Here is a 59,892-nt window from a genome sequence, read left to right as displayed (position 1 = left end):
AGGAGGTCAGACTAGATGATCATAATGGTCCCTTCTGACCTTAGTATCTATGAATCCAATGGGAAGCAAATCTAAGAGGAAAAACAATAGAAGACAGTTGGCAGTTTGAGAGAGACATTATTAAGGGCACAAGAGCAAACTATCCCACTGCATAGGAAAGATAGGACATATGGCAAGAGACCTCCCTGGCTTAACCAGGAGATCTTCAATGACCTACAACTCAAAAAAGAATCCTACAAAAAGTAGAAACTAGGTCAAATTACAAAGGATGAATATAAACAAATAACATAAGTATGTAGGAACAAAATTAGGCCAAGGCACAAAACGAGATCAAACTAGCTAGAGACATAAAGGGTAACAAGAAAATATTCTAAAAATATATTTGAAGCAAGAGGAAGACTAAGGACAGAGTAGGCCCGTTACTCAATGAGGGGAGGAAAAAAATAGAAAATGTGGAAATGGTAGAGGTGCTTAATGACATCTTTGTTTGTTCTTTCATCAAGAAGTTTGGTGGTGTTTGGACATTGTGACAAAGCTCTGTCCTTGCCTCCGTGCATCCTGCATTTCCTGGCAGATTTCACTAGCCTCAGAGGCTCAGTGTGACCCTCCACATAACCCTTCTCTCACTAGGGACAAGGGTCACAATCTACTGAGCCATTTTCATCATAAGCCAGCAAGGGAGGTGAGGAGAAGTTATCCTTCCTTGCACAGTCTCTGTTGTCTCCCAGTCTCAGTGATTAATCAGGGGCAAAGGCAGGGGGAAGCCCATGCCCACCCTCTACTCCAGGCTCCAGCCCAGGGACCCTAATAGTATCAGCTATGGTAGCTGACCTTTTAGAAACATGACCTGTACAATTCCCTGGGCTACTTCCCCCACAGCAGCCCTCACTTCCTCAAGCTCCACTTCACCCTTACCTCAGGGCCTCCTTCCTTGTGCGTGATACTGTGTGTACTACTCAGTCTCTCCAACAGCACAACTTCCTCCCACAGCTCCTGACATGCACACCCACCTGACTAACTGGGAAGCTTTTAACTAGTTTCAGCCAGCCCCTGATTGGCTTCAGGTGTCCCAATCAACCTAGCATTCTCCCTACCTTCTGGAAAGTTCTTAATTGGCCCCAGGTGTCTTAATTGACCTGGAGCAGCTGCCATTTCACTTATCCTGGTACCAGGGATTTGTTTAGCTTGGAGCTAATATATCTATCTCCCACAACTTTTCTATGTCTAACATGGTGAATACCAGTGAAAATGAGGTAGGCTCAAAGGTTAAAATAGGGAAAGAACAAGTTAAAAATTAGTTAGACAAGTTAGATGTCTTCAAATCACCAGGGCCTGATGAAATGCATCCTAGAATACTCAAGGTGCTGACTGAGGAGATATCTGAGCCATTAACGATTATGTTTGAAAAGTCATGGAAGATGGGAGAGATTCCAGAAGACTGGAAAAGGGAAAATATAGTGCCAATCTATAAAAGGGGAAACAAGGACAACCTGGGGAATTACAGACCAGTCAGTTTAACTTCTGTACCTGGAAAGATAATGGAGCAAATAATTAAGCAATCAGTTTGCAAACTTCTAGAAGATAATAAGGTGATAAGTAACAGTCAGCATGGATTTGTCAAGAACAAATCCTGTCAAACCAACCTGACAGCTTTCATTGACAAAGTTACAAGCCTTGTGGATAGGGGTGTGTGAAGCTGTATGGAATCTGGGTGACACTTGAGGATATTATAAATATCAATATTGTACAATTGTAATGTTATGCCAGATAGGCCATGTAAGGTATCTGCAAAAATGTTATAATTTGCCAGATGTGATAATCTCATTTATGTGTTTGTATCACTTTTGTATTATGAGTTATAGCTATGTATGCATGTCTGTATTTCAAACTGGTGCTATGCTCCTGGGTGACACCCCAAGGCAGTTTGGCATCAGCACTGCCTAGCCTGCTTGATGGCCCATTAAGGACCATCAGCTATACAACTGACCAATTAAGACCACCTTCTGACTCAGCAAGGCAGGCAGGGGCATGCCTATGACAAAACTCTAAGGCTTTCAATCCAAGCACAGGCCGCATGGCCAAAGAAGATGTAGCTGCCTTCTTATAGTCCATTTTGTCTTCAATCCTGCTTCTTACCTCTGGAGGAACTTTGCTACAATTTGAAGCTCTGAACAAAGGACTGAATGACCCATCCAAGCTGTGGATGTATTCCAGAGGGATTAGACAAATACCTATCAGGAATGGTCTAATAATACTTAGTCCTGTCACGAGTGCGGGGGACTGTACTAGATGATCTCTTGAGGTCCCTTCCAGTCCCATGATTCTCTGATTCTATCAGAATTTCAGTTGGGGAAGTTAAAAGAACCCTTGTTTTAATTAAGTGTACTTATAAATTGCTATTCTGGAAAAAATAAGCAATTTATTTAATTTAGAAATGTATTGCTTTAAACATCCTGCCATCAACTACATAGTACTAACTTCATGCAGATGTCTGAGATCATTCCGACAGAAACAGCACCCAAAGAAGTCCATTTGGGTTTTTTTATTAGAGCCCTGGGGAGAGAGGAGAACAGAAGCATGTATGAAGTGACGTGTCTGCTGGTTCTGCAGTATGTGCACGCTTGTAATATAAATAGGAGAGAGTGCTCATTCCGCAAAATCGGGACGGATTCTTTTTATTTAAATTTTTTTGCCTCTGTCTTGGAAATATTTTTTTTCTAAGTGGGGAGAAGTAAATAGCTTAATCAGGGGCTTTGAGTGCTTTGCTTTTTATAGGGTCTTTTGTGCAAGGAAAAGATGCCGCTTAATGGCACTGATGGTGATGTGACTGCTTTTGAAGGCTGAATTTTCTTACTGTTTTTTATAATGCTTATAATAAAAGAGGCTCATTTTTTCCCCCAAATACTTTTTTTCCTCCTCCTTCAGGTAGACCTTAGATATTGTCTTCTGGGAGTCCTTTTTATGTTGAAATTAAATTGTGGATATTATCTATTATTTTTCTATTAGTGTCATTTTAATACAACCTAATGCACAAACCTTCTATCTAGGTACTTACCTGGTGCCCATCACGGTAGTATCGGAGAATTTCCAGTATTTACAAATAGAAATAACACTTTTGCTCCCTACTTTTGATCCCAGCCTGTAAGATAAATACATGGTTTGTGTGGGGCAGGAGGAGAGAGAAGAAATTATTGAGGGAAAGCTAAATTGAATGGAAGTAGATGCAAAGTTCATTTCTTCAGGTTCCATACCATCTCCTTCACTGAGGTACCAGCATGCCTTCTTCAAGTGCATTAAGCAATGTGACTAGCGGTAACACACGTGGATCTGAATGCAGTGAGGCCTATGGTCATTCTTATTTCTTGCATGAGTGAATTCTATAGTTCAGGTCCAGCTCCTATGAAAGTTCTGTCTCCTGCACTTGCAAGCCTCCCCGTGTTGTTCAATGGTTCTGTTGCTCCAGTGGGATGCAACTGTTGCAGGAGGACATTTGCAGAGGGACTGGTGGTCTCTTGAACACAGAGGGCCAGTTCTATGGAAAGTTATTTTAGGGCACTGAATTTTAACTCAAGGGGGAGCCAGTGCAGAGAGCAGAGCACTGAGGTGATGTGTTCACAAGGACCTGTGGTGCTAAACAGAGAGGCTGTTGCATTTTGTAGCAGTTGGCGCTTTATTGGGATTTGTTGCTTCATTTCTAAGTCCAAGTTGTAATAACCAAGCCTGGGGGTCATAAATGCATGGATCACCATGACATCTGTGCCTGATAGGATGGGAGTGACATTTTCCAAGCAGTTACAGATGGAAGTGGGCATCTTTTGATGCCAGGTCTACTTGGGCATCCAATGGCATTGAGGAATCCAAAGGGAGGCTGTAGACTGACCTAACAATCTGAGGGCAGATGCTCTTGATAATGGGGGGAGGTTATAGAGGAGGCAAATTCTTCAAAGTGTGTTCCCTCTTCCTGCCTATGTCCCCTTAGCCTTGCTCAAATTCAGCTTTGGCCGGCTGCTGATTTTGGCTATGCATTGGGAGAGCTGGAAGATATATGGATGATGTCTGCATAGTGCTGGCACTACAGCCTGTGTTCTCTCACCACCCTTCCTTGTGACTTCATGTAGATGTTGGATACTATGGGGCTATTGTTTTTTGCTATCTTGTCAATCTTTAATGGCACTCATTAGTTGTCAGCATTCTGATTCTGCTAGTGATCCCATCCTTTAGAGCACTGGATGAATTATACCACGTGTTGTGACAGGCGAGTGTAGGATCCAGGGATCTTGAAAGGTGTGTTGTGGGGGTATTGATCATGTTTTGAATAGACAAGTAAATGAGTTTCTGATTTTCTTGGGGCATCCCTACAGAGACAGTTAAAGTAGCCTGGCTGACTTATTATTTCATTTCCATACTTTAAAAGGTTTGGGATTCTTGTAAATTTAAAATTGATTTGAAGTGCCTGGATTTCTTTCTCTCCTTCTCGTTCTGTTGCCCGAGTACCCCAAATAAGAATTTAGAGCCAATTTGTGCTATGTGGTGTATAAACAAGTAACACAAATTAGTTGCTGCCTCCAAGAGCTCACAGTCTACATGATAGGCACAATATAATGGATGAATAAACGGACAAATTGGGGTGAGCTGTAAAGAGATGAAGGGATTGTCAGATAAGGAAATAGGTAACAGTAGGGACAGGTAAGAGTAGAGGCCCAGTTGTCTCTGTAGTGATTGCCAGCCTAAATAATGCCAGCCAGTGGTGATTTGTAGATCTCCCAGCAAAGGTAGGTTTTAAGGAGAGATTCTTTCAAAGCATAGGGGGCAGAATGGAGAAAAGGTTCTTGAAATTTGCCCTACACTGTACTCTAAAGGCTTTTGTGTGAGAATATCTAATGTGTGCTGCTCAGCACCCAGAGCGGGACCGAGCTTAAATGTTTCCATTTTAGGGCTTGTCTACACTACAAAATTAAGTCAACTTTACCTAATTCAACCTCAAACCTCTGAATTAATTAAGTCGATTGTGCATGGCCACACCATGCTCATTGTCTTGATGGAGTGCGTTCTCACTAGCAGTGCCTGCATCGATGCACAAAGCAGTGCATCGTGGGTAGCTGTCCCAAATTGCAACTTGCAGCAGTGTGTTTTGGGAAGTTTGTGCGATGCTTCGTGAGACCAAAACATTGTCGCAGGGGAGAATGGGAATATTGCATCGGCATCCCATGATGCACTGTGCTCCCTCCCTCATATCAATGGCAAACAACCCAGTGGTTTTCATGCTTCTGATCAGTGAAAGTCTGCTGAAAGTCACGCTGAAGGACACATTTCCAGCTGTCAGTCATGGAAAAAAAATAAAGGAGTCATTGTACATGAATAAAGTGTTTCTATAAAAAAAACCAAGCCCCTTATTACACTAGGTGCAAGCCATAACATGATCAGAATCTGTAACTGTTCCCTGCTCTGTTTCACTGCTCCCTCTCCCCCGCCTCCCCCCCCCCCGTCCCGAGTCATGGGTGACTGCACTTTTAATTAAGTTTATGGAAGGCTCACATCAGGAGCAGAGGTGGGCCTTCCCCATAGCATTACGGGAAGCTGTTTACAAACAGGGCAGTGGAGAACGTTTTCACTCCCAAACTGCGGAATCTCTCATGGTGCCCCAGTCCCCTATCAGCCACTTAAACTACTTGCCAACAGTAAAGGCACATTAGCGGCCGCATGGTTTGGTGATCTGGAATGTGGGGTGGGTCTACATGCTATTTTTTTCTTGTAAGAGCACTTTTAATGAGAACTTCCCCCTTTCCCCCTAGGTGACCCTATTTGATATCAGTCTCCTGAGGGTAACAGAGGCAGAAAGGAAGGAGATGCTGCAAGCATCTGGGTATAGACCTGGTCCTTATGTTGCTATGCTGTGTACCGCAATGATACAGCAGAATTAATTCAGGAGTTGTGTGGGAAAGTGTCCTACCATGGTGGAAGAAATAAGACTGCCCTGCCCAGAAACCTTCTGCAAAGGATTGCAGAGTAACTCCATGAAAGTTGGCTAGTGCCATCCATGGAGGATTCCCGGGCTCTCCCAGTCCACATAAACAGTCTTTTCAGGGGGCCACCCTCTGTGTAGCTGGAGTGGCCTCTTGTAAGCAGAAAACCTTGCTTTTTCTTCGCAGTAAACATGCAATATCACCGAATATGTGTGCCCACTAAAGTTTAACTAGACTGTGACTGTAATTGTATACTCACCAGAGGTGCCTTCCCCAGCGTCACAGTCGGCCACTGTGTTGTCCTGCGACCCACAGTGCTCTAGGGTTAAAAATATTTCTGGGCTCTCGGGGAGAATGGATCCACCATTCTCCTCCTCCTTCTCCTCTTCCTCATCCACCATATCGTCGACCTTGTTGTCCCTAGACTGAAACACCTGTGAGGTGTCCACGTTGCTGGTGGGGGTGCTGGTAGGGTCACCCCCAAGAATTGCATGCAGCTCGTTGTAGACCCAGCATGTGTGGGGTTCAGCACCAGAATGACTGTTCACCTCCCTTGCCTTCTGATACACTTGGCAAAGTTTTTATTTTCACACAGCACTGCTGGGTCCCTCGTGTAGCCCTTCTCCCCCATTCCACCAGTGATCTTTGCATAGATGTCAGCGTTTCTTCTGCTGGATCGGAGCTCTGCCTGCACAAACTCTTCTCCCCACAAAGCGGTTAGGTCCACCACCTCCTGTGCAGACCAGGCTGGAGCGCGTTTGGGGCATGTAACTCCATGATCAGCTGTGCTCAAGCTGGCATGCTCCGAATGCTGGTCAAACAGGAAATGGGAAATCAAAATTCCTGGGCCTTTAACAGGGAAGGGGCTGTTTCCTTTCTACCCGGTGGCAGTCCAGCAGAGTTGAGAATGATCTCCAGAGAGGTCACAGATGAGTGTTGTGGGACACCACCTGGAGGCTAATTAATTCGAATTACACAACGCTGCGTCTGCACTACCTTGCAGTCGACTCATGAAAATTGAATTAAGCAGTACGCCTCTCGCAGAGGTGGATTACAGAAGTTGACATTAGAGGTGACTTAGGTTGGCGTAAAGGGTCCGGTAGTGTAGACTCATACATTAACAGGTCGACTTAAGGCAGCTTCCTTCAACCTAACTTTTTAGTGTAGGCCAGGCCTTAGATGGAGCTATGATAGGGCATTGTGATATGTCTGGGTACCACTGAGAGTCCGTTCAGGGAGGAAGGCATTGCAATGTATTCTAATACTGGGAAACAGAAATTCCTCTTATCTAATGGCATGTGCAGTTTCTCTGTAGACATGAACTCTCTTCACTTCCCCTCCACTGGAAAATTTTAAACATGAGTCATCACATTTTCATGTAGGCACTCATAGAAATTTTATCCAACCTCTAACTTCAAAAATAAGGACTATGGCTAGAGAGAGGAAAGGGGGTATGTACATAAAAGAAGTGGGATAAAAATTACACTTACATGTTTTACCAAGGGCCAGTGATAAATCTGCATGTTTGTTCAGTTCTCAGATACTCAATCTCCTGCTTCACACAGTATCTTTTGACCATATCAGTCATTTCAAAACCACTACCGTGTGAATGCATTTTTAGACGTGTCTGCCCATTTAAAGTCCCAAGGGGCAAAAGGAAGCAGTTTTCACTTCTGGCTAACAAAGGTTAGGCAAGTGGGGGAGTCTATGACCAATGGGCTTAGATTGCCTCATTTAACAGTTAACTCATTCCCCATTTGTGTTTTTTTTTCTACCTCCTCTGTTTCATTATAAGCTAAATTGTCTGCTCTTTGGGGCGTGGACTGTCTTTCCAATAGGTGTTTGTATGGTGCCTGCTACAATAAGGCCTTAGGCGCTAGCATAGTACAAATAATATCCATCTGCCGAAAATAGAAGGATTTGTGATTCAGTCCATATTTTGTTCTTTCTAGATAACAGCTCAAACGTTTAGATGAAGACAAGTAAAACAATGCCTGTGTACCAATGCAGGGAGTACGGGGAACAAGAAGGATGAACTGGAAGTCATGGTACATGAAGAAAATTATGACTTAATTGGCATTACAGAGAGTTGGTGGGACAACTCCCATGACTGGAGTACCAGCGCCGAGGGATATAGCTTGTTCCAGAAGGATGGGTATGGGGACAAAGTAGGATGCTCTGCATGGCAAGAATGTATACACCTTCTCCGAAGTTCCAAGAGGCCATGAGCAGCAGACCTCCTGTGAGTCTCTGGGTGAGGATAATAAGGGAACAGAATAGTAGCGATGTTAGGGTGGAGGTCTATTATAGCCCACCCAATCAAGAAGAGGAAGTGGATGAGGCATGCTACAAACAGGTAACAATATTAGCTAACACAACCAAGCTAAAAGAACAGGAGTGCTTGTGGCACCTTAGAGACTAACCAATTTATTTGAACATAAGCTTTCGTGAGCTACAGCTCACTTCATCGGATGCATTATTAATGGGGGATTTTAACTTCCCTGATATCTGTTGGAAGACTATTACAGACTGCCTAGGGAGGTCGTAGAAGCTCCTTTGCTGGAGGTTTAAAAAAGGAGGCTGGATAGCTATCTGTGTTTGATGGTTTAGACTCAACAAATTCTGCCTCTTGGCTGGGGGTTAGACTAGATGATCCTTGCAGTCCCTTCTAACTCTATGGTTCTATGATTTAGGGACTAAGGTCTTGGCTTGGATACCAGCAGCAGAGTCTCATCAGCATAAAGCAGAAATGTATGTTTCTGCTTTCCCCCTTCAATTCTGTGGATGTTGTAATGGCCTCATGTTACTGCAGCAAATGGTTTCACAGCTATATAAAGTAATCACACATACACACACGCAAAAAAAAAACTATGTTAAAAGAAAATTATTAAGGGTGCAAAGTCAAAGTCCAGCACTCACAATTAGGAAATGTCAGGCTTAAGGTTACCTAACTTGTGAGTCCTTGACTTTACAACGTTGATAATGTTAACAGTTTTTTGATGTGTAGAAAAAGCAAAGTGAAGGCAGAAATTCCCTTATGTGCATCATATTGACACCCACATGCGTCATCAGCAGGGCTGGAACCTTTAGCTCTGCTGCACAGACTCTTTCACTTGAGCCAACGGAGTAACTCACAGCAGTAGTAGGTTGCCATCCTCTGTGGACCAGCACTAGGGGCAGATGAGACACACTTTAGCAGTGGGTTGTACAGATATTTGCTGAAAGCAGAGGGGGAATGGTGAGACTCTGGAATCTTGGATTCCATTCCACGCTCTGGAGGGGAATGTGATCTAATGGGAGCAGACTTTTCTGCTGGTTTTCCCTAAGCCTGTTCTTCCTTCTCCCCCATCACCTCCAACCTATCACTGCCCTCGTTCTGTCTCTTCCTCAGTCCTGGCTCCTGGACCAATCCCAGGCTCCTTGCCTGTCTGGTCCCAGGCTGCTGCTGTTCTCTTCCAAGTCCCAATCTCTTTGTTTAGCCAGTCCTAGTCTCCCCCTCTTAGCTCTTTATCTGAGTCCCAGCCTCCCATCCCATGCCCAGTTTCTCTTCCTCCCCACACAAAGTCCATCTCCTTGCCCAACTGCCCAGCCAATCCAAGTGACCTCCTCACAGTTCCTCATCTGATCTCTCTCTCTCTCTCATTGTCCCCCTTACTGGCTCCCTGTCCTTGGCTCCCTCTCTGGGCTCCTTGGCCTCTCTATCCTACCCCAATCCCATCTCTGGCTCCCTGTTCCAGACTCTCTGCCCAGCCAGTCCTACTTATTCCCCTGCCCCCCAGTTCCTTCTCAGTTGTCTTCCACCTCTCCCTCACGGATTCCTAGCCCCAGGCTTGTCTACACAGCGTGGCAATGGGCACTAGAGGGGTATGATTTCTAAAGCACACCAATGTGTTTCACACTAACTGGCTCATGTCAACTCTGCTAGCGCACGCCAAAAATTCCCCAGTGTGCATCAGTGTAGTGTGGTCTCCTTGTCCACCAGTTCCAGTCTGTGGCACAAAGCTCCTCATCCAATCTGTTTCCTCCCCGGCCAAATAGCTTCCAGTCCCATTTTCTCTCCCCCGCCCACAGTCCCACTCTTACCAGACTGCTTGTCCCAATCTACTCTTTTCTCTCTCCTCGTTCAGCTACTGTCCTCCCTGTATTCAACTCACAGGGCTTCCTCCTCCACACACTGCCTGGATGCCAGCAGGGCGTCACTGAGAGCACAGGAAGGACACGCTCCCTGTTGCAGGGGCCAGCCTCACCCCAGCCTCAGCCATCATTCCAGAGAAAATCTTTGAGCCCCTCTAGCTCTGGTATGGAGGGAGCATGCTCCAGTTGCTCTGTGGTAATAGTGCAGGCAGAATCTATGAGCGGATGGCGTATGCCCAATCACTTTATGTGGATGGCACATGCACAGTCCAGTCACCCTTAGGAGCTCTGAAGGGATGGTGCATGCATGTGCAGTCTGGTCAACATTAGGAAATCAGAGAGGCTTGAGCCTGGCAGGGGAGGGCAAAATCTGGAGATTTAGCTGCTACAAATTGAAGATGTCTCTATTGAGCATGTCTGAACTGGCTTATAACTTGGCCAAAAGCCTTATAACTGCCAAATTTGGTCAGACTTTCATGGGAACAGCAAAAAATACATCTCCGATACAAATCCCCCGCCAGATTTCAAGTGCTTGCTCCAAAGCATGGGGGTGCTAGAGCTGTTCAAAGAAAAGGTTGCCAGATTTTTTTTTAACATGGGCAAAATAATGTATTTCCCCTAATGTCATTCTCTGAAATGGCTGAACTGTGTTGGCTGAACATTTCCAAACAAATTCAGCCTGAAGTAGGCACTTGGCATGGAAAATTTCAGCCCATGCTGTTAAAGCTTGGCAAAGTCGTAAGAAACTAAAAATGTGGCACTACAATGGGAAGTTGTTTGGCAATCTTACTCATAAGCCGTGTGCCCAGCCTTGTCTATAATGGCGCAGGTCTCTTCCCCTTCCCCAGTTCAATAGAAGTGTTTGGAGATGTGACCATTTGTTGTCATCAAGACTGTAACTCCCTTACAGAAAATAACTTAGGCTGTGATTTTCAAAGGCACATAAGGAGTGACACACCCAATTTCCACTGAACATAAATGCAATTTGGGCTCCTTCTTTTGAAAATCACAGCCTTAATCAAAGAACCAGTTTGCAGTCAGGTTCTCTCTCTACGTTTTCTTCCAACATACAGCAGTGAATAAATGTAAAATGTTTTATGTCATGGTGAATTTTGGCTTTATATTTTACTTGCCTTTGTACTGTTTTCTTATTTAATTGTATTTATTTGTGCTCCCCCACCATGCTTCAAACTATAAAAACACTTAATCAGAAAGACAGCAACACAGCCCTTCATCTACTAATATATTAATATTTAGACCAAATAGTGAATACAGTTATTTTGACTCAATGACAAGTTCAGAAAACCCAGCAAACCATTAATTGACAAATTTTTATTGTGCATTGTTATGCAACAGAACAAATGAAACTAGAAGTACATAATAATAAAACCAATATTCAAATTAGGGATAACACCTGAAATAGCAAACTCTAGTAACAAATGTTTTTTATAATTAAAAATATTGACTTTAAAAAATTGTCTCACAATTTAAAGTTTTTAAAAGAAATGTGTGTTGCCACATAGAAAACAATTCACACATCCTATAGAAATTGTCACAAAAACTTACTAGTCTATATTACACTATGCACTTTGTTGTACGATATCTGGTATTAGGCTATCCCTAACTTGTATTTACTCTACACAGTACAATCATCAATAGAAAGTATTCATAGAATGAACTACACCTTAACAATAAAAATATTAGGATTAATGGGTTTTTAATCACAGTTTCTCCACAATTATTTGTCATAGAAAATAGAGCAAAGGCAGATTGGCACTAATGGGTATGCAGTACTGCTACACAAAGTTTCAGAGAGGGTAGATACATAAAGGACAGCAAAATTAAAGAATATATTAGACAAAGGATCTATCTTCCAGAACAATTTTAGGACTATTTTCTGAGTGAGGCGACATAACTTCCTTCTGTTCTAATTTTTCCATGTACATATAGCACTGTAAATTAATACAATACTTTTCAAAACACAGTGCTTTAACATGAATATATAGTTGTGCAATGGCTTATATGCTGTTACTTCTGATCCCTAGTGTTCCCCAGAATTTATTCCTAGTTTCTTGCAGATGTGTTCTCAGTAATACACATGGATTTACAATGCAATGAGAATACATGCCTTGGACTGGTTAGAATAAGTAGCTGTGAAAGGTTATAAATGAAGTGAGTTTGGCCAAGGGGACCATAGTTCATCATAAACCCTGGACCGATTTTGTAATCTGAAACTTTAAAAAATAGAACAAACATCTAAATTCTGTCCTCTGCACATCTGTGACTCCCGTTTGCTTCAGTGGTAGGTGCACACATGCAGCTGAGGGCAGAATTTTGGCATATATAGGTCTGATCCTGAAAACTCATTTACATAGATAAATAGTCTTTACATACATAAATAGATCAGGCCACAGTTTGGTTTTTTGCACAACAGCAGAGGGCAGTATTGTGAAGTTATACCAGCATTTTAGGGCAGAAGACTGAATATCCTTTACACTAAAAATAAAGCTAGGCTTACTGGTTGCTTTACCAAAATCCCTACATTATTATTTGAGAGCGGCCTGCTAATGAAGTGATATTTTTCTCTGTTATTCAAAGTGAAATGTTTTCATTTTTAATTTCATACAATTCAACGTTGGAAAGAAGCCATCATAATGTTTACAAAAATACAACATGATACATAATGTCAACAAATTTACAGTACAATGCTGACTCAGGCTGTAAATATTCATTTCCAGTATAATGCTGACATGTTTTACAGTTCTGGTAAGAGACACCACATTAAAGACGTACCTGCGAGACTTGCACTGTCTGACCAACGTACTATTTTCTACTAATTTTTTTTTTTAAAGTATAAGTTCAATAGTGAAAAGCTGCAACAGAATATTTGTACTGTGGAAGGACACGCATGCTGAGCTTCTTCCAAAGGAGACCATCTTGTGCCATTGATCTATCAGCAGAACCTTCTCTTGACTAGAGTAAGGGATTCTGTTTAAAAACCGATGGCATGGTTACACCAAATGCAATTAAATTACTACTTAGTTTTTAGAAATTAAATTTGTTATTCTAAGTCAAATGAAGATTTAAAAAACCCTTTAAAAACATTAGAAAAAATAAAATTAAGAGGTATTGGATGTTGATGGCCTAAAGCCTATATTGTATTAGACTGTATCTACAAAGGTATGTACAGAAGACTGTTTCCTGAAACACCATCCAGGTACAGCCTGTTAGTAGCTTCAAGGACAGCATGATCTTGCTCTATAGATGCACTGTGCTGATGATGTGCTTCTTCTGACTGACTGACAGGAGGGGCACTACATACAGCAGAAACCATTCACAATGGCAGACAAAGAGGAGACAGATAAGAGGAGGAAATTATTGCATGGGGAATTAGTATTTGAGTGGGTGCCTCACTACTTCACCCTTGGTCCAGCAGGAGTTATATAGGAGCACCTTGGATCAGAGAGACCCCTGGTGGCTGTTATGGAGAGTGTTGCGTCTAGCTTTCCCCATCCAGTAGTCACCCGTATGGTGGGGAGAAGTGAAGAAATTAGTTGGTAGATCCTCTATAGGCCCACACCCCCTGGTGAGGGATGGGGTGGAAAATATTTAGGAAAACAGGCAAAGATGAGGTAGAGATAAAGACAATCAGAGATGGAGAAGATTCATCCACGTAGAAAGAGTTCAATACGTCTGTCAAACAGGAAGTGCTGTCTCAGGAAAAAGCTGATTCAAGAATCCAGGAATGATGGGGAAGGCCTGACTCACCTAAAGCAGGAGGACTTAAAAATGCTGAAAATGAGAGGGGAGGGTGTTGTTTCTTTGGCGTTAAATGTTTCTAGAGTGCATCAGTTTTTCAAAACTTTCCTACAGTGACAATGTACCCTAATCCTGCTACTGAAAATCTCCAGTAAATTGAGTTTTTTACCTTGGCATCTGCTTCCAATATTGTGTTCCATTGTGAATCAGCTTCATTTCTAGCACAAATATCTGTTTACAACTCTCAATCAGTTCTGGAGCCCACGCTTAAGTGCCCAATTGCCAAAAGGATAAATTGGACTTTTATTATAGAATCCCTCCCTCCATGCACCATTGAGTATCTGAGTATTAGGACCAGCTCATTCCTTGAAACAGATCAGGCAATGAGCATAAAACACAAACAATAGCACAAACAAATGCAAATGTAAACCTTTAAAGCCATAAAATACTGCAGCAAAATAAACTCTCCTGAAATGGAAATTCATGGTATAGCAAACTCATTTTTCGGAAAACTGCAGTGATTAGCTCAATACTTGAGATAAACATAGTATCTATCACTTATACACAGAAATTTTTAATGGTTTAGAAAAACCTGTTACTATTTTGATACCTCCTAACTTAAGGATTCTGTTGCCAATGAGCACTGCCATTTTAGCACGGAAGTTTAATTTCCTGGTATTGCTGGATAAAGGAAGTACTGTTCAGGACTTGAGTACATAACATGAAATGGAATATTCCACATTTTAAGGTAACTTTTATAATTTTTCTATACTACTTTCTAGTAAAAAATAGAAGACTACTTCCTTTGTCACAAGCCTCTGGGTTTGATTCTAAATCCCTTACTCAGGCAAAACTAATAGTAGTCAGGAATTTTGCCAGAGTTCAGTTCTGCCCAGGAATTCAGAACTGGACCCAGTATCAGCCAGCAGACAAGACAGTGACTTTTTGTTTCTTTAGTCATTTGATACCTTCTTAAAAAATTAACTTTTCTTTAGAACTAGATGAATGGAATTGCAGTTTTCCTTTGAAGGTTCTATGAAAGGCTTGCAGTTTATACACACCAAGGAATCCCATAGGCAGGCCTTGAAATGAATCATTCTCTGTTAAGTGGAGCACTAGGACAGGCTGGAAAACCTGGAATGTTTGCAGTATGAGTTCAAACATGCTTTGGATTCTTAAATGACTTCAAGGAAAGTATTTCTAGTAAAGTATCTTCTAATTAACTGGTTGCTATTGTAGTATGGATTTCCTTCATTGACATCAATCTCCAGAGCCATCTTGGATACCCCTATTGAAGATTTCTTCTTGTGAGCCTTGATGGTCTATCCCTTCATAATATGAGTTACCATTATGAAGGAAAGTCCCCACTGCACGTCCTTGACGAGCATGTCCTACTGCATCACTGAAAACTTTGTTTATCTGTTCTTCAGATGGCATCCACCAATCAGGGTTGGAAGTACAATGCATCCTAATGAACTCTGTGGAAAACAGACAGTGATAAGAAACAGCTTATCTTTGTAGCATACATTGTTATTGCCCAACTAGCAAGCGCTTTAGCAAGTAATAAATAGAGCATTATTATGATGACTTAAACAGGAATAAAACCTTACAGGAAATGCCATGATAATGCCAATTGAACCTATTTTATTTCTAGGCACACTTATTTCACCATATGCAATTGTGTGTGTGTGTGGGTGTAGTTACAGAGCAATTTCTGCTTGCTGAAATAAAACAATAAATTTCATAGATTTTTATGATATTGAACGTGCAATGCATGTAAAGGTTGGTATGAAATAGGAAATGCATTTTATCTGAAACCTGTAATCCTTATACATTTCAATTTTATCGTGCTTACATTCATGAGTCTTTATGGTCTTCCTCTGCTTCCTAGTTTAATATATGCAGATTTCAGCAATTTATAACTTAATGTTTCAAACACTATTTCAGATTGGTATCCTTTTTCCTTTTTGGGCTGTCTTAATTTTAAGTTCTAAACTTATGTTGTGTGTTTCTGGATATGGTGTCGGTGTTCTAGAGACTATACTGGCCATTGAAATAGCTAAATGAGACAGCAGGGACTAACTTGCCCTTTCACAGCCTAGCACTGGGTTTATCCATGCATGAGAAACCAAGTTGTGCCATGTTTAAGCTGGCTATTTAAATGGGTAATGCTTATGTCGAATGGCTATGTTTGTGTCACATTCTTATTGTCAAAACTACTATTCTTCTTTCACTTTTTTGTATGTGTGAAGTATTTGATCATTAGAATTACAGAAGTGGTTTTGACAGGTTTTTAACTCTTAATGCTAGTCAGATCTCAAAACCAGAGTACATAGATTTTAAAATGACAAAATATAATTTTAAAAGTGGAAGCACTTTATTTAGTGGATGTACTACATCTTAGTCAGCGGTAGACTTTTATTTATTCTCCACAATTATTTTTTCCCCTAAGCAGCAGAATATTTCTCATTTTACTTTCTAATACTGACGAGCTATTGATACAACAGGTGGTATAAGTTAATTTCATTACTGTCACAACATCCTGAGACCAGGGAATGCTGTTATCATGAGTTGCAAGCTGATCTTTTGGAAAATTGGGACATATGATCTTTGCATAGCTACTCCAGCAATGTGCCTTCAAAAGTGGAATCTATTTCTGTTTTAAATTCCTCTTCCTGTAAATCTGTGCAAGCAATACTGTCCCTGCAGTCTAGTTATGATTGCATGAGGTTTCATAAACTGGGATGTTGCTCAAGATAATGGTTACTTGTGTAGAAACATTGCTACAGTTTAGGCCTGCTGGGCTTTTTTAAAACTTAAAGATGATTCCAGAGATCTTTCAATAGAAGAAATAAATCTTTAAAACTTTTATAGATGTTAATGTAAGCCTTCAGTAGTTACCACTTACAAAAGGCACAACCTTTTTATGGAAAAATATTATTTTTTTCCACTCTTGCTCTCCAAATTGTTCATCTAATCTATTCAGTAGGGCTACAAACAGATCTGTCCATTTTCTTCCCCCCAAACCCTTATTAATCTCTTTCAAGAAGCAGCATCTACACTGGACTTCTACAGAAGAGACTATCAAGGGATGTGCCATGTAACTTCAGAAGGCTACACTCCCCTGTGCTACAGAATTATGGGCTCAGACTGACTGAAAACATATCTTTCTCTTTGGGTGGGTGGAGGAAGAATGACAAACAAGTAATAGTTATAGAATACTACCACTTTTGTTTAGGAATAATCATTTCTTTACCCCCCACCAAAAAGAAACCCTTCAATTCCTCAAGCACTCTTCTGAGCTCTCACAGGTCCTCCCCTTGTGCTGTCAGTAAGGCAGGTTAGAAATGGCTCTCTGAAATCAGTCCCTCTGGCTGCAGACAGATAAGTAGTTCTCACTTCCTGCAATGACCCCTGAGGACAGTCCAACATTATGCAATGCCAAGGATCACCAATACTACCTTCCTTTTAAATGGGTAGGGGCTAGAGAGGCTCAATGGGATCCCTGGCACTGCAGAATGTTGCCCTGCCCGTACACTGCCTGGCCAACCCATGGGCATACTAATTTATAAATCTCTACCGAGCAGTTTAACAGGCAAAATGGACCCCAGACATTTTGACCTCCTGTGCAAGATTCTAAATTATTTATGGAAATGCCACTTTTTCCACAAAGGACTAAAGGGTACACACATCTATAGCACATGTCTAGTGGTTCAAAAATGATAAAGTTCCAGAGGACGAAGTCTTGCCCATTGGCTGCCTTGGGATTGGAGAGAGTGCAGTGACAGAAGGGGTGGCCATTAGGTGTATGTGAGATGCCTTTTAAAGCCAATAGGTATAACTGAAGGTGGCACCACGGATGCCCCATTGTCTCCTGGTCCTGTCCCTGCTCAAAATCTGGCTTGGCAACTGAGGAAGGATAGAGTGGTGGTAGGGTTTGTATTATATTTCTGCTCCTGTATAAATTACAATTGAATTTAAGAAATCTTAGTAAAGCCTGATGCACTTCTGTTCAACTTTTAAGTCCTTAGCTTCCAGAGAACTTGACACCTTGAGTCCAGCTCCAAACCTCTCTGCAGCACGCTGCATACACTGAAATGCATTGTCCCCACTTCTTTTACGCTCTGATAATTCATTTTATGTTGCTTTAACATCTAGTGAATCTTTTGTGTAGCAGAAAATACCATGCCTCAGTCTGAGTTTATGTAAAAATAATACTTTAAATGTATTATGTGATTACGTAAGTATATTACAATTAAAAGTCTGCTCTGCCAGGCCTTGTTAGTTACTTCTAATCTAAATGGATAGAAGTTCAGTCTCAAATGTAACCATTTCTGCTGCTGGTGTTTTCCCTGTATTTTCCTTTTCATTGCTTACTAATAACTTCATAGGTTTTATGTTGTCAATCGCCTCAGAATGACTTTTTGCACATGTACTGCTATGAAAGTTAGGCTAATTTAAAAGAATGAAATAGATATTATATTTGTGAAGTGGACACACTAAGACTAATGCCAAGGGCTTTTTTTAAACCAAGCTAGTTAAAAAGTTTTATGTGGATCATTACAAATGCTGACAACAAGCCTTAATAAAATATCAGAAAAACAAAATAGGAATTGCCATAGCAGATCAGAGCAGTGGTCCAACTTGTTAGCAACAAACCCCACAATGAACAATTATGAAATAACCTGCCACAAGAGGAATTTCCTCCTAACCCCTCTGAGTTAATGTTGGCTTACATCCTGAAGAATGATCCCTTATAAAATGTATACACATATATTGTATAAAAATTCTAATTTACATGTGGATGTTCTCTTTATCCATATAAAATGTCCAGTCCTGTTTTGAATGCTACTAAGCTTTTGGCTTAAATGGTATATTGAGGCATTGAGTTCCATGGTTAATTATGTATTGTGAATGTCCCCCTGTTCTTGTATTATAAGAGGATAAATAGGAGTATTTGATTTACCTTCTCTACACCTTATCATGTAGCCTTTTATTTGACCCCTCTCTAAATTAAACAACCCCAGTCTCTTCAATTTCTCCTCTCATGGAAGTTTTTCCATGTCTCTAACCACTTTTGTCATCTGTCTCGAAAACCCTCTCTATTTCTGCTGCAGTAAGCTGAAAGCTTATATTTAGCCAGAGCCAATGTGGTGAAATGAGATCACATATGGTGGACACTGAGCGAAAAGATGCAGTACCTCTGAGACATGTTACTTTTACTGGATCCAGAGGACGTCTTTCAGGACCTGTCTCTCCTGACTGCACTGACCTTTTCCTTTTTCCAAGGCCGCATGAGTACTTAAGCTCATCAGTTGTGAAAACAAATCTGATGAGATATCGAAGTAGCCGCCTTCCATCTTTCTTTGAAGAATTTACAGCCTCATCCCACTGTTTACTAGTGATGTAGACAGGATAGTTGTTCAGCAACTGCTTGCTTCCCTGGAAAAGTTAAATATTTCTATTATTTATTTTACAAGGCAAATAAGTAAAGACTATGTCAGTTGCAAAGAAAAATGCTTTTAACTAGCTGAGATGCTGACAATGAGATACCTACAGAAGTGAACAATTGCTCATACTGAGAATGGGGACTTTTAAAATTACATTTGCATTTTCTATAACAAGACCCAGTGAGGTATGATGAATGCTTTTTGAGAGAGTGCTATTTATATCTTGAACTTTAACAGGTAAGCTAAAAAGTGTGAAGCTCCAATGATTGGGGATACATTTAAATATAACCTTTCCTTCTTAATCTATTAAAATGTGCAAAAATGTCTTTGAAGAGTGTGATCAAACAGTTCTCTTTATGGCAGCCGACAGTTCACTACTTCAGAAGTGACTTTTTACAGTCTATTTTTATAATAAATGTATTACTTTTTGTTGAACACACCTAAAACCTGACATCAGTTGTGTTACTGTGAAAAATATAAAGAAAATAAATAAACCTGAACTGTAAAAAACTAAAAGCTTCATTACTATTAATGAATGCCACATTAACTCAAAATATAGCTTTACACAAATGCCACTATGTCAACTGGAAACAAATCTGACTTTTAGTCTTCATAATTTATGTGCGCTTTAAAATTCCAATTCTAAATAGATGCAGAGGGACTAATTATGGGAATTTCTGTAACCCATACAACATTTATAAGCCAACTTTGGTCAATTGCACCTAAACAAATTTACTTTAGTTCTTGTTGCCTGTAAAATTCTACAGCATAGGACAAATTAATTAACCCAAGATCTCAGTTTTAATGTACTTGTTCAAAAGTAATTAAGCTATTTAAAAAACAATTTCCTAGAGACTCATTCACTTTTACTGCTACATACATTTATTGCAACTTATAAATCTAGCACAGTTTCACCAAATTAGGCCTGCTTCATAAAAGCATTGTTAGAGTAAACACTTTCAATGAGAGTTCATTAAGAAAATGAGTTCAGTGAAATACTGTCTTTTGAATTAGTGGAATCTGGGACACTCTACTGCAGGTGTCACTTGTGGCCCCTCTCTCCTAATGCAACACTATTTGTTTACAAACAGCTAGTGCACAATGTGAATTTAAGAAAAAATAGTATAAAATTCCCTCCACTCTCCCCAGCATCACCCACATGTTTATAAAGCCTACTGGGAGATGGTTTGGGGGGTATGTGCCTCAGACACCCATTACTTTTCATTTTTTATAAGTTTGGTAAATCTGTGAAAACTCAGCAAAAGCTCAGAGGGGTCCTGGTGTATGGCCGATCCACACAAATCATAGCTCGGGGTGAGTGTGCAAAGGTAGCTGAAAACTAACCTTGGCATTTTATTAATCTTATTGCTACATGTGATGGGGTGGATTAGGCCCAGAGGCCCCCTGCTGGAGGCCTCAGGGCCCTACCACACCCCATTCCAGAAAGGAACTGTAGAGAAGTCCTCCAGTCTGCCTAGAGTGGCTGTGGGAGAAGCAGTCAATCAGAGAGGCTGCAGGGAAGAAGCCAATCAGGGTCCAGCAGGCTAGTATAAAAAGAGCTGCTGGGGCAGATTAAGGTTAGTTGCTGCCTAGAGCTGGACGAGTGTGAATGGTATTCCTGGCTGGCTGAAGGAGCTACAGGACCTCTGACAGAGCAATTGCTGGCAGGAGAGCAAGACGGAACTCTTGGGTGGCTGCTGGGGCTGAGTACAAGACTTCAGCACTATGGGGTTTGTGTTTGTTTTCACAGACAGACTGTGTGTGACTCAGCTAGAGGGCTGAGTTGCTGAAGACCTACTACAATCGTAGAGAAAAAGAGTGCAGGCACATGCACTCAGCCAGGGGCTGCTCTCGAGAGGTGGGTGCTGCCCTGTTACACTACCTCGAGTCAGGGCCCTCTGCACCATGTTGCAGCAGCCTGCATTAACTTATGCCATCTGCAAATTGCTCTGAGGGGCTGATATCCTAGTCAAGGAGCTCTGTGGTGCAAGGACATCCTGGCCACAACCTCTGTTCCCAAGCCTCACTCCCTCTCCTCTGCTCTGCTGGCAGTAGGGAGGGGGAATGGTCTAAGAGTCACTGTGCTAGCTCTGTGTAACTAGAGGATCACCCTTACTCTGAGATGATCCTCCCTGGGCCAAATCCACCACTGAATGGCCACAGGAGTATCTGACCCACTGTTTTTATCAGTAACTTGCTTGTAATCTTTCATGTATAAAGCTAGTTATCCTCCATTTCTAGGCTATTGGAATTTCCTTGTTAAACTATTAGGTGTATATAAAAAATTCTGATAAACTAGAAAGAAAATAAACATTCGGTGTTTGTACTAGCAAAATATACAAACTCAAAGTATGACCTCTGAACCAGAGCAGTGCCAGTTAGGACTGTGGTCTTGTCATCTCTCTCAAGCTAAGCAAGATCTGGCCTGGTTAGTAATTGGATCTGGTCCCACTATGTTCATTGTGGATTAAGCACTTTGCTGAACTGGGGCCTCATTAGGCAGCAAGTTGCCCTAAAAAGTTAGCGTGGAGTGGAAAGCATTGTGCCGATAGAAGTGCAGTCTTTTCAATGCAATGTAAAAAGGCCCTGATTGCACATGGTCCTCTAAGAGTTCATGACACTGTACTTGACTTAATTCCAGCTATCCCTACCTATATCCCCTCCCCCCTGAAAATACAGTCTGTTAGGATATTTTTCTTCATTGCCTGTCTAAAGAGACTGTAGTATTGAGGTGCTCTCTTAAACAGTTGCTATATTCTAATCCAGACATAGCTATGTTAATTCCTGTGTATTTAAAACCCTTTGGGGCAAAAGACTCTTGATAAATGTAAGATGCATTTTGGTGCATCTGACAGTAGTTAAAACAAACTAACTAAAAAACAACATCCTAAAGAAATATAACAAGCATATCCTGGAGGAAAGATTCAGAGTACAAATGAATTCATGCTTATACCTATACATGAGTAATCTTTTATTCATAAGTTTAAACTCTTCATATTTTTTTAATTCAATCAAAAATCCTCTCCCATCATAACACATTATCTCCAATGGATAGTTACAGAACAACCAGTTTTTACAATGGCTTCAAAACTCTGGTTAAGCAAAAAAAGGAGAGAGAAAGGAAAATGAGAGCTTGCAATTCTTACTGTGAATGATCTCTGATAAATGCAGCTTTCAATAAAATCAAACCACTTGGAATAAAATAAGGTGAGAAGCAAAGTGGCACACAGTCTTGGGGGCAGATCCTCAGATAGTGAAATCTGCTATAGCTCCACTTAAGTCAGTTTGGACCAGCTGAGCATCCACTCCTTGCACTGTATCTTCCATGTATATCGGAGAAATCAAAGTCTGAATGGCAGAAGCTCAGAATAACTATGTATCTTCCCTCTAAGTTGCATGGATGGTGGATAGTCGGTGGAGGTATTTGAAAATATTTACAGGAAGAGAGAGCTGTCAACTTCAGATCTGGACATTCTAAAAAGGCTTACATACCAAAAGCCATCTTCCCCAGACATGTTCTTTCTAGGTCTGGGTTGCAGCATTTTGGGGGAAATATTAGGGAAAATTGCTCTAGAGCTGATACACAAGCCATACTTATTCTTTGGATAAGTGGAGGTTTTAGTCTCCAGGGTTTTCAATACAGTACCTTTCAACACCAAAAACCTTATTTTAACTCCCACCCCCCCACCCTCCCCAAACTTAGTGACAAGCATTTATAATGTCCATCCTTTTGTTTTGAATCTATCAGAAACACTAGAGACACTCTAGAGAACAAAGTCTGTAATTGGGATTGTTTGAGATATGATCCCAAAGTGGGATTGTTTGAGATATGAAGGAAGTCTGATAACCACCTTTCAGTTTCAACCATCTTAAGTCTGACTTTAATGGAGATATCTCTGCCTGAGGAAAGATCAGAGAAAACCAATCCATTATGTTACAAGTGTAGTGTGTATGGGGGGAAGGGAACATCGCTGGATGGAGCAGGTTTGGATTAAATTAATAGTGGCACTATTCCATCATTCTTAGGGTTATGTAAATCCAAAAACTTGTTGCATGTTGGAAATGAGTTTAATGCTAGATTTTATATATATTTTTACTAGTAAACATAATCTTCCAGTACCTACTGATTTATTGACCTATACATTTCTTTTGAATGAAATTTCAAACGGAAGTATATATATCTCATGTTCATCGTATACTACCTCTGTTGGATGGTCTGTTGGCTGTGGTATCATAAGTTGGTTGTGATGCTGAAGTACAGTCTTCAAATAATCTAAAACAGTCTGGCAGGGCACTGCATGAAACAAATTGCAATTACTGTATATTAGCTGTCTAGCACAAAATAAAACAGCAAGCTTAAGTCAAGCAGTGGTCTCTCTCCATTGTGAATGCCTATAAGATTTATTTACAATTGGAAATGTCCGTCCTTTTGGTTTGTGCAGCCATTTCATTCAACAAATATATAACAGCTGATGTATTTTTGTGTGTGTTGAGGTATCTAAGGATTCTTTTCTATTTTCTGCCCACTACTTTTCAAAGGCTTTCCATTTAAAGAATATAACGCTTACAAGTCTGAATTAGGTCAGCAGCAATGACAATGGAAAAAAAAAACTCTGCACCCTGTAAACAGCCCAAACCACATCAGGGAGAAAACATTTCTTGGACTTAAATCATACATTCAGTATTAACATGTAAACATGCCGGAATATGTCTGAAACTGCAGACTCATTACAGTATGCACATTTAATAATACATAAACATTGGGTTTTTTCTTTCCTAAATTTGTCACAAAACCAGGCATTATGGAAACAGTCTGATCTCTCTTCCCTCCCCCCACCAAACACACTCATCCATTTCAGTTGTGGTATCACCATCCTAATCTCTTCTCCAGAGGTGATGGGTTAATTAGGTCTGATTCAATTATGGGTCTCTCTTAAGCAGATTCTGCCACATCCCTGATTAACTCTGAAGTATTTTTGAGATACAATGCTTTATTCCTGACCTTGAATCATTGTAGGAGAATTAAACTAATAGCATTATGCTTGACTTTTGTAACACTAAATACATACAAAATGGTATGTATTTAATCAGTTTTGTCGGGATTGTTCTTATAACAGTGGTAAAATACTTAAGTCTTTGTAGCTTTGGCTAACAGTCCAAAGCAAGATTTTCAGAAGTTACTAGTGATTTTGTATGGCTCTATTTTTGGTTGTCCAACATGATACAAGTGTGCTCAGCACTTTCTTAAAATCAGGTCCTTTCAAAGTGTCACAAGCCAGACACCCCAGAACTGAAGCTCTGATGTCATTGTTCATTCCTGAAAATCTTGGCCCCAGTTTGATGTCTCTGTGGGCTCTGACCTTCTGAAGGAAGACATAATTGTACTTTGTGCTGGGTTTCTTAGAGCTCCCGCACACTTACTCAAGCTTCAATTTGTCTTACCTACCCCATATTTTCTTATAAAGTTATGTGATATAGCGGCAATTTAGAAAGCTAGCTTTCTATCGGCTCAATTTCTGACTTCACTACTCTCTGTTAGCACACCAGCATAGTACCTCAGAAGGGAGTGTGGTGACTACAGAGCAATATTGTTGAAGTAACTGAACAAGAAAAGGTGGATGATTATTTATGAGGAAATTTCTACTGGTCCATTCTTGCTAGTTACCAAGATCTTTGTAAGAAATTAAAGTAACTACATCACACTTAGTTGACATGCAAATAATTTTATAAAATTGTTTCAGCTTTGATAATATGCTGAATGCCCCCACCGTAGCTAGGCTCCAAAGGGCTTTTGAGAATATTAATTTAACAAATGTGCTGAAGGACCTTTTCAGTCTGGCTACTGGAGTGTAGCATATTGATGAAGCTGAGAAAAAATTGTTACAAAAACACTGTAGTTCATCTTTAAATGCACTCTAAATAGTCCACTCATCACCTCAGAACTGAACAAGGAAGTCTGATGTTAACTTGAGAGAATTAGGAGGCTCTGGATATCTGGAGGACAAAGTGGTAGAGAAGGTTTATTTTTGTGTATGTGAAGGCTAGTTGCAGGGGAAGGGAAAATGACACGGGGTGACTGTTTTTTAAAAAGGTGGTTGGGTTGCTTGGAGGGATGAGGTGGTTTCTGGGGATCTCTCCTTACATTATTTGTGAATTCCCAACACAACCTGCTTGACAAGGGAAAAGGGAGGTTCAGCAACCTCCCTATCTGACTGGGATGAAGCACTGACTCTATGGCAATTGGTGATGTGTGAGTTAGACACACTGTTTGGGTGTGAGTTTGATGGGCACTGTAAGGGAAGCCCCCTCTATGGGATTTTATTTTTACCTAGGTGAGGCTTCCAAGTTTAATGTGGTGATCTTTTGGGACTGGTTTGTTTGTATTGTTAGAAAGGGTCTGGTGTTTCCTTTTAGGGAAGGAGGGAGGAAGAGAGATGGTGATTTATGGAGCATTTGCACTCTGCCCGTGGAATTCCTACACCCCTGAGATGGCTGTGGCTGAGGTGGTTGTGCATTGCTGCCAGAGGTTGGGTAAGGAAAAAGGGAGGACTCGTGTTCTCCGATCCCTGTGGGATGGGCCTGAGGAGCTGAGACAGGAGGAATCCTTTCTTTAGACCAGCGTTTCTCAAATGCGGCCACCATGGCTGCATGTGGCCACTGAGGGCTTTTCTTGCAACCACAGCCTCCTGGACTGTGATTGATGAAGTAAAGTAGGGGCACCTCCCCCTCCCTGTTGCTCCTGGATGCACCGCCTTGGTGTTGGTTGCTGGGGCCACCAGCAGGGGTTGGGCTCTGCCCCCCTCTGGAGACACCAGGGGCACAACACTGGAGAAGCAGGCAGTCCGTGAGTTCCCCACCTTCCCGGGGTAGTGGGGCTCAAGCTTTGGGCTTCAGCCCTGGGGTGGCAGGGTGGAAGGCTCTGGCCGTGGGGCTTTGGGCTCCATCCCTAGGCCCCGTCCCCTGGCCATGGGGCTTCAGGCTCTGGGGCTTCAGGCTCCAGCCCCCTGCTGCTTCCCTGGCCCCTGCTGCCTCCCCCAACCTCCTATCCGGGGCTTAATTTGTCCCTAGGCTTGCCAGGGCTGAGTATGTCTGCTGTGAAAAGTGATACTTGTATGTTTGTTAATATCACTTTTCACAACAGACTTACACACATCGAAATCATTGTAATTTATTCATTGCTAGCTAGTATGTGCATATTTATTTGTTTTTTCCTAAAGCTAATTAAGTATTTTGGGAAAAAGTGAGAGCAGCCACCAACTCTTGCTGGTGGCTACTGAGGCCACCAAAAAATTTGTTCTGAGAACCCCTGTTCTAGACAATAGCAAAGTGGATTACATTTCTCTATCCTAAAGGCCTTGTTTGGGGTCTTATCTTAGGACAGGCTTCAGTTGATGGGGACTTACTCCTTCAGCTCATACCATTCCATGCAAACTAAATGGCTAATAAAGCCACCATCATCCATGATGTAATCCTGTATAAGGCCTGAAATCCTGGCCGGACAATGTAGCAAGGCCTGAATGGTTTTAAAAAAAAGTGCTTTCCAAATGGACATTTTGGTTTAGCATGAGTTGAGAGGATAAGGGAGATGCTGTATCTGTGCTACTTCCATCTGACTGCAAGCAGAAAATGTCTCGCTCCAAAAATATTTATTTTGTATCTGTTCATTTCATTAGATTCTCAGGACAGGGTTAAATTGGGAACAGCTGTGCAGAGCTGCCCTGCTGAGTTCCTAGACAAGATGAACAAATTATCTAGACTGTTGCTGAAATCACTGAGAATAACTGTCCTGGGCAACTTTAATATCCATGAAGATGACAACTCTCTGGCACTCGGATGCTCTGGTGATGGGGTCAGTGTAAATATCTAGATAGAGCTCTTCAACATTGACTGGAAATCTCATGTGACTTGTCTGTTGGACCTATGATTCTCACAGGAGGTGAAATCAAGCAGGAAGAGGTCAATTATTGCTGATTGCTAGTATTTTATAAAGGAGAAGGTAGATGCTACCTGGATCCAGCTGAATAACTGTTCGGAGCCCCTACTCAAATGACAGTCTCTTGCTACTGAAGATCTTGGTAAATATTGCCCAATCTTATTTTGCAAGCTTACTGAGGAGGTGGTGTTGACAAAGCCAGTGTGGCATTTGGAAGTCATGGAAATTCTTGATCCTTATACATTAGGATTCTGGATTGGATGGAGAATGGAGACTGAATTTATTTCTCTGGCTTATCTCCTGTTAGCAAAGGGAAAGGATCAGGTGGTCCTGTTGAATCTCTTAGAGCTGTTAGCAGCATTTGATACCATTGAGTGAATTTATGTAGAACCAATGTGGGACCCTAGCAAGGTGGATGGGATCTCATTTGAGTTTCCATTTCTATTTATTGGAGGGAGTGTGTGTGTGTGCGTGTGTGTGTGCACGCGCATGCATGTGCAGTGCTGGATTGCACATCTCTTCTGAGGGATCTCTCCTGAAGTTATTCAGGGTTGTATTTATGCCTCTTATTTAGTGTGTGTATGTATGTAAGGCTATGGGGGCAGCCAATGAACCCGTTTGGACTGTGGTGTCATCGGTAGGCTGATAATATGCAGTTCTAGATCTTTTTAATGAAACTCAGCTGATGCTATGCTGGTGCTTTCCCATTACCTCCCAGAAATATGAAAGCAAGTGGTTGAAGCTCATGTTTATAAACACACACAAATTCTTCATTTTTCATAAAGGTGGAACTGCTTTTGGTCCCAAATTGGATGTTAATATTGTTAAAATGGTTGGGGCATATTATAACTACTAAAACCATCATATATCTTGCTGGTACTGTGGGACAAACAGCCTTTCACTTCCTCGACTTCTCAACTGCCAGATGGTACTCCCAAAGCCAAGGTTCCTTGCTTAGTTATGCTGGTTCAGAAAGCAAAGCCCAAAGGTTAACAAAGCTCTAAAAAGCACAGTAGCGCAGTGGGAACACCAAAATTCAAAGCTTTAGTTTTGCATCTGCAGTTCAATTTTAAGTTATCTGGGCATTCTTTTAGGACTCTAATGGTATGCCTTTAACCACTCCCTTTGCTGAAAGAGGAGCCATTTTCTCTAAACTCCCCACACCAAGAGTTACTTTACTAAGGCTTGGGGTTTCCAACTGAGAGTGTAAAGAATCACTTAAATCAGTCTAATTAAAAATAATTAGATCTCTAGGAGTTAAAAAGGTCATAACCTAAAGATATGATCTTTTTCAGGTTTAAGAAACTATCCACTATGAATGATGGATTAACAGCAGGGACTCCTACTTACTATACCCAATGGGAGAGAAGCTACCACAGAAGCTACAGTTGGTTGCCATGATTTAACATCTGCAGTGAATATGTGGGCTGGGATGAATTCCCATTTAAAGGAGCCACGGGGGGGGGGGAGGTCTGCTAGCTTCTGCGATGTTGTAATTCTAATTTTCTTGCTCATTAGGAAGATGAAAGATCAACTGTCTTTATTTACCAGCTTGATGTAATGTGCAATGTCAATGATATGGAGGAAGTCCTAAAGGTGGCAAGGCAACCCAGAAAAATAAACTCTCTGGTAAATATCCAACTTTTTCCTGACTATGGGCCAGACCTAGTAGAAGAGCAGAAGGATTTTTGAAGAAACTAAATGTAAATTGAGAGAACTGGGTGATACATATATTTTTAGTATCTTCAGCAAAACTCCCAGGATGACCGAGAAGTAGACAAGCTTTGTGGAAACAGGATATGCAAAAGGTGATGTTGGAACTTCACTGTTTATTGATCAAAGTAATAAGACTTTGCTGCTACTCTAAGGAACTAGCTGTATTAGTTTTTCTTATGTTGCACAAAATGTTTTGGGCACTGCTTATGATGGTTTTGACTATGTTGTTTTCACATTTTTAAAGAGTAGTTGGCTGGCCCATTGACCACAGGATGAGAGTAATTGGAAAAAAAATCTACTCTAAAAAGATTTTGTGCACACACGCACATATACACATCACTGATGCCTATTGGTGAAGATTTGTTTCAGCTACAATGAGTATTACAGTGCTGAACATTTAACTGGTGTTCCTCTGCCATTTAGGTTCAAATGATATATGGCATTATTGCCATTTTATGCCTCCCATCATATGGTACTGTCTATCTTTTTAAATACTTCAGACACAAAATCAACAGTACCTTCACTTAGATCTTATTCCCAAAAGAGATTTCTCTATTCCATCTTTGGATTCGAATGTATTTTGCAAGTGACTGGTGTCCTTGTTTGCTGGACCTAGAGAGAGTCTTCATTTTAAGACATTTTAAGTTCATTTTAGGGTATATCTGAATTGGGACTTGACTGTCAAAAAGATGTAATGAACAATGTTTATAACCCCCCTATTTAGAAAGTACATGGTAGTACAGATTTTTGGTCCTATAAATTGAGTTGCTTTTCACCCTGATATATTTGGACAAATACTCTGAATAACATGGATTGTATTATTTTTGTCCAAAAACACATTTCACTAACAACTTGAATTCACAGAATAACGCAGATCTTGGAGCTGAGATTCAAAGGGGTCTGGGGTAGACAGGAAAGAGCCCATGAAGCAGAGAGAAGCTGAAAGATGGCTGGAGCTGCATGTGTCAGCTTGTGAAGAAAAGTGATGGGGTGCAGTGAGGTGGAGAAAAGGTGATGAGAGGACCCAGAGGTTACAGCAGTAGAGGAAAAAAGCTGTGTATCTGCCAGGAATTTGTGGTTTTCATGTTTGTTTTCATAACTGCTGACAATTTGGTATTTTTGCAATTTGATGGATGAATGAATAAGAAAACAGCACACATTTTACTGAGAACAGCATGTAGAAAGTTTAATACAGAGTAGGGGAATCGACATCAACAGGAAAGGGGCAGAAGATCAGACTAATTGACCTACAGTGGCAGTCAAAAGCCCTATGCTACCAGAGAGACCCAGGAGAACTGGTGGCAAAGCGTCCCCTAACCTGAAATGTCCATGTCCTACTGTTGCTTTCTAGGTGGCCCCTGTATCTGAAAACCCCTTCTTGCTCTTGTTGTCACTCTTGTCCTCTCTTCTTCTTTCTCCCTACTGACTGGTTGTCCCCTCCCCTTAGCCTTTACATCTCTGTTTAGACTGTAAGATCTTCAGGGCAGGGGCCCTCTCTATAAACCTCCTTACACATTTATATTGCTAATGAATAATAAGGAACCTTGAGCTGATAAAGATGACTAGGTAGAGAGGGGAAGTAGCTACTATAAGTTTAACTAGAAGATTAGGAATTATACCTCAAATTTACTTTTTGTGGGGGCAATTCTCCAAAGGGACTTTATTCTAGCAAGGTTGATCCATCATTTTTTGTGTTAAAAAAAAAAAAAAAAAAAAAAAAAAAAAAAAAATTTGCTCTGATTTCCATAGCTTGCAACAAAAACTCTCCCACAGCAACTTTCCATAGAATTTACCATGCAAACAAAGGTTAATAAGGCCCACAGCAGCAGAAGTTACTGTAGCATGTATAGTAATAGGAGTATGTGGTGCAAGAACTTGTGTATTTGGAACAGATTGTTTTGGTAAACTAAAACAACCCTGAAGTTGCAAAGCAAAGCTGAGAGCAGCTATACCCCACAAAGTCAAAGGGTATTCTGACACACTAGTCCTTGCAAAACACTCATTAATTTAAATCAAGGTTTGCTTAGTAAAATGACTTCACACTTTGAAGCTGGAAAGCTGATCAGGAGTGGAGAGATCCGATTAAAATGTTCAAAGCGTCAACAGAAACTGAGACAGTGGTTCAAAGTGAACATCAAGGCTTTAAAAAAAAAAAACAGCAATGAAAAAACTTATTTTTCATATCTTCTGTGGCTGCCCAATCTACCCTGCTCGCCCTCTGGCTTTCGCGCACCACTTCTCTTGTTAGTCCCCAACCTTTTTAAATTTCTTCATCCACTTCCCCATGAAGAAATAACTGGAGTATTTTCTGTGGCTGGGCAAAAGAAGATGGCTATCACTGTGTTGCCTCCCGAAAACTCTCTGCCCATAAATTGCCTTGTATCACTTTCACACATGCACACGCTGAGTGGTTTGCCCCAGGTCACACAGCAACCAAAGCCAGGAAGAGAACCCTGATCTCTTGACTCCCAGACCTCTTCTTTAACCACTTAGTAATGCCACCTCCCTTTTGGTCACAGTGAGAATGGAAGCAGTGTGTGGATTATTATTAAAGCTGTGAGGCATTCACAATTTGTGAAACTCTATGTAAGAACTGAATCGCTGGGGAACTTAATGTATATCGTGCCTCAAATCCAGGTTGTACATGGATCTATTCTAGTCTGACCTCCTGCATAACATAGGCCACAGGACTTCCCTGAATTAATTCCTGACTCAAATCCAGTAGCTGTGATTGGACTAGAGCACATCTTTTAGATAAAACATCCAATTTTGCTTTAAAACTTGCCAATGATCCATCACAACTCTTGGTACATTGTTCTTGTGGTTAATTACTCTCTGTTAATGTCTTATTTTTCAGTCCTGAATTTGCCTAACTTCAACTTTTACCTATTGGATTGTGTTTATGCCTTTGCTAGATTAAGTACCTACATGGGAACAAATATTTGATAATAGGCTCTTCAGAGCTTCACAAATAAGTTGTCCATTTTACTGTTGTAATCGTCTCAGTTTTAGCCATATACATGAGTAAATCTTACCTACAGGTAGTACCTTGCCCCATTCTGTATGCCCTCAACTACTTGGTGAACAAACAGCATGTTTCATAACATGCTTTCAGGCAGTCTACCTATGACTGACTCTCTTGGGCACACTACAAGGTGAAAGGATGCCACTAGACTGGGGACCTCTGAAACGACGATGTAGGACCTTAGTGGGTGGAGGAGAGGTGTTGGTGGCAGAAAGTCTTAATTTTTTCCCATCTGTATATAAATGTTCCAGGTATAGTTTTTCCTCTGTAAAAATTCTACCAAAGTAACCACTTCATTGCTTTTGTATATCTCCAGAAAACCCGCCCCCACCCCTGTTTTTTGTCAGCAGTGCAAATGGTGTTTTGCATAGCTCTTGTTAACAATGTGCTGCCGCATCCATTTTCACAATGCAAACTCTCCTTGATGCTACATGGGGGGGTGGGGTGGGGTGGAGGCTGCATACCAAAAAGTAGAAAATACTCACTATCTGAAAGAAAGGGAGAGAATTGTTCTGAGACCGCTACAGAAGAGGAGAAGGAGCAGATTGTTGCATTTATCTTTTATTTATAATGTTGCCACCAGGAGTGTCATAGTCCATTTTGAGGACAGACCATAAATTTCCCATTCAAGCCTACTTCAAAAAAATGTATTGTATTGGTCTGTCTTCGGAGGTTAACAGAACCAGTTCGGTTCCATACAGCATTGAAGGAAAAAAGTATGCAGTCGGTAAAGCACTCTTTTAGTGATCTGATAGGACATTCTAATGGCCTCTGTCCTGACATAGTGTCCCCTTAGAGTAACGCAGATGAAGAGATGGTTTAACAGGTCACCATGGTACACAGACTGCCTGAAACGGTAAAGAAAAAATTTGGAGCACTGGTGGGGGCGGAGGGTTGTTACAGTATGATACTGTCACAAAGAATTATTGAATCTTGTGATGAAGTTTGCAGGGTTTATTAGGGAACCAAGGAAAGTCTTGATTCACCCCCCAAAAAACTTCTGCTGATCAGAGTCGTCTGCTCAGTTACACAGACGAGTGTCTCACGCTGTGAATTTGCTAACTAGTCTGTGGATAAGATCACACTGATTCAGACTAGTCAGTCAGCCTCTGTGCTGGCAGAACCACACGGGAGTGAAGTCAGAATGTGGGACAGCAAATGAGACATCCTCTCTATTTGATCTTTAAGCAGACTCATTCCTTGGTGCTTTTGGAACTCTTGAGGCGCTTTGGCCTACAATGTGGACTCATGTCCTCCATGGTAGCAAAGCAACTGTAGCAGTACCCAAAGTCCTTAGATTTCACTGACTCTTGTCATTTTGATTTTAGGCCTATGTATGTTATGCAGACAGTGCTGGTTTTATCTGTTGATCTTCTGTTGATTAAATGCTAATGATCTATCCATGCACATATATTCTAGATTTTTTTTCAGTAGCCTTTGATAGATCATAGATAAGGTATTTCTGATATGCCTACCATCTCTGGTAGGACTATAAAGAACTACATTTGAGTGACTCTAATTACTTTTTAAAATAAGAAAAGCAAGCCAGATGACTCAGGTAACTATAGGCAAGTTAGCCTGACACCAATCCAGGACAAAATAATGGAAAATTAAATGAGATTTAATTAAGAACTAAGGATAGGAAAAAATTAAAGCCAGCCAACATGGTTTTATGGAAAATAGGTGTTGTCAAAACAAATCTGATTTCAACCTTTGATAAGATTACAAGTTTTTGGTTGATAAAGGTAACTTTGTCAATGTAATATGCTTGGATATTTGTAGAGAATTTGACTTAGTACCATACAACATTCCAATTAAAAAATAGTCTTTATAAAATATCCGAGCACACAAGAAATGGATTAAGAACTGATAAGTGACAGATCTCAAAAAGTAGTTATCAATGAGGAATCCTCATCGAAGGGCATGTTTCTAATGACTTCTGCAGGAATCAATACGGGCCTGACACTATTCAATATTTTCTTCAATAACTTGGAAGTAAATATAAAATCAAGGCTGATAACATTTGTGGATGACATCATTATTTACCACTCTGCCAAATTTTTATGAGGGCAGGGCAGTCACACAGTGATCTGGATCACTTAATAACTTGGTCCCATTCAAACAAAATGTGTTTCTAATACAGTCAAATGCAAAGTTATATCTAGGAACAAGGAATGCAGATCACATCTGCAGAATGGGGAAGAGGGGGCCTGTATATTGGAAAGCAATGACTCTCAAAAGGATTTAGGGGTCATGGTAGACAAGCAACTCAACATGAGCGCCGAGTGCAATGCTGTGGCAAAAAGGGCTAATGCAATTCTTGGTGGTATAGACGGGAGTAGGGAGGTTATTTTACTGTGTGTGTGTGACACTGGAATACTGTGTCCAGTTCTGGTGTCAACATTTTAAAAAGGATGTTGAAAAATGGAGAGGGTGCAGACAAGAGCCACAGAAATATTTTGAGGGCTGAAGAAACTGCCTTTCGGTGAGAGATTTAAAGTGATCCATCTGTTTAGCTTCTCAAAAAGAAGAGTGAAAGGTGGAGAGGAGAGTTTGATGCTCGGGGAAGAAAATACTGGGTACTGAAGGGCATAGCAATAACTAATGTCTGGCAGCGGAAGCCACGCAAATTCAAGTAAATTAGGCACATTTTTTAAACAGGTGAGGGTGATTAACCTACAACAAACTATCAAGGGAGGTGGTAGATTCTGTCTCTTGACGTCTTTGGATCCGGACGAGATGCCTCTCTGTAAGATATGCTTTAGCCAAATGGAAGTTATGCTTTAGTCAAAGACAAGAATTTATTAGGCTCAATACCGAGGTAACTGAATGAAATGTAATAGCCTCTGTGATACACAGGAGATCAGACTAGATGATCTGATCTTTTTCTAGCCTTAAACTCTATGAATCTCTGACCTTACAGGTAGTATTGTGAGCTCTGTAGTGAGGATTCTCTCATGTTGGGTACCTCAGAGTTCAATCTTGTCATCCCTCCTACCCAATGTGGCATATGAAGCTGTTAGTGGATATTGAGAGGCAGTGTAAGCTGCATTGCCTTTGGAATTTCTCCTGTACTACTGTTTCTGGCTCATCCAACCTGGAGAGTGTAGCTCAGGGGTGGCCAACCTGAGCCTGAGAAGGAGCCAGAATTTACCAATGTGCATTGCCAAAGAGCCACAGTAACACATCAGCAGCCCTCCGTCAGCTTCTCTTCTCACCCCCAGTGTCTCCTACCTGCCAGCAGCACTGCCGATCAGCACCTAACCCTCCATCCCTGCACCTCGCGCCCACCGTGATCGGCTGTTTTGTGGTATGCAGGAAGCTGGGGGGGGGGGGGGGGAGCAAGGGTGCAGCAGACTCAGGAGAAGGAGCCAGGGCTTCCTCTTGGGGGAAGGAGTGAAGTGGGGCTGGGGCCTGGGGCAGAGCCAGGGGCTGAGCAGTGAGCACCCTGTAGCACATTGGAAAGTTGGCGCCTGTAGCTCCAGCCCCGGAGTTGGTGCTTATGCAAGAAGCCGCATATTAACCTCTGAAGAGCTGCATGTGGCTCTGGAGCCACAGGTTGGCCACCCCTGATGTAGCTGATCAGATTTGCCAGTAACTAGCTGCAACGCTGAGCCAGTGAGGGTTAAGCAACCAGCAGGCTGGGTGACCTGGAAGCAACACTTACGGATATATTAGAAGAACATTGAAATGGTAACTATCTGCAAGGAATGGCCCTGTTTATCAAAATCATGTTAAATAGACTAGGGATCCTTAATATGTATGCCTGTATTGTTAGAGAATCAAATTAAGTATGTTTTGTTAAACTTCTAACAAGATATAGGTAAACACAGACAATGTGATCTAATTACCTTGTAGATGCTAAAATTCTGTTCCTGTCTCACAGTGCTTGATTACTGTATTCTATTGATTCAGAAATCAAAAGGGGATATCCTTTAGATGGGACTTAGGTGTTAATAATATTGTCCTTCATTTCTCTTTGAACCTCATAGTTCCACATAGTAAACCTCCTGTGACCTGTTTGAATGGTTAATTGTCTTATGCTAAAGAATACAAATAGTTAGCAGTGTATGCCTAGAAAACAGAGATTCGCTTCAAAGCAACAATATGCATTATCCATTCTTCATCTAAGGAAGGCCTGTTAGGACCATTGCTGTCGAGAGGCTTTTATCCATTGGCCTTAAAGTACAAAAGAAGCTTCAGGCCTGATCCTTTTCATCCCAGATCTGCTTAAACTTTGACAGAGAAAGTCCAAGTCTCAAGCCTGAGGTCTCCAGGTTTACTCTGGATCCATCCTGAAATTCTCATGGAAGAATTTGAACAAACTCTACACATGGACTGTCTATTGGACTTTATGCTTTTAAATTCACTCCAGAAGGACTTTTTACAAATCTGCAGCCTCACCATCTCTGCTATGAAACTGACCTAAGAACTTTACTCAGATCTGCATGTATATTGATCTTTTAACCATAGCAACTCTCTTCTTTTGATTAATACATTTTAGATTTAGTTAATAAGGATTTGCTGTAATAGCGTATTTGGGTGAGATCTGAAATAGTCATTGACCTGGTGAGCAGTGTGTCCGGTCCCTTGGGATTGGTAAAATTTTAAGTATGGTGAATAGGGTTAATAATCTCTCATTATATTAGATTTGGCTGTCTTAATGGGAGATAAAGGCTGTATTGCTTAAAGGGAACTGTATTTTGGCTTTCTTGATAACAAGTGTGGTATTACAGAAGCTGTTTTGTTGCTGGGTTGGTGAATCTAATTATAGAATAGACCACCAGTTTTTGGAATTGTCTGCCCTATTCCTTGCAGTTTGTCTTGAGTAGGCATTCTCAGTGTGGCCCCTCCAGGCAGAATGGTCACACTTGCTGAGAGCTCATTGACCGAGGATCAACCAGATAAATAAGACACAACATTGGCAGCTGAGGGGAAGACCAAGAGGAGCAGTGAAAGCTATGTAAGGTGCTTTGATCACTTTTTTTTGTTCAGATTTGTAACTTGGGGTCTTTTGGATCTTCATCAGGATGTTCAAACAACTGGGGGCCAAAGGTACTTTTTTCATTTGTGCTTGGCTAGCAGGTTGTGATATTTTTTTCTTCAGGTGCAGCCCTCTACAGTTATCCATGCCTTTCTCATGGCTGTGGTGGATTACTGTTATGCACTCTATATTGGGGCTACACCTGAAGAACTTTCAAAACCTTTAGCAAATGCAGAATGTTGCGATTCACTAGTTTTATGTGTGTCCAAAAAGGAGCATGTTACATGTGTCCTTTAGTCTTCACTAGCTTCCTATCTGTTTCTGGTACTACTCAAGGTTTTGGTTTTTAACCTATATTTAAGGTCTAAAGGGCTTGGATTCAAGATACTATATTCTTATGTGATACCACAGCTCAAACACCTCAGCTGATCTCAAGTGCTAATAGCCCCAAGGTTTAAAAAAGCGTGGAGAGCGTCTTCAGTGAGAGATTTTCTACTGTGGAACGTATATTGGCCTCTTTCTCCCTGCTTTGGTCTGACAGAGTTCAACTTTCAGGGCATATTGCAAAGACACTCTCTTTTCCCATGCTCTTCCTGGAGATGTGTGGGAAGAGTTGGGGGGAATGTTTTTAAGTTTGATGGCTTGGGTGTGTTTTTAGGAGGATAAAGATCAACTTAAATTTTGTATCCACTTTGTTGAAAAGATGGACATGTGTGACCTTTGAATATGTCCTCTTAAGAAAAGAGGAAAATAGGTTTGCAAATTATAATCGCCATTTAAATAACAGCAGAGGCCAGCAATATGAAAGCATGTATTTTAAAGTACCACGACAACCTACTTACAATGACTTAAATAGCCCCAAACTAAGCAAATTCAGAGTTATGATTACATTCTATCTAGAACTCACAATGTGTCAAATGTCCATATGAACTGCCAGACTTAATCAGCAGATAATATAGTATATATGATGCAAAATTAAGTGTAATAGCTGGCACAACTGTGGAAGTTACGGTTGGAGCCTTAACACGAGTTCCTCTGTTTTGGTAAGTGCTAATGAAACCCCCAATATACCCTTTTAAAAACTAGTTTTAATACTATAATCTAGGTACAGTATATTACATAAAGTAAATTTGATAACATAAATAAAATAGTACATGGCCTGGGAATATTTACCTGGAATGCTTTCCAGTTTTCTCCGGAGTTCCTCATTTTCTTGTTGTAGTGAAATTACCTCCTGCTCTAGCTCTTGACATCGGGGACAGTATCCCTCCTCCTCCTCATCCTCTTCCTCCTCTGGAAGTGTAGATGATGATGGGTGACCATGGGACTCAGAGGTTGCTGGGGATGTCCATCCACCTAAAGTGTGTACTGGAGAGGTTGAAAGTGGATCCACATCTGCCAAATGGCCAAAATCATTTACTGATGAGGTGTTCTGGGATGCAAAGCTCCCAGAAAGCAAATAGTTTTGAAGGGAATCAGTAAAAACCCTCAGAAAGGCTGAGGTTTGTTGTTTCTTTTGAATATACTGCATTTCTACGTCTAAATTGTCTGACGTCTGACTATGGACCATTTTCCCCAGCTGACACTGCTCTTGTCTTTCACTATAGCTTGTACTTTCCTGCTTTACACAAGAAATCATGGACTGAGAGTGATTGTTGTCCAGTAGTTTTCCACCACAATTTAAAAGATTAAGAACCCGGCTGCATTGTTGGGCAAAGGCATCCAGAATCATACGACTCTCTGAAACAGAAGAAAAGATGAATCACAGCAAACTCAAGCAAAACATGTCAGACAATACTAGCTAGTCACACTCACACACACACACACACACACACACACTAATGATTTAGAGCAGTTTACATTGTATTTTTGAACATATTAAAATTGTTTCCCACTCTAATACTTTGGTAACATTTGCGATTTAAAAATCATCCTTACTTTGCTTCTATTCTGAGAGTACCCTGGTGACCTTGCTGTTAATCAGGAGTGCATTGGGATGATAATCCCTCTGAAAGAGTACTGCACTAAGCAGTGACTAAGACAAGAAAATGGGGAAGAAAACACATTTCATACAATTTGTTACAGGTGTAAGGCCAAATAAATATTTGTCTTGTAGCAAAACAAGCTGTGAGACAGGGGTGAAAGTAAGATAAGACTTACCAGTACGGGGGCCTGGCTCCGCCCCCCCCCTCAGAAAAGGCGGGGCTGGGGGTCAGTCTCCCCAAGCCAGGCCTTCCATGCTGCCCAGCCTGCGCCGCCTGCGGCTCCGGCAGTGATTAAAAGGACCTGGGGCTACAGCCGCTGCTGTGGCAGCAGCAGTGGCCAGGAGTTCCACGCCCTTTTAAATTGCCACACCCCGGGGCAGCTGCCCCTTTTGCCCCTCTTGTCGGTAGCTTTTGCCGGGGAGTGGGGGGCAGCGATGTTAAAGCACTTCTGTGGCAGCGCTTTAATGTCAGCTGTGTACAGGCCGGTACCGGCAGCCACTCCTTACTGGTATGCTGTACCAGCTCACTTTCACCTCTGCCGTTAGATGTAGATACTTACTTAATTTTTGTACTCTATGCTCCCCACTTCCCACCAAACCTTCCAAGCATGAGTTGTTCCTTGCTGTGTTTAGTTTTGTGCTTAGACCTTGCATCTCCTCCTCCCACTCTAGACTCTGAATATGTCCAGATTCCACTGATTCAAGCGTGAGCACTTGACTCATTCCTGAATCTAGAGATGTTAGTCTCCCTTAAATACTGCGATGTGTGTCTGTGTTTTTGGGAGTCCAGCTTGACACCTTGAAAGTAGCCTGATTTTCAGAAAGTGATGAACACAGCAGGCCCCTTGAAAATCAAGCACCTTTAAGGTGTCTCAAGGTAGGCACCTAACATCCTTAGCTGCTTTTAAAAATCTAATTTTTAAAATTGGTCATTTTTATTATGACCAATACAAAAATTGGTCATAATTTTTAAAGAAGGTGACAGGGCCCAACACCACACAGTTAGCATGAAAAAACAGACTCCCCCACATGCTTTCAAGAGCTGGTGCATCTCTTAGCTCCACAAGGCTGTTTATTCGCGGAAAAATCTACTTGCTCCTCATGAGCTTAGTACAACTCTCCCTGAAGAGCATTTGAAATGACATGGGTTAAGATTCTCTCCACCATTCTGACCCCTTTACACAAGGTAAAAGGGACAAACCAGCATAAGTCTCTAAAATTCCTGGATCCAGCTGAGGGAGAAAACTCCTGGCACAGGAACGAGGATGACAGCCATAGGCTGGCTTCTGAGGACCCACAAACAAGCTCCTGTATAGGCTGTGCACCAGAGGCAGGGCTAGACTAAAACATATATAGTAGCTTTCTCTTACCACCCTTTCTTTATTTTAAAAAGGTAGGAAAACCTCCCACCCCCAGCAGCTAATAAAACCAACATTACAAAAGTGCTATTACATACAGGAACACCTGCCCTCTTAAGTCATGGAAGGCACCATGCACTCAGCCTTGTACCCCAGTAGCAACGCTACATAATACCTATATAGGTTTCAGAGTAGCAGCTGTGTTACTCTGTATTCGCAAAAAGAAAAGGAGTACTTGTGGCACCTTAGAGACTAACCAATTTATTTGAGCATAAGCTTTGGTGAGCTACAGCTCACTTCATCGGATATACATCACCTATATACTTCAGTGTAATCTCACATTCAGTGTTGTTTACTATCTCTATTAAAACCTTAAGTACTGCTGTCTTTAACCCTTAGAATGATGAACCAGAAACCATATGGTATAGCCCACCAGATACAATGTAAACAAATACCTAGATAAATTCCAGAAATGATAGTGATACTAGTGATACTGGAGCTTTCTAAATATAACTTTTATTTTATGTCAGTCAGAATGTAAGCACTAACAGTCTCAAGATGTGGAATCTGTCTCATTTCTTCACTTCCCTTAGCAAAAAAGAAAAAAAAATCAAAGGATAATATTGATTGGAATTTTGCAATCCTAATACACAGCAATTTTTCATTCATTTTAATCCTATAATCCGATTCCAGACCTGAAGTTGTATTTACTGTTTGCATTTTAATCACCATGGTCCCAATTGATGAAGCAGTTACTCACTCTTTATGCATCCTTGTTGCAAGGGGACAAAATATGAAAACAACTGAAATGGGATTAAACACTGTACAATTTTTTTTTCTAAAAGATAGGAAAATATATATTTTGACATTTCAAATATAAATGTTGGAATACCGTATTGTACATTAAAATCAGTAAAGATCAAATCTACAATATACTCAAAAACAACAAATATTTTTATAAAATTATAGTGCATTTGCCATACTCAATATGACAATTGCTCAAAGTGTAAAGGAAATAAGAGTATTGGCTTAATTTTGAATTTAGTATCTGATCTAGTACAACTTAACACCAACTATGGAAAAATATTTAAAATTTTCATCCATTCTTAATATTATAAGAATTATAATTATATTATATGGGTCTGCCCATTTAGCACATATTGCAGCAATCAGTATTTTAGCTTTTGCAGACTGCAGTTAGAAATGAAAGCACTGTGCAAAGTTTATCATCACTTAGAAATGGATAAGTTTGTTTTTTTTATATGAACGCTATTGAATAACACCGATCCGTGATTCTTAATTGATGTATTTCCCAAGAAGTGTTCTGCTGAAATGATTGCATAGAATTAAAATTGGATCAATAGTTATCCTAGTATTACTTTAGCTCTACCTTAAGCCTCACTAACCCTGTAATTCTATTACACCAGATTCTCCCAGTCTTTACTCTTGCAAAGCTCCCTTTGACTTCAACAGGAGTTTTGTCCACGGTGAGGATTTGCCAGATCAGGCCCATAAAATACTAATAGATCACGATCAGACAATTAAAAGAATGACAGTTCCTAGCTGAACTTTTTCACTTGCGAGTGAGGTGTCTGAAACTCAACAAGACCAGACAGTTCCTTAGACACATAAGCATAACTACTATCTAGATGAGAAGGTGGATGTAATATCTGCTTCCTCTACAGCAGAAGTTCCCAAACTTCATTGGTTCATATATCACCTTAAAATTTTTTGTGAAGTGAGTTGGTGGAATATCAGTCGTCACACCCCAAATTGTGTTATGTTTACCCCAGTGGTAACTTCTGGGGTTTTTCTTCAGTGTAGAGGATGGATGGTCTTAGGATCAAAATACTGAACTGTGACTAAGCAGACCTGGATTTAGTTCCTAGCTCTGCCACAGACCTCTTATGTGACCTTGGCCAAGTTGCTTAGGGTAAGATTTTTCAAAGCTATGGGGGATTTGGATGCCCAATTCCCATTTGGTTCCTATTAACTTCTAATGGTTTTGGAGGGCCAAAACCCTTAGTGATTTTGAAATTGCCAACCTTAGTGCTTCGGTTCTCTCATGTACAAAATGGGGATAATGAATATTTTTCTCTTTGTTGGGTACTTAGATTGTAAGATCCCTGCGACAGGGACGGTCGCTTGCAATGTGTTTGTACAATGTTGATTGAGCACAATAAGGACCTAATGGAGACTGGGTTTCTAATAAATACTAAGCTATTCTTAGATTCTCAGGTAGCAGCAGTGTGACTTTTTTCTACCTATATCTGGCCAGGAGTTCACGGTCTTCTCAGATAGGGACCTTGCCACAGTTAACAAAGCCCTGGGTCAGAGAGACAGGCATAGGTATCTCCCAGTTGGATTTGCTGGAAAATGACCTACAAAGCGTCTATTAAAACACAGCTAGTAAAGAGTGCAGCAATCTGCTTGCGTAATAGTGGTCTACATATTGAGCATAGAATATCTATGAATCAGTCAAAAGCCAGGATGATGCAGCTGTAGAGAGGAGGTTTGTACAATGATCAGAACCCAAGCCATGTAGGGATATATAGATTAAGATCATCACTTTTAACATCACCTAAAAACTAACTGGGATGTTCTAGGTAATAATCCTAAATTTTGAACACTAGGTTACTGACAGTATAGTATTCTCACAGTGACAATTGACTCTGCAATTCACTTCGTCTATTGGTCCAACAAAACCCTTATACCTTGCAGTGTGCCCTGAAATTCAGTAAATCTATTCACTCAGGAAAGGCCTGAGTAAGTGGGGTGGCGATGATGATTATCTTGTTACAGTAAGTGTGCCCAAGGATTATTAATACAAATTTTTGGCTTGATTTTGACAGTTTATGGAGGAGAAAACATGATTTTGGCAATTAACTGATCTTTAACTATTCATGGTAAATAGGCCCAATGGCCTGTGATGGAATGTTAGATGGGTATCTGGCTGGTGAATCTTGCCCACATGCTCAGGGTTCAACTGATTGCCATATTTGGGATCGGGAAGGAATTTTCCTCCAGAGCAGATTGGAAGGGGCCCTGTGGGTTTTTCGCCTTCCTCTGCAGCATAGGGCATGTGTCACTTGCTGGAGGATTCTCTGCACCTTGAAGTCTTTAAACCATGATTTCAGGACTTCAATAGCTCAGACATAGGTGAGAGTGGGTGGGCGAGTGGGTGGGCGAGATTTTTATTGCAGGAGTGGGTGGGCGAGATTCGGTGGCCTGCATTGTGCAGGAGTTCAGACTAGATGATCATAATGGTCCCTTCAGACCTGAATATCTGAGAGTCTATCTATGAGTCTGAGTTGTGACTAAGACTGGATAAAGGCAACCCAAGGCTCTAGATATACCCCAATACAGGGCCCCACCTCTGTGCAGTGGTCTGGTGACTGGGGGTGGAAGGGATCCTCTACTTCCCAAGAGAGGCAAGAATGGCAGCAAAGGGCCATTCTCTTACCCTGGGAGCAGCAGCTGGGCTTTCCCTCTCCTTGGGGCCAGTAGGTGAGAGTGGAACCCCTCACCCCTTGGAATCTGCAGCTTGGCCTCCCCAGTACTCATCCGGCAGCCAGAGTGTATAAACGAGGCCCAATGCACTCTTCTCCTGATGCACAGGTCAAGTCTATCAGGAAAAAAGTGAGTATTTACATGTCAGCCACCTCTTTGTAAATGCACACCTTTTTTTACTAGTGTAGCCATAGCTACACACAGTCATCTGCCAGGATGGTGCTGGCAGTCCCTACTCTCAGCAGTACAGCTTGGACTTAACACTACATAGAGATGTGTGGACCAGCTTACATCTTAGAGCTATTGTTTCAGGCTATCTGCAAACTCAGGCAGACATCACTGCATTGGTTATACTCTGTTCATGTTTTCAAGATTTTCTTCAGAGCCATAAGAACTGTAGACATTTTTAAATGAAAGTTGAACTTCTAATATAATTTCTCTCCAGGATGCAGGGTCCTAAACATAGGCCTACAAGGCCTGTGCCTTAATCTGGCCCCACTTGTGACCACCACTCCCTTTGTACTGGGTTCTTCTTGCTTAGCTCATAAAGTGTACAACTATGGAGGCTGTGTTCTGCATGCCTGTGTGGCTAGCTGTATGAAAGGTATGGCGTGGATGAGCAGGCAATGAGGCAAGAGCTCAACAGTGCTGAACTCTGCAAACAGCATTCTTATTCTGTGGGGGTGGGGTGTGTGGAATTGAAGCCAATGGCAAAATTTAGGAGCAGGCCCTAAATACTTGTATGATTCAATAATATAGCAGAAAGTCCAAACTTCTGCGTCTCAAAGGATAGGACTTCTGTGCAGAACATTCTATTGTAAATAAGCCCTTGTACATTTATTTACCAAACAGTTATACATATCTTCTAGAGTATTCCACTTCTGTAGAGAAATCCTAAGTATCATGTTTGTTAGTAGCTGCTTGACTGTGTTCCATAAGACAGTGAAATAAGACTGTTAAATTATTTAAATTCTCTACTTCTTCCTCTATAAAACTATGATCTAGTGGCATGGGTTATGGAGTTTGTTCAAAGTGGTTAATTCTCAGACTATATATAGAGGATTAACCTTGTTTGCTACTTCCCTAAAATCTCTACAAATTTTAGCATATTACCAATGTGTTAGTTAAACTGGAGAGAAAATAGGCATTAAAACATAGCCATATATTCTATTAACTAGACTATCCTGCTGTTTAGTAAAGAAGTGTCCTCACATTTGTTACAAAGGCAAACATCAACATACCAAATCAGGATCTAATTTTTTAAAATAAATCAATGATGTGTCAAAAATTACCAGATGAGTGAATATACCCAATATTATCAAAACCAGATGGTGCTTCCTAATCTTCCTCCTGTTCAGTCACACCCTGAATATTTTCTGGACCATCAGTATATAAAATAGGATGCTGCTATGTGTGATGCCAAACAAAAGCAATCATGCCTGCCAAGCACATACTATAACAGGCAGCATTTCAGCTCTGCTAGACAGAAAGTAATTAGAATGCTTTTAATGTCCAAAAGAATGATGCTGATAGGCTGCCACAGATGTGTAGATTTATGAATATTTATATGGTGGTTTATAGCTGACACTTTTATCAGTTGAAGAAGATAAAATATCTGCCTGACTCAGAAGCCTGACAGGCAGGTTAATAAAATCTCATTAAAGAGAATGACCTATGCAATTATATAGGATTTATTGTAATTCATTTTTGATTGTACTCTGCTTAAAGATGCAATTTCCCATTTCCTGATGCCAAATTTAGGTTGCATATCAAGATCTATGTAGGTTTTAACTCCAAACCACCACTAGAAGATAGATATGCATTGACATCTTAGTATGTTACGCCTTTAGAGAAAAATTATTTTGATCTCCTGTTCCTCTCTACATTCTGTGAAGACACTGCAAAGAAGCAAGAAGTCTATTTTTCTTTTTCTTAATTATAGCCTCTTAACCACTCTATTATCTGCTTTCTATGACAAAAAGCCCAAGACCATTCTCCTTCCCTGATTTGCAAATTTCATTGACTCAAGTCACTGATGTCCTGGGAACCTGGAAGCTTTCTGCCTTGTGGTGTCTCTGTACATTGATGTGCAGAGGCAGAAATCTGAGGTGAGCACTTCTCTGAGACATCAAGATTAGCTTTCGAAAAAGCCCTCCCAGAAAAGGCATCAGCAATCTTTGATGCAGCTTTTTCTGAGTGGGTTTCCTTCCAGGAACTAATCCCTGTGATGGCAAAAGGTTTAGGCAAGGCGTGAAAGGTTTGCTTCGCTGTCTTGGAATCAACAAGGGGAAAGAGGGAACCGCCCCTGCTTCCTAGCAGAGAGCGAAGGCTCGCTCTCCTTTCTGGGCAGGTTTCATGTGTGTTAGGTACCACCCTTAACTTCCCAAGGGGTGTGCAGGAACTTTAGTTATTAAGCGCGAGATAATTATGCCTCTGGCACCGCATCCTCCCCATGCTGGCAGCACAGCCCCTCCGCTTGCTGGGGGGAGGCTGAGCCCTTTTCCCATAGGGGAGCAGCCGCCCCAAGTGGTGGGGGTAAAGCCTCATTTTGCAGGGTCTCTCTCCCCCCCCCCCTTAGGTGCGCTCCCGACCCCCCTGGAAGGGGGCGGCCCCCGTGTAGCCCCAGGCTGCAGGGTGACTGTCCCCCGGGAGGGAGCCCCCCCCGCTGCCGCCTTCCCCCGGCGCTCGGCAGCCCGCCCGCCCCTCGGAAAGTGCCGCACGAAGTTGCCGAGAAGAGTTGGTACCTGCGCTCAGCTCCAGGCTGCTGCTGATGCCGCCCTCGCCGCTGGCCGCGGCCCCCGGCTGGCCGTGGCCGTAGCGGGCCGAGGAGGAGGAGGCTGCCTGGGGCCCCAGCGGCGCGGCGGGAGTCCTGGGGTGGCCCTGCGAGGCGGCTCGGGCGGGCCCGCCGGGGTAGGAGCTGGGCGCCGGCGGGTAGTGGTGCGGCTCGCTGCTGCTGGAGGCGGCGGGCGGGAAGGGCTGCCCCGCCGGCCGGAGGTGGGGGAGCTCCACCATGGTGGGTCTCTCGTAGCGCTTGGGCAGGGCTGGTCTCTTGCTGGGGAAGGTCTTGAGGACGCTGTAGGGGCTCCTCTGCCGGTAGAGCCTGGGGAGGCTGGGCCCCTCCTCTGCCGCCTGCATCTCCTCCTCCATCATCATCAGCATCCCGCCGCTGCGGCGGCGGCTCCCCGGCCCCCTTCCCGCCGGGGCTGCGTCTGCCGCCGCCGCCGCCGCCTGTCTCTGTGGCACGGCGGAGCCCGGTGCGCTGGGGTGCCGGGGTGATTGACAGGCGGCCGCGCCAATGCCTGGAGGGAGACGGGAGGCAAAGAGCAAGTGTTTAGGGTAATCGCTGCTAATGATAATGGGGTAGGGGGGCGGGACTTGGCGCGGCCGCGGAGCCGGCGGCCGCCCCCTGCCCAGCCGCGGGGCGGGCTGCGCCCGGGCAGGTGGGCAAGGGCCGCGGGCGGGAGGCGCCTCCGCCGCGCCGGACCAGCCGCTTCCCAGCCCGGCCCCTGGCACAGCCCTGCGCGGGGCGGGCTGCAGCGCCTCTGGCTGTGCGGCGAGGCGAGCCGCAGAGCAGGAAGGAGAAGCGCCCCGGGGAGGGAGGTCACCGATTCCGCTGTGCCGCTGGGAGGATGCTGCCGCTCGCCCCGCCTCTGGCTGCCCTGCCGTGTAAACGGAACTTTGAGGAGATCCGAAGGGAGGGGCCCCGCAAGTTTGGCAAAGCTCGACAGCGGCTGTGATTGTGGCTGCTGCTGCCCGGCTCCCGCTGCCTCTCCCGACGCTGAGCTCCGCTCCCTTCCCCTCTCTCCGTGCTGCTGGCGGCGTGTGGCTTAGGTTTGCACGCACAGGCACCTTGCAGGCTACCTCGCTGTCTAATTGCCATTCACCCCCCATCCCCGGGTGGCTCCCTCCCTCGCGCAGGCTGCCATCGCAGCCCGTGTTCCCATTTATTAGAGTTGAAATAAATAACGCCATAAATAAAAGTATTGGGGAGTTCAGGGACTGTCAGAGCTGATTAGGGCACAGAGGACATTTTCTTTCTTATTATGCAAAAGCATTTCATGGCGAAATAAAAGCGGTTTCACTGTAACTCATGCATGTCAGATTTCTAGGAATCCGAGTGATTAATTACCTTTAACATTATTTGCAACACCCCTCTGTGTCTGCTTTTTGCAAACTGCTCAAAGGAGCCGGACACGTGGATGACTACCATCTCCTCTCAGCCCCAAACCGTTAGAGGGACAGTTAAGAAAGAACGATTTACCGGTGAAAGACAGGAAGAGAATGAGATGCCAGAGATAGACGTTTCTGAGAAATGGTGGGGATCTGGTTGAGAGGAGAGGCAGCTGAAATTGAATGATATGTTGGAGAAAAATGAACGATAACAAACCGCTCATTCTTTCATGCGAGGCAATTTCATCTTTTGCATTAACATTTCCCTTCTTCTGTCCCACTCCTCTCCGGCTTCTGCTGCTCCAATTTCTCAGGATAACAAAAAACCCACTGGTTTTTTAGAGTAAAATTACAGAGCACTTTACTTAGATTTAAGGGAGGGATCAGTTCCCTGTCATCACGTGGCTTTTGCTGCTACTTATTGTGGTCATCACTCCCCCATTTCAGCCCTATTTATTTATTTATTTTATTTATATCGTTCTCAGTGAAATGAGAAATAATCCTCCTTATTGAAGTAATTAAAGCCTAAAAATCTTAAGCCAATCTCATTTCTAAAAGTAGAGTAAACTTCTTAAAGCTGGACTTTTTATAGAGATGATAGGTTTTTTGACTAACAGAATGACTCCATTCTTTGGGGCAGCCAGAAATGTCTAAATAAGGCTGCAGTTACAGTTGTTGCTGTTTTATTGCGTCAAAGTCAATCATATTTTCTTGTTTTCTGATAGACTGTGTTTTTGACTAAGTGTTTTTTATTTTTTTTATTTTTAATTCATTTTAGTATAATAGAAATAAAGCAATAGGAATAAAGTTTTGTAAGAATACTGATCTTCCACTTGGAAATGAAATGTTTTGATATCAAACTTCACCATTTCCGTGCTGAAGCAAGATTAAAGGAGGGGCATGAACATGATCATTTGATAGAAAATCTATAATCCGTGTGGTTAGCATCCTCCCTCCTCCCCTTTGCCTTGTCCCTTCTGACTGGCCTAATGCAGCCCTGATTTAAACACAAATCTTGAAAGCTGACAGTCTAGTACATTTGGGCCCTGATCCAATACTAATTGAAGTTAGTTGGGCCTTCTAATGACTTTAATAGGAGATGGTCTTGATCTGCTGAGCCACAGACCTTCAAAAAGGATGTTGTTACATTGGAGAGGGTTCAGAGAAGAGCCATGCGAATGATTAAAAGGTTAGAAAACATGCCCTATAGTGAGAGACTCAAAGAGCTCAATCTGTTTAGCTTAACAAAGACAAACTGAAGGGGTGACTTGATTAGTCTATAAATATCTACATGGGGAACAAATATTTGATAATGGGCTCTTCAATCTGGCAGAAAAAGGTCTAACACAATCCAATGGCTGGAAGTTGAAGCTAGACAAATTCAGTCTGGAAACAAGGTGTAACTTTTTAACAGTGAGGGTAGTTAACCATTGGAATAATTTACCAACAGTCATGGTGGATTCTCCATCACTGGCAATTTTAAAATCAAGATTGGATGTTTTTCTAGAAGATCTTCTGTAGGGATTTTCTGGGGGAAGTTCTAGGACCTGTGTTATACAGCAGGTCAGATTAGATGATCACAATGGTCCCTTCTGGCCTTGGAATCTAGGATTGCTGCCAACCTCTCCTCCCACACCACCAGGAAGGTTTCTGAGTCACCACAATTCTCCTGGGTGCCCAGCCGCTGTCTCTTCGCTTTACACAGCTCCCTTTCCGTGTCTGGAGCTTTTAATATTTAAGGAGTATTTCAATGTCCAATGGGTATTTTCGTGCTCCTCTTCACCCCTCATGGTCTTTCTTGCACAGACTGCTGTGTGAAATTACAGGGTCACTGAAGTGGTCTGGTGTTGCCTACCAGTACACAGTGGTAACAAACTCTCACATGTGAGCTTTTTAATTTACAGTTTCTTTTCTCCCCAAGATGTGCTTGTTTAGTTCATGGGTTTATTATTATTAAATATTATGACATTAACTTTACCAACTGGAATTTTTTCCAGTTGATGTGGTGTTGGTGAAATGTGCTGGACTGTGAGCCTTAGGGAATGAAGTGCTTGCTCTCTTTAGCCCAGAACAGGTATAGTACTAGTAACTTCAGTTCAAGTTTCCTCACATTCACGAACATGCCTCAGCTCTGATCTGGAGAGAGCACCTCTAGATGGAAGAATTTTCCATGTTCATTCATCTTCAGTGTCCATTTGAGTCTTGGCTTTTCTGTTAAATTTAATAAAGAGAGGTGACAATTAGTGCCAGTTGTGATTCTATTGATCTCATTTTATAGATTAATACTAATTTGCACCCATGTAAGGCCATTACAATAATTAAAATATACAATATCATATGAACTCAATAGCTAGGTTCAAATAAACACAGGCAGCCAACAGAGATGATGGAACAGTAGTGTTATGTGCTGTATTTATCTGTCTTTGGGTTTCCTGTAGTGCCCATCATGGTAGGATCAAAGTGCTTCCTCTGTACATCAGAAATGCATGCTGAGGTCCTTCATGGTCTTCATGGAGCCTTCTGTTTTTTATCCCTTCTCTCATATAGGATATTCTTCTTGGGGTATACATCTGTATGTTTTGTTGTCATTATTTTATCCCTTTCCCTCTGTTTATGGTGCAAAAGCTGCTCAAAGAGGAGGATGGATGTAGGACCTTAAGTGTGGTTTACTAACCTCACAAAGCTCCTTCCACAGTAGAAGCCCCTGGAGTGACCTCCAGCTATCACAGTCTTTGCCCAGAGCTTTGTGAACTGCATGGCTCCAGAGGAACACAGTTAACTTGGTAGGTCATATAGGAGATATGGTCACTGATATAGCTGCACTGACCCAACTTTGAAGTTTAGGACCAAAGAGCTGAACTGACAACAGAAGCAGACTGGGTGTCACTGGGATCAGAGTACAAGGGTGATGTGCTTGTATCAGTCTATCAAGGATGTGGGTTGCTGCATTCTATGCAGGCTAATGCTGGAGCCTCCCACTCTTGTAATAAACCCCTAAGCTCTGGTTGAGTTACTGAAGTCTTCAAATCACAAGTTAAAGACTTCAAGTTACAGAGAATCTACCATTTACACTAGTTTAAACCTGCAAGTGATCCATGCCCCATGTTGCAGAGGAAGGTGAAACCCCCCAGGGTCTCTGCCAGTCTGACCTGGGGCAAAAATTCCTTCCCAACTCCAAATATGGTGATCAGTTAGACCTTGAGCATGTAGGTAAGACCCACAGCCAGGGACCTGGGAAAGAATTCTCTGTAGTAACTCAGAGCTCTCCCCATCTAGTGTCCCATCACTGGCTATTGAAAATATTTGCTGCTAGCAGTTGCAGATCATGTAGTCTTTGGATTATTATTATTATTATTATTATTATTTAATATTTATGTTATATATCTGCATCACAGCCCCTTTTCTAAGACACTGTGTTAATACATTTGAAGACATGGTTCTTGCCCTGATGCTCTTACAACATAAGAAATGATGAGTGCTCTTCAGGAGAAACAGAACGGACACAACCAACTAATTTCACATACGTCTCCAAGCAGCCTTCATACAATAATGACTTTCTGTCACTGTCATTTGGAGCAGACCCAGAAGTGAAAGGTTATGTATTCCATTACCAAACCATTGAAGCATGCTTTCCGCTATTTACTAACGGTGAGGATTTGGAATAGGTAACAGGAGTGATATTTTGAATGCGAGTATATGGAGGCCCTCATTACAGCAGCTTCTAATTAAGAAAAAGAGAAAAGATGGAAAGAAAGATTCTGGGAAAAAAAACACCAACACTGCAATGTATACCTTCCTCCTCGAAAATACTGTGAGGAGCATATTTGTCAGCAGATAGAAAAATACTCACTTTAGACATGGGCTATCAATCATCAACTACCCCTTCTTTAAAGGTGTTTAAAAGCACAGTACTCAAAGAGCAAGTCTGATTCATCTCCACCTTCTGAAGCCAGGGCTAAATCTTTCTCCTCCTACTCAAAGGAGCTGTTCTAATGCTAAGCAAGATTTGGGTCCCAAATGCCAATGCTGCTCCACACGTTTGGAGCCCTGATGAGCAGAGATTGGCAACTCTTCCTTGTAATCGAAACCACTCTGCAAGCAGAGTAGCCAAAATTTGCTTCACTAAATATTTAACTGTAGCTAGTTAATTTAAGTTCAGCTCAGTTGCTCATGTTTATGAATAAAGAAACAAAATAGTGAAGCTCAAAAGGAAAAGATGACTGGGATTCAATATTTCAGCAGCTGTTGACAGGTAAATGTTATTTGAAGTGTGGGCATTCAAAACCAAAGGCCTGTGTTTATAAAAATGAGCCTAACAAGGAAATGAGATTGAGCAATTCTCTGTTTTTGTTGTCCCCTGAGGTTAGAGATTATGCAGTGCATGGTTCTGTTTTTAGCCTCTTTGGTGATTCAAACTGTGAGAGACTACACTGTGCATATTTGTCAAGGTTACACTCTGATCAAGTGACTCAGGAGTTTTTTGAGGAAGAACATGAACTGCTGTTCTCAGTTAAACCTTGAGCCGCGTCGTGTGTCAGAGACCGATCAGCCAAGCTAAGTCACTGCTTTTCCTGGGTTCCACCTGGAAATGTTAGGTAGTAATGGAAATATATTATCTTGGTTATATTTTATTTTGAGACTGTGACCGTGGTACCGTGAGGTGCCACACTGAGAATGCTTACTCAGGGCAAACTGCAAGGAATAGGGCAGACAAACCCCCAAACTGATGGTTTATTCTATAATTAGATTCACCAAACCACTAACCAAACAGCTTCTGTAATACCAGACTGGTTACCAAAAAGTCCAAATGCAGTCCCATTTAAGCAATCCAGACAGCCAAGCTGAATATAGTGAGAGATTACTAAAAACCTTATTTACCATATATAAAATTCTACCAATCGCAAGGGACTGGACACACTGGCCACCAGATCAATGAATATTTCAGATCTCCCCCAAATACATGCTTATTAACTAAATACTTATTAATTACATTTAAGATTTATTAATCAAAAGAAAGAAGAGAGTTGCTATAGTTAAAAGATCAATATACATACAGATATGAGTAAAGTTCTTAGGTCAGTTTCATAGCAGAGATGATGAGGCTGCTGAAGTAAAAAGTCCTTCTAGAGTCAATTTAAAAGGGTATAGTCCAATAGGCAGCCAATGTGCAGAGCTGGTTCAAGTTCTTCCATGAGTATTCAGTGGATCCAGAGTAAACCCGGAGACCTCAGTCTTGAGACTTAGACTTTCCCTGTCAAAGTTTAAGCAGATCTGCGATAAAAAAGGATCAGGCCCAGGGCTTCCTTTACAGCTGAAGCAAAGGGGGTGCTGACAGGTAATTCCACCACGAGGGCTTTGATGAAAGCAAGCGGACAGTTTGAGCTCTATTCAATGGGTCCTTTCTTAGACGATACATTCAAGCCGTTCAAATTACTAAAACAGTTCACTATGTAGAATTACAAGGTTCAAAGAGAAATGAGGACAACAGAATACAGTAGTGAAGCATTATGAGACAGAAACAGAAGCTTAGCATCTACAAGCTAATTAGATCACATTATTAAACTTCTAACAAGATATAGGTAAACATGGTCAAAATATATTTAGTATCTACCCTTTGATTCTCTAACAATACAGGCATACATATTAAAATTTCTAGTCTACTTAACATGAATTTGATAACTATCTATGAGGAATGGCCCTTTTTATCATATCATACTCTTCTAATATGTCCTTAAGAGTTGTTTTCAGGTCACTCAGCCTCCTGGTTGCTTAACCCTCATTGGCTCAGCGTTAGAGAGACCTATTGGAATAATTCTTAATGACTGATTGGCTTCAAAATATTTTGTTTGTTTCTAATTAGTGTAAGATTGCTGAGGGGATTGGAGGCATAAAGAAGTAAATATTTTCATGCTATATGTGTGCCTTAACAAAACTGTAACTCACTGAATACTTGGGTTGAGTAAATAAAAGGAGGGAAGAATAATGGAGGGGAAGTATCATATATATTAAAAAGGGTCATATTGTGTAAAATGAAAAGTACAGTGCTCTCTGAGGACTGGAAGATGGATAAATGAATTATTTAAAAATAGTCAAGTGAGATACAGGAAAAAGTAATGGCTTTGACACCAAATGTGGGGAAAATATTAATATTTTAAGGAATCAAATTGCGAACACATGGAAAAGCTCATTTTAATTAAAGACAGCTAACTTAAAGCAGGTTGGAAAAAGGAGAAAATAGTATCTCATGCTCAGCTCTTTGAATTTTTGATAGTTTATATCATGGAAAAATAACAGGGATACAAGTAGGATAATATACTCAGATCTTCAGTGAGCATTTAAAAAGTATCACTATCAGGGTTTAAGTGGCTCTGTGAGTTAATACTCTAGCTTTATCTGTGGAAGCTTAGGTTCGCCTGTTGATTAGACCACAGGTTTGGTCATGAAAACCAGAGTTATTACCTTCATTATCAGAGATGAATAAAAGGGGTTCAGTTCTAGAACAGGAAAAAATGGTCATGGTGCATTAAAACTTGCTAAAGAGTAGAGAACAAAAGTTTAAAACTATATAGATGTTTTGATATTTTGCAGTGAAGTGTTACATTAAACTTAGATCCTATACATAACAGTACTTGTGCAGAACTAGTCAGATTTCGTCAAGCAAACTGTGCAAGCTAATTGCAGTTAAGACCCAGGAGGAAGGGAGAAAAAAAATTGCTTCCCTAAACTCATTTAGGGGAGGAATTTGAATGGTGCCTCAAACTCTACCATAGATAGATGATCATCCATCCACTCCACATTCAGAAAATGGAACCTCAATGTAATTAACAATGAAATGAAAGAACTAGGTCTGATACATGCCTGGAGAGACACCAATGCCAAAAGCACAGGAATGATAGCTGCTTCTTTATTTTAGATGCACTTTACTCCAGAATAGACCTCTTTCTCAGCCTTAAATAAGACCAACTAGATGTTCAAGAACGTAACATCTTGCCTTTGTTTCCCATAGATCACTCTTCCATTTTCCTATCACTGCAACCAACCATTGAACCATACACTAAATCATGACAATTTAACAGCTTATTCTTAGATGTACTTTTCACAGAGATGAAATAAAAGACTTCCTGTATATTAATAACCCTGTAGAAGTAACATGGGTAATCCTGTGGGAAACCTAAAACTATCCTCAGGGGCACAATAATTGCCTTCACTTCAGAAAAGAAAAAGCAATAGACAAAAACCAGTTAAATCTCTGAAGGCCATAGTTGTACACTGAGAAGTACAGCACAAAATGATCCAGTCAGGAGAGGCGCTAAAAATCTCTAGCACACACGAGAACTGAACAATACATTAAAATAAAAAACATAAACTGACAGTACAAAAATGTGAAACCACATGGGAATAGGGCAAGAAGACAACTGTGGGTCCAAATGAGGAACAAATGCTGTCACCCTGCAAATATTGACATCCTGCAAACTGAGGCCTATAAACATGGCCATAACAAGTTTCACAAGATTAAACAAAGATGTAAAATCTTGTTTGTTCATTGGTGAGCACATAGATAGTCTTCTCGCAGAAGAGTCTGAGCCCTCTGGACGGGGGTGAATTTAATCCAGGGGAAATACAACTATTATGATGAAACAATACTATTAATAATTATATACTATGAATTTTATTATCATTTTACTTAATTAAATATAAATAACATGACAGAAAAACTGTAATATGTGTCTTTATGGATGTCTCAGGATTCTAACAATATCATAAACATTCAGGCTTCCCTCTTGTGGTTACTATACTATCATTGAAACCTCTTGATGTTGCTGGAATTATCCAGTGTCTTAATTACTTTTCTATTATATTCTGTTTCTTTGCTAAATGGCAGTTGGTTTAAGCTTTAAAATGGAGGGACAGATCCTTGTTCACTGAAGTCAGTGGAGCTGACAATTTCTTTGCCCCAGAGTATCTTTAATTTTAAAAGGAAATCATACATTATTTTTCACCTTTGAGATGACAGAAGAAATCTGCTATCCTTGGTCCAGAGTCTGCAACTCTTATTTGGAGCAAAAGGTATTAGAATCTGGGTCACTTATATTGGTGTAAATCAGGAGTAATATTTAAAGGTGGTCCATCAAAACATTTTTTCAAACAAATGTCTTTTCAAGTAAACTTATTTCCCCCTAAAATTAATTTTCATAAAAAATTGTTTAAGATTAATTTTCCTTTTTTTGATTGAAAACTCCAAAATTTTGACAAAAAACTAAGTTATCATAATTTTGTGGTGGGATCAGATATATTAACAATGTTTTCAGTCGAATTATTCCTGATTTATACCCATTTAACAGAGGGCAGAATTTTTTCTAAAATCTTTAAGATGATGTTGGGCAAATTATGATGAGATATTTCAGGACAAATGTTTGAATCTCTTCTCCCAGTTTGAGAACCTTTGACCTAGACAAAATAGTAATTGTCAGTAAATGGGTAAGAACTGTTAGTAAATATATATGGCTAGAACAAGTTTATATATATTCCACAAATTTATTTGCTTAATTTTTCCATTTTTCATTGAATAATTAATTCATCAGATCAGTTTTTCTAGTATTCAGTCAGATCTCTAGCTGGTCAAATACTATTAGCCACCTACACTATTTGATTCTTTTTGCCATTTTATTATCAAATAATTTATTAGAAGAATACATTTTGGGAGGATTTGATCAGCCATTGTGTACCGGATAGACAGAGATGATATCTGTAATGGTAGCCACTGAAGTTAGTGGATATTGACTTCTGTTATGTATCAGGGATATTATAATCCTGACCCATGTCAGGTGGCTTTGACCAGGAAATAAAGACCAGTCTCTTACCAGCACTCTGTTGTGTTACACCTTAACAACAATACTCATATAATACATTGCATTCACTATTTAATTATTATTTATTGATTTATTTAGATGAATTAAGAGAAGCACTTATCCCACATGCTAGTGCCTCTGAGTCTCTGTCCTGCACCTAACCCATCTCTGCCAGGAGCACTTCTAACACTTCAAAGCTCTAAGCAGCTGCAAACACGACCCCTACTTTACATTAGGCTGAGGCACAGAGTGGACAATATTCATTTCTACAGAAGCCAGCATTGAGGTAAATTATCTCATAGCTCCTCACAGCTAGAAAAGGGATTCAAGAAATATACCACTGGAAAACAGAGACTCCTGCTTTCTACTTATTATTATTAGTCATATTATCATAGTGCCTAGGAGCCCTACTCATTGGCCAGGACCCCAATGTGCTAGGTACTATACTAATACTGAACAAAAAGACAGTCCCTACCCTAAAGAACCTACACTTTAACTGTAAGACAAAAGACAACAGATGGATACGCACAGATAGATGGGGTTGGGGTACAAGGAATCAGTGAGACACTATTGGTCAGCACAATAGCCAGCAGTTTCAGCACACCAGCAGCTTAACTGTTGTCAAGTGTTTTTGTAGGGATCATGACAAAGGAGAGTTTTGAGGAGGGTTTTGCAAGAGGATAGGTTAGTTTTGTGGATGTTTTTGGGGAGTATCTCCAAGCATGAGGAGCAGCATGGCCGAAAATACAAAGATGCTTGTTTGAAAATGTAACAAGTTGTACTTTATTTACATGCTGGAAAGCTTATGTTTGGAAAAGTTATTTTAGGTCATTTTTTAGAAATAATTTCTCTGCTGTTGGAGCCTGAAAGGTTGAATTTGCAGTAACCAAGGCTGCCTGGATTTATAAGCAGAGGGTTGCAAAAATCAGTACACATAAATGTTTTTAAAACTCTTTAAAATATTTCTTAAATAGCGTCTCTGTAAAATATATAGCATATAGAGAATATACAATGGGGTGATGTTGTATAAAGGTTTCACTGGAACTGATATGAGATGACCTGCATAACCAACTTGTGCCTTCAGCATTCAAGAGTAAGGCAGTTCATGCTACAGTATAATCTTTGTACTACTGTGTAATTTATTCCCTATTTAAATATATATCTTGTATATCTATCCTATATGCATATGTAATAGACTATATGATGTTCTGTACAAAAATTATATTAAGAAAACATTAAATTTAGCTAGCTAAGCATTTAAGTCAGGAAATAACAAAATTAAGGCTGTACATGCAACGTTAACTCTACCCCCTCATGCATATGCCTTATGTTAAAGTCTATAATTACATATAATTTTTCAGATTATACAGTGCAATATATAGGGTTTTTTATATAGTTTGGTAAGATTCATTTTGCAAGGTGTACAATTAATTAGGCAGGTCCTAGGAGGATTAATAACTATATATGTACATTGTTTATACAAACAACTTTCATGAACTCAGTCCTGCATACCCAGGAGGAGAAAATCCTGTAAATTAATAATAGTAAATATTTTCCATACAATGACCCCCCACTAAAACAGCAGGAAAACATTTCATGATTCTTCCCCCTTTTATTCCCACAAACACCATGTAGCCATAAAGAAAGAGAATGTGTTTGTGATCACCTGGAATTTGCTTGTACCCACCTAATTGAGATCTCATACCGAAAACTTTTTCTTACAAGAGTAATCTTTATGCACATAAGTAATCCCAACGATAGTAAACTCTTAATAATTTGCAGGATTGCCTGCTAAAGCCCTGTAAATTGCTCCATATAGAGATGTCTGTGCCGAGGCAGAGCCCTAGTGCAGGTTTTATAGACAAACTTTTATGAGAAGATAGTGTATTATTTGGGAAACAGCATGTGACTAAGTAGTTAAGGATTGTATCATAAAACATACATGCAAGGGGGCAAACTTAAGGGTCTACATGCAACCTTAATGTCATTGTTTCTGAATTTTTGAGTACACAGGACAAAATTAATGTTCTCTTAGCATAGCTTTTGTAGGGAATTTTTCAGATAGATAGTTTGTGCACAGTGGGTATAAAATATGTGATGGTGATAACCATGTGACAAATTTCAATCCTAATACATTTAATTTATCTTGCACATATTATTTTACTGCCTCACCTGCACTCTGCCCGCTAATACATTTTAGGTGGGATACCTTTTATCTCATACTAATGAGGAACTTCAAAGAATTGCCACTAAAACTAACTACACTGTTAGAGGAATGTTGTTCCTTTCCCCAAAATCTGGAATATGCCTTCAAAATTACAGTGGCCTAAAGTCTAGGACAGACAGTGTCCAGTGCTGTTCCAGTGACAGTTTTAAGGTGTGATATTTCATTATTCATCAGGGCTAAGAACCACTGTTTTATACTGTTAGACATCAAGAAATCTCTTTCCCATGGCATAAGGATCTGTTGAAAGCCTTGACAGGTAGTTAGATAATGGACCCTTATAATTAAGATATGTACGAAAAAAGGTACTTTAGGTAAATTGCATAAAATATAGTACTGATCATTTTTATCTGGCTTTGAGGCCTGTACAGTTGGACTCTTGGTAGTAATGATATTTGGCTTTACAGATAGCAGGATACAAAAGTAGCACTAATCTTTTATTAAATAAATCTCTAAAATAACTTTAGAAACAATTTTCTGTAAAATATGTAGCGCATGCAGAAAATGTGATGGGCTGTAGCTGTATAAAGGTTTGATTGGCACTCCTTTGGGATGCCCTACATAACTCTCACCACCCATGAGAACTGTGGCCAAATCAAACTCATAAAATCTTTATACCAGCATTTATTCTACATTTTTGCTCTTTCTGTCTGTAATATCTAAAGAGCACAATTGGGTGAGGTACCATATCAAAGTCAATCTGTTTTTATCGCCTAAAGAGTAATGGCACATTCTTTTTTCACATTTCAGAAGAAGACCCTCTTTCCAGTACCTGATGTTTGCAAACTCCAAGTTGTACTTTTCGTATGTGAGGTTTCCAGTGATGTTTAATA

General features: G+C 41.1%; 1 protein-coding gene and 1 long non-coding RNA gene across 3 annotated transcripts; one reads left to right on the top strand and one right to left on the bottom strand.

The window, feature by feature from the left end:
* Window positions 1–11,409: 11,409 nt before the first annotated feature.
* BEND4 (BEN domain containing 4) lies at window positions 11,410–47,238 on the bottom strand. Of its 2 annotated transcripts, none has more exons than XM_037897866.2 (5): window positions 46,561–47,238; window positions 38,138–38,704; window positions 23,509–23,600; window positions 19,058–19,298; window positions 11,410–15,334 (listed from the first exon to the last, which is right to left on the bottom strand). In XM_037897866.2, the coding sequence occupies exons 1-5, from the start codon at window positions 46,973–46,975 to the stop codon at window positions 15,117–15,119; spliced, it is 1,533 nt and encodes a 510-aa protein (XP_037753794.1). In that variant the 5' UTR covers window positions 46,976–47,238; the 3' UTR covers window positions 11,410–15,116. The 2 variants fall into 2 exon arrangements, with proteins under 2 accessions (XP_037753794.1, XP_037753795.1); XM_037897867.2 differs by having other exon boundaries at window positions 19,129–19,298.
* Window positions 20,904–29,100, top strand: LOC122465354. The gene is made up of 3 exons (XR_006290127.1): window positions 20,904–21,164; window positions 27,240–27,381; window positions 28,535–29,100. It is a non-coding gene; the product is annotated as an uncharacterized LOC122465354 (long non-coding RNA).
* Window positions 47,239–59,892: the final 12,654 nt, after the last annotated feature.

This window comes from Chelonia mydas, chromosome 4 (genome assembly GCF_015237465.2).
Source record: "Chelonia mydas isolate rCheMyd1 chromosome 4, rCheMyd1.pri.v2, whole genome shotgun sequence".
Classification (NCBI taxonomy): domain Eukaryota; kingdom Metazoa; phylum Chordata; order Testudines; family Cheloniidae; genus Chelonia; species Chelonia mydas.
The sequence above is the reverse complement of the archived record's forward strand: the minus strand, read 5'-3'. Positions and strand labels throughout refer to the sequence as shown.

Coding starts and splice junctions, on each gene's coding strand:
- BEND4 (XM_037897866.2), bottom strand. CDS start 46,975: ATGCTGATGATGATGGAGGAGGAGATGCAGGCGGCAGAGGAGGGGCCC. Junction 23,601..38,137: donor AAAACTGGAAAGCATTCCAG/GTAAATATTCCC, acceptor TGTTTCATGCAG/TGCCCTGCCAGACTGTTTTA. Junction 19,299..23,508: donor CAACAGACCATCCAACAGAG/GTAGTATACGAT, acceptor TAACTTTTCCAG/GGAAGCAAGCAGTTGCTGAA.